At 37.8% G+C, this 72,089-nt stretch overlaps 3 protein-coding genes across 6 annotated transcripts; 2 read left to right on the top strand and 1 right to left on the bottom strand.

Moving 5' to 3' along the window:
- The first annotated feature begins 36,302 nt into the window (after positions 1-36,302).
- LOC104100725 (uncharacterized protein At1g21580) lies at positions 36,303-46,435 on the top strand. 2 transcript variants are annotated; one of them, XM_009608030.4, is made up of 10 exons: positions 36,303-41,391; positions 41,581-41,773; positions 41,847-41,997; positions 42,088-42,178; positions 42,411-42,485; positions 44,055-44,133; positions 44,533-44,803; positions 44,890-44,932; positions 45,025-45,128; positions 45,728-46,435. In XM_009608030.4, exons 1-10 carry the CDS (start codon positions 36,525-36,527, stop codon positions 46,208-46,210), a joined length of 6,357 nt encoding a protein of 2,118 aa, XP_009606325.1. In that variant the 5' UTR covers positions 36,303-36,524; the 3' UTR covers positions 46,211-46,435. The 2 variants fall into 2 exon arrangements, with proteins under 2 accessions (XP_009606325.1, XP_018627793.1); XM_018772277.3 differs by having other exon boundaries at positions 36,303-41,373.
- Positions 46,436-47,286: 851 nt separating this feature from the next.
- On the top strand, positions 47,287-49,073 carry LOC104100722 (NAD(P)H-quinone oxidoreductase subunit M, chloroplastic). The gene is made up of 2 exons (XM_009608025.4): positions 47,287-47,815; positions 48,689-49,073. Exons 1-2 carry the CDS (start codon positions 47,366-47,368, stop codon positions 48,869-48,871), a joined length of 633 nt encoding a protein of 210 aa, XP_009606320.1. The 5' UTR covers positions 47,287-47,365; the 3' UTR covers positions 48,872-49,073.
- Positions 48,786-57,150, bottom strand: LOC104100723 (uncharacterized). Of its 3 annotated transcripts, none has more exons than XM_033657268.2 (6): positions 56,804-57,150; positions 55,626-56,405; positions 55,417-55,532; positions 55,083-55,272; positions 50,941-51,053; positions 48,786-49,204 (listed from the first exon to the last, which is right to left on the bottom strand). In XM_033657268.2, the coding sequence occupies exons 2-6, from the start codon at positions 56,269-56,271 to the stop codon at positions 49,130-49,132; spliced, it is 1,140 nt and encodes a 379-aa protein (XP_033513159.1). In that variant the 5' UTR covers positions 56,272-56,405; positions 56,804-57,150; the 3' UTR covers positions 48,786-49,129. The 3 variants fall into 3 exon arrangements, with proteins under 3 accessions (XP_033513159.1, XP_033513162.1, XP_033513160.1); XM_033657271.2 differs by having other exon boundaries at positions 50,971-51,053; positions 56,804-57,148; XM_033657269.2 differs by having other exon boundaries at positions 56,989-57,143.
- Positions 57,151-72,089: the final 14,939 nt, after the last annotated feature.

Below are 72,089 nucleotides of genomic sequence, written 5' to 3' on the forward strand. Positions count from 1 at the left end.
TAGTCGGTTTTAGTTTTCAAGTGATTCGGGATTGATTTGGAAGAATGACTCTCGACTTGGAAGCTTTAAGTTGGAAGAGTTGATCAAAGTTTGACTTTTGGGCAAACGGACACGCAATTGAGTTTTATGGTTCCGATAGGTTCATATGATGATTTTGGACTTGTAAGTATGTTCATATTCAGTTTTGGAGGTTCCTAGAAGGATTCGACACTATTTGTCAAAAGTTGGCAATTTGAAGAACTTAAGAGTTCATAAGTTTGACCAAGAGTTGACTTTGATGGTATTGGACTCGAATTGGTGTTTTGAGACTTTGGAAATGTATATATAGCTAAATTAAACTTGTGTGCAAAGTTTGGAAGTAATCCGAAGTGCTTAAGTGTGATTCGGGCACTCATTTGAAAGAATGAAGATTTAACAACTTAAGAGAAATTCTATTCGGTTTGAGCCTCCATTCTGTGTTGTGATGTTCCAGTGAGAGTTTTGAGGCTTTGGATAAGATTGGATAGTGTATTTGTACTTTTTAGTATGATTGGATGGGGCTCTGAGGGGCTCTGGTGTGTTTTGGATCATTGGTTGAGAAACTAGTTAAGTTAAGGATTTGGAGTTTGAACATAGTCAATATCGGGTCAAGATGACCTATTTTCAGTATTTTTTAAGTGCGCAAACAGGTTCGTAGAATATTTTATAACTGAAATGCATATATGATTTGTTTCCGGGAGGTTCCGAATGAGTTTTGGGTGCTAAAACGAAGATTTTCTTATTGCTGTTTTTTTTCAAGTGTAAATAATTACGAAAATGTCATTTATGTCCGTGAAATTTCAGACTTCCTTTAAAACTTCAAAAACTCATATCTTCATCATTTTATGGCGAAATTGGGTTATTCAAATTGCTATCTTGGGTGTAATTTCACAAGGATTATGTTAGGCTTCTCAAATATGAGTTTCGGGGTCATCTAGGATCTAATTCGAGCTGGAACAGCTATTGTATTTTTTCACTTGTTCCGAAATTTAGTCACTTTTTCTCACAAGGTTTTGGAGCTCGGATTAGGGCGATCTTGGAAGAGATTTTCACAATTTGGATTAGGGTAATTATTTTTAACTCGGATTTATTTATATTTCATGATTTCGACCTTGAATTTAGCGATTGCTTAATGAATCAAATTGAAGAAATTGGGTATTTTAGTAAAAACTTTTCCAAAACATAAATTGATGATTTGAAGGCCGATTTGATGTTGGAATTGGATGAAATTGGCATGGTTGGACTCGTATCAGAATGGGTGTTCGAAATTTATGAGTTTTGTCGGATTTTGGGGTATGAGGCAGAGGTTAACCTTTTGGTGACTTTTTGATTTTAGCTAAAGATCAAAGCTTTATTATTTAGAATCATTTTCTATGGCTTTTATTTATGATATTAAGTTATTTTGTCTAGATTCGAGCCGCCCGGAGGTTGTTTCACACAGGAAGGGCTTCTTAGAGTATTGATTCAGCTTCTTTGAGGTAAATGTCTTACCTAGCTTTGTTGTGGGAATTTGTCCTACTAATTTATATTGTTTGCTACATGCGGGGGTGATGCATATGCTAGGTGACGAACGTATATGCATGTGCCAGGTTTATCCATACTCGAGGTAGATTATACGATTCTTTGTGTCTTGTTGGACTATGTGAATGTCTCGCCTCATGTTTTACTTCACTTCTATAATAATATGAATATGAATTTCAATACTAGAAACCATAATTCAGTTTACTATAATTTGATTAAATTTGGCGGACTTTTTGTGAAACTGTTAATGTGCTAAATTCGATCATCACTATGCCTAATCACGAATACATTTCTACAACAGTTATTCTTGAGATACTTGGGTTTTATACTTGAGTTGAAGATTTCTTTTTAGATATGTTGAGATACTTGAGCAATGGGGTTCTTGAAGTCTATTGAATTGTTTAATTGTGCAAGAGTTGTGATTCTCGTTTACGTGGTGTATTTTTCTTAACCACTCTTCTCGATGTTATCCGTGCTTCCTACCTTGCTTGTTGCTGATATATATATATATATATATATATATATATATATATATGCTTGGTAAGGAAGAGTGTAAAGAACGAAGGGTGATGTTGTGCCATTGTTATACATTATCATGTGAGAAAGAGTGTAAAGCATGAAGGGTGATGCCATGACATTTCGTATACATTATTATGCACAAAGGATAATGTCGTGCCATTTCATTTACATTATCATGTGAGGACGAGAATAAAAGCACGAAGGGTGATGTCGTATCATTTTATTTACATTATCATGTGAGGATGAGAATAAAAGCACGAAGGGTGATGTCGTGTCATTTCATTTACATTATCGGGCGAGGATGAGAGACATGCATTATATTGTGATATATTTTTCTTGCGTATACATTTATGTCTTTATCCTGAGTTGTTACTATTGCACCTATGTTTTCTGTGATACTTGTGGTTGTCTCATCTTTGCCTTTTCCTAGTTTGCTATTGTTCTATCTATTCCTTCTATTTCTTACTTATTATTATGTTTATGCCTACCTTCTTGTTTGTTATATGTACATCTATGCCTTTTTCTCATTTGTAGTGATTTCACCTAAACCTTCTACCTCACTAACTGTTGAAATCTATGTTCTTCTACCTTATTTGTTGTCACTACTTGTGTGCCTCCTATCCCGTTTGTTACCGTTTTCCATATGCTTCCGACTTGTTTATTGCTGCTTTCTATGTACTCTCTATTTCGTAGTTACTGATTTAGGTATTTCTTTTATCTGGTTGGTACTGTTATACATATATTTGGTGAGGATGAAATAAATGCACGAAGGGTGTTGCCATGCCAATTGATTTTACATTCATTCATATATTTGGTAAGTATGAGATAAATGCATGAAGGGTGTTGTCGTGCAATTTGACTTGATATCTTGAACACATTCCTCATACTATGAACATTAGTGAATTTACTATGTTATTTGGTGGTTATCTCTTTAAGAAAGGGTATGGTTGTGATATAAAAAAACAGACCGTGATTTATTAGTAGTCATTTACTGCTTCGCATATTTGTTCTTGTACTCCTTTTTGTTATCCCTAGTATTGTTTCTATTGCAAATATATCTGCACATGTTATATTAGTGAGTATCTTTTGACTTAATAACTTCGTCACTACTTCACAAGGTTAGTCAAGATACTTATTGAGTATATGGGGTCGGTTGTACTCATACTATACTTTTGCACCTTGCGTGCAGATCTTGGAGTTGCGTAGCCGTGGAGGACGGAGCCTAGCATTGAAGACGTATCAGCACCCCATATACAAACTACCATTTGTTCATGGTAGTTTAGGATTTATTTTTCTGTTTATGTAAATTTCAAACATATGATGTATCTTTTCTCAAACCGAATTTGTATTCTTTTTCGTAGTCGCTCGTGACTTGTACTACCAGTCCTTGGGAGGTTGTATAAAATTCAATCATTTTATTTATTGTTAAGAATAATCTATCATTTTGGTTATCTTGTTCTATGTTTGGCTTGCCTAGCATTAGGATTAGGTGCCATCATGACCTAGTGGGATTTTGGGTCGTGACATGTATAAGGGTCAAGACAATGTCAATTAAGAACAAAAAGGTGTATAGACTTGTAATGTGGGTGCCAAATAAAAGTCTACAGGCTCAAAAAGGTTAACTAAGAATAAATTTTATTTGTGACAAGCAATAAGCTCAAAAAGATCAAAGAAAGCCTAAAATAATTTTTCAAACCGAGTATCACCTCAAATTTCGTTTCTACTCACACGTCGGGCAAGTTCTAAACTCAATTACAAATACATGGACTACACAAAAATCTCACCACACACGACACATGACTCACTAAGGACGGTCACATTCCGCTTAACTATGCACTATTCATAGACCCACAAGATATTAAGCATTAAGCATAAAGTGAATTATTGTCAAGTAAATAAGACATAGGCATCATTAACATGCTATCTCTTTCATAAAGGTATCATGATCAATTTCAAAACAGAGGAAAGATACTATACATGCCAAAGTCTAAATATGTTACTATCAAACAAGTCAAAAGGCGCCTAGGAATCTCATTGTTCTTCCTCCATTTATTCCCTAAATATTAATCTACTCTAAGAAATAAATATCTATACCTAGTTCAAACTACATCCTATGGAAAAGAACCGAGACACAATGAAAAATCACGGGAGATTATTACTATCTAAAGAGAATTAAAAGACATGTTTTTGTGTGTTCTAATTTTAATTTTTTTTTTATGTTTTTAGTTAGACTTTAATCCCTCAAAAAAACTGCCTAGGAGATCCATCTTTGGGAAAAGTCCAAAATTTTCTATTTTTTTTATTTTCTGTAAATTGTTTTCATTTCATTAAGCTATGCTAAAATAGAAAACAAGAAGCTAAATAAAAATAAGAATCTAAAAGATACTAATACACTAATGTACAATCAACAAAGAATTTACCACCCCACACTTAAGATCTAATCACACGGTCCTTCAATTAAATCAAGGTTACTCAGACTTCACCTTGCACAATTTAAACATGTTAGCATCATACAATCAACTCATTCACATGTAAGCACACATATAAACCACTCTTTTAATAATATACCCCAGCTCTGGTGAGCTACCCCACACTTAAAACTTCATGTTAGTTAAGATCACAAGCTACTAGTGTATTAATCCCGGAGACTCAGGCTCCAATTGGGAAAAAATTTGTATTCACGGCATTTTGACAAATACTTGGCATGCACTAGTTGTGTAAGCTCTTGTGTGGGTGAGGGATTGCCTCACCCTCCCAAATCGGCCGAGTGTAAATAATCATGTAATCAACAATCAATAACATTCCTAGGGGTTAAGGGGGGTGTTTATTCTTGTGTGAGAGTGGGTGAAATGAGAACAAAAGAAGAGAGAAGAAAAAACTTACCTGGGCGCCGCGAGCTTGGACGCGAGGCCCATCGCACCGCAGAGTAAGCGATGCATGGGCTGGGGCCGAGGTGGGCGGCGCTGATAAGTAGGGATTTTAACTGCTTATTTGCTCTCTTTTACTTACGTTTTAGCTAAAAAATGCTTAATGGTATTCCCGAGAACTAATGAAATGTGCTTTCTTGCAGGAATATTGGGAAACAAGCCAAAAAAATAAAAATCAACTAAGAAGGAGTTAAAATTGGACAAGAACCAAAACAAGGCAAAATGGACCAAAGTGCGGACCGCACAATACTGTGTGCGGCTGCAGACTCTGAAGAGCCACTGTCAGAATTCCTTCACAAAGTGTGGACCTCACAATTATTGTGCGGCCGCAGAAGACAAGGTTCAGAGAGATGTGTTTTGGGGAACTGAAGATGTGCGGACGCACTTATAAATGTGCGGTCCGCAGAAATTTCCCATGTCCAACCTAAGATCAAGAGCGCGGCCGCACTCAGAAATGTGCGGTCCGCACAATCAGAGGAAGTGCGGACGCACCCCAGATTTATGCGGCCGCAGAAGACCACCCTGTCAAGTTAGCTTCAAAGTGCGGACCGCACACAGAATTGTGAGGCCGTACAACCTCCGCAGGAAAAATTTTGTCCGATAATTTTAGCTGGGTATAAATAGATCTTTTTATCATTTTAAGGTTAAGTTTGAACACCTGAGAATAGATAAACGTTTTTCTTTACTGTTTTAGGTAACTTTGTAATAGTTTATCATTTTAACATTAGATTCTCTTCCCTTAATCATCTATTATGAGTTTTATCTTAGTTTCTTCTTTAATTTCTTCATTTTGTATGAGTAGCTAAACCATTAGCTAGGGTTGTGACCCAACCCTAGTATGGATATCTAATGGGTGATTGATTTAGGGCTTATTTATGATTGGGTATATGATATTTAGCCTAGTTCTTGCTTGAATTTAAGAATTGATGGTTGCAAACATTGATTCATGCCTAATTGACTAATTCTCCACTTGAGAAAGAGAGACTAAGTCTAGGAAAACTTGGCTAACAAGAAATTGGGGTGAACTCGAGAAATTGATAGCCCCAATTAAAGGTCGAATCTAGAGATAGTAAGACCCAACTTGAGCATCTATCACTTGTTTCGTGAGATACCCATTTGGACTCGAGAAAGTCAAATTGGGCAAAATCACTCAAACTACCGAGAGGTATAGAGTGAGTAATCGCGTGTGATTGCTATATTGTATCCCGACCAACCAAACATGCCCTAAAGCTGTCAATCCGGTAGGTAACCAACTAGGCGAAAGTTACAACCCTAGATCTTTTATAACCTGAAAAACAACAATACCAAAAACATTGTCCCTTAGCTTTACAATTACAAGCATTAGCATAAAAATTAGAAGTAGAAAAGAAACAACCGAATATGTGGAAGTGCAATCTTCGGCACGTCATACACTTAGACTAGGTATATACCTAATCCAACATAAAGCTCTCTGTAGAATCGACCCCGACTCGCGTTGGGTATTTATAATTGCATCGACCGCCTTACAATCCCAATCAGTGGTGTGAGTTTGGGCGACAACAGGCGACTAGTGTGGCGCAAGGGACAGGGCCCGATGGAGCGCGCCTCGCCAGCTATGGTGCAAGGTACCTCGTGCTTTGGACTTATTCATGAATTTATTTGACCTCTCATCATGCTCTTATACCTATTCAAACACCAAAATTCAACTAAAAACTTGTTAGTACCTAAAAACAAAAAAGAAAATCCTAATTAAGATAACTAAACTATGAATCGGGTTGCCTCCCAACAAGTGCCTTAGTTAACGTCATGGCATAAAGAATACAACATCGCAATAGGTTGCCTCACATAAAGCGCCTGATTTAATGTCACGGCACGACATGAACGACTTGTTCAAGTTGGACCCTTTCGTTTCCTCCTCTTTCCTCTCTGACCCTTTTCTCTTTTACCATTACACATTCAGCTCACAACACCACTTCTTCTAACTCGATTATCTTTTCCATGCTACTAGGATCCACATAAATACCTTGATCTATCAACTTCGATTCTATTACAGAGATCATGCACAAATCCTCATAATGCTAGGGAAGTTTAAGCGCCTTGTACACATTACAAGTGACTTCCTCATCATGTACTCTCATCTTCAGCTTTCCTTCCCTCACATCTATATTTGCTCCACCAGTAGCCAAGACTGGTCGCCCCAAAATAATTAGAAATTCCTCATCGGCCATGTAGTCAAGAATAATGAAATCAACGGGAAAGATGAACTTCCCCACTCGCACCAGCACATCATCAAAAATTTCTTCAGGAACTTGTGATGATCGGATAGGTCATTTTTAGTTTTAGCCTTCATTTCTGTCTTTCGAAACCTCGATTAGCTCTGTCTAGCCTTTCTCGATTTGCTTGCATAATTCATATCTTTTTCTGGAAGGTTTTTATGTGAAACAATAATAAAAATTTGTTGACTTCTTTAAAACTCATTTGAGTTGACTTCGGTCAACTTTTTGAGCAAACAGACCCGAATCAGTATTTTGATGGTCCCGCTGGATCCGTATCGTGATTTGGGACTTGGGCGTATGCCCGAAATCGAATTCAGAAGTCCCTAACTTGATTTATCATAATTTGTTGAAAACTAGAAGTTTAAAGGTTTAAAGAAATTTCAAGTTTGACCATAGTTTGACTTTGTTTCTACCGGGTTTGGAACTTTGTATAAGTTCATTATAGTTTATGACTTGTCTGCAAAATTTGGTACAAAACGGAGTTGATTTGACGTGATTCGGACGTTCGATTGAGAAATTGCATGTTCCTAAGTCTCATTAAAGATTTCATTTATTTTGGTGACTGATTCATAGTTCTAGGTATTATTTTGGTATTTTGATCATGCGAGCAAGTTCGTATGATGTTATTACACTTGTGTGCATGTTTGCTTTAGATCAAGAGGGGCTTGGGTGAGTTTCGGATAGGCTACGGAGTGGTTTTGAACTTAGAAGAATAGCTGATGCATTTTTGTTTCTGTTGTTGTCTGCAGATCTCGCAAATGCTAGCTTCGCTTTTGCGAACAATGTGTAGCATTTTTGAGCCTGGTTGGGTTGGGGAGAGTTTGCATTTGCGAGAAATACTTCGCATTTGCAGACTCAGCATATTCGCAATTGCGAATGTTTTGATCACAATTGTGACCACTATATACTTGGTGCTTCTTCGCAATTGCGAAGTATAGTTCGTATTTGCGGACTACTTTGGTTCATATTTGCGACAAAATTTTCGCATTTATGATGACAACAGGCTCAGGGACTTCTTCACATTTGCTAGGGGTTGATCGCTTTTGCGATCATGGCAATTGTGAACTATGTATCGCAATTGCGATAACTATAGCTGGATAAAAGAGGAGAAAACGGGAATTATCTCATTTCTTTCAAACTCTCAACCCTAAACATCCTAGAGGCAATTTTTCCAAGAAATTTTCTTCCTAAATTCATTGGTAAGTGACTTTAATATACTTCTTTTCAATTACCCATTACATTTCATAAAATTTCAACATCAAATCTAGAATTTTAAGGGTAGAAATTAAGGATTTGAGTAGAATTAGGGATTTTTGTAAATTTGGGATTTAGACCTCGAATTGAGGTTGATTTTCGAAACTAATTACATAATTGGGCTCGGGGGTGAATGGGTGATTGGGTTTTGATCCGAATCTCGAATTTTGACCAAGCGAGCACGGGGTTGACTTTTGTTGATTTTTCAATAATGATCTAAATTGAACCTCTTTCATTCGTGGGTAGTTTCTAAGGCTTATTTTGAATCGTTTGGTTAATAATTTGCTAGATTTGGCTAGTTTGGAGGTTTGTTCGAAAGGCAAGGTAGTGGTTGAACTTTGAGTTGATTGCGGAGTGAGGTAAGTATTGGGTCTAACCTTGATTTGTGAAAATAAGGAATCCTTGAGCTATGTGCTATGTGAATTTCATGAGTAGCGGCGTATATGCGAGGTGACGAGTGTCTATAAGCCTTCAATTACTTGTTTCCATGTCTACACGTATTTTATTAATTATAGCATTCCTTGTCTTGATTGTTACATGCCTTAATTGCTTCCTATGACTTAACGTGATACTTGTCATTTATTATTCTCGCATTATAAATGTTAACCCCTTTCATGCTCCCATGCTTAATTGATACTTGCCTTAATTGTCTTACTTGTACCCTTTAACTATCATATATTTGACTTACCTTATTGCTCAGTATTAATTGTAGCTCTTCAGGATTTGGTACGAGATTCCTTCTTGATTTGTAGCTTTCATATTTGTTAATCGTAGATATTCTTGTGATTCGCCTTTTTAAATTGATTGCATTTATTGATTTATTTATGGATCGGGTTGCACGCCGCAACACGAGAATTAAGAGAGGATTTATATTGGTACGATGGAATCGGGTTGCGCACCGCAATAAGTGAAATAAGGGTGGATTGATATGGTGAAATAAGGGTGAACTATGATATTGACTGTGATTATATGATGGGATCGGGTTGCGTGCCGCAACATATATTTACTTATTATTATTGATATTTATATGGTGGAATAAGGGAGGATAGTGTTGTACGGTGGGATCGGGTTGCGCGCTGCAACAATTTATGTGTTTTCTATTCCTTATTGTATTGTGTTGGCTTCAAAACTTTCGTGCGAGACTCTAAGGATTTGTATTTCTAGTATTACTGGTTTTCTTTGAGGATTGAGTTATTTTCATGAGTTAACTGCCTTATTTCGTTCCCGTATTTTCCTTTCATGTCATTATTTTATACTATGTACAAGTTATTATAAGTGGATCGCCTTAGCCTCGTCACTACTTCGTCGAGGTTAGGCTCGTCACTTACAGAGTACATGAGGTCGGTTGTACTCATACTACACTCTGCACTTCTGGCGCATATTTTGGAGTCGGTCCCTACGGCGGTCAGGGGTTGACTATCGGTACGGAGACTTAAGGTATAGCTGCTTGGTGTTCGCAGCCCTGAAGTCCCTTCTGCCTTATTTTAGCTGTGTATTTTCATTCAGACAGCTTTACTTTCATTCAGACCCTTATCTGTACTATTCTAGTAGCTCATGCACTTGTGACACTAGTTCTAGGTTGTATTTAGATATTTTGGGTATTATGGCTTTTCGCACTTTTTTTTAGTTCTAATACAGTTGTTTAAGTTTAATTGGAGTCAGTTGATTGTTTTATTAAAAATGGCTTAAAACTATTCTAACGTTAGCTTGCCTAGCAAGTGAAATATTAGGTGCTATCACGGTCCCGAGGGTGGGAATTACGGGTCGTGACAATACTGCTAATGACCGATCTTCTAGTTATAGAGTTATAGTAGTAGGCATAGGTTCCCCCAATTCGAGTTGTTTGAACACTAACAGTGACATCAAACTAATGCTCGCTCCCACATCGCACATGGCTCTACCAACCTCGTGTTTTCCAATCGCCAAAAGAATGGTGAAACAACCTGGATCCTTCAACTTAGGTGGGAGATTACTCTGTACTCTAGCACTGCACTCCTCAGTAAGTGCAACCATTTCAAATTCTGTCAACCTTCTTTTGTTGGCCACAATATCTCTCAGGTACTTGGCATATTTAGGAATTTCTTGCATCACTTCTACCAAAGGTAGATTCACACGCACCTGGATCAAGATATCTAAGAACTCTTTGTACTTGGAATCATCTTTCGATTTTTGCAACCTTTGAGGAAAAGGCGGTGGTGGCCTTACCTATGTCTATGTAATGACCCGACCGGTTGTTTTGTGTTATTGCACCCCATTTCCCCTTTTGATGCTTCACATATATGTAATTTTTGTTTTATGACTTGCAGGGTTGATTGGTTTCATTCCGGAAAGGTTTCGGGTTGATTTAGACCCTTTGGTTCTTGGATTGGAAGCCTATGTTAGAAATGTTTACCAAACTTTGACTTTTGGGGAAATGACCTCGGAATAGTGTTTTATGGATCCGATAGCTTCATATAGTGATTTTGGACTTTGGCATATGCCCGGAATCGAATTCGGAGGTTCGGAGGTTGAATTGTGTTATTTTGGTCGAAAATTGGCAATTTGAGGTTTAGAAGTTTGACTATAATTTGACTTTGGGTATCGGGTTCGGAATTCGGTTTTGGGACATGGAATATGTCCATTATGCTATTTAGAACTTGTCTGCAAAATTTGGTATCATTTGGAGTTGATTTGATAGAATTCAGACGCTTAGTTGCAATTCTAGAAGTTCTTGAACTTTACTTTGCAATTCATGCGTTTTAGTGTCCGATTCGTAGTTCCAGATTTTATTTTTGTATTGTGATCACGCGAGAAGGTTCGTATGATATTTTTAGACTTGTGTGGATGTTTGGTTTGGAGCTCTGAGGGCTCGAATGAGTTTCAGACGCGTTTCAGAGTAGTTTGGACTGAAAATGGAACTCCTAGTGTGCTGATGCCTCTGGTATCGCATTTGCGAACACCAGCGTCGCAATTGCGAACTTAGCAGGGGGATCACAAGTATCGCAATTGCGATTCCTGAGTCACAATTGCGAAGTTGACATGGGTTGGGGTAGTCTCGCATTTGCGAATATTTGTTGCTTTTGCGAGGGAAGCAAGCTTCGCAATTGCGAAGCCCATGTCGCAATTGCGACTTCCCACATAGGTTGTCAGTGCCGTATTTGCGATATTTCCTTCGCAATTGTGAGGGTTCGCAATTGTCGCAATTGCGACACCTGCAACTGAACAAAAGGTTAGAAAGTCGGGAATTCATATCATTTTATCATGTTTTAGAACCCTAGGCTCGGTAGGAGGCGATTTGGAGAGGAGATTTTCATCTACAAACTTTGGGTAAGTGATTCTAATCAATTTCCAACTATATTTCATGATTATATCTTAGATTTAACATCATATTTATGAGAATCGGTGAGGAAAATTAGGAAATTTTGTCAAGTTTTTGAAAAATAAAGAATTGGGTTTTGAGAGTCGATTTGGACTCGGATTTGAAAACGAAATACATATATGGACTCGTAGGGTTATGGGTAGTCGGAATATACCCTTGGACCCGGGTTTTGATCGAGCGAGCCCGGGGTTGACTTTTTGGGAAAAGTGTAAAGATCATAGCTTTATCTATTGTAATTGTTTCCCCTTGCATTATTTGATGTTATTAAGTCATTTTGTTAGATTTGAGCCATGTAGAGGCGAATTTTAGGGGAAATGCTATATTCGAGGGTTGATTTGGCCTAGTGAGGTAAGTATCTTGCCTAACTTTATGGGGGGGGGGGGGACTACCCCTTAGGATTTGAGTTGATTGTGCTATTTGTGTTATGTGAAAGTCGTGTACGTAAGGTGACGAGTGGGTACACGAGATATATGTGATAATTGACCAGTTTAGGTTATTTAGACTCTTTTCATGCCTTTAATTGAATTGTCATAACATGTTATATCCTTCATTGTTAAGATACTCTTACATATGTTAATCTACTGTTACATGCTTTATTTGACATTGTTAACACTTGTTCTACCGCTTACTAGTTATTTTGCTCTGATATGCCTAAGTTGAAGTTATTGCATTCCTCATTGTCTTGTTACCTCTTAAATTATTGAATTATTTTTACTTGAAGTTGTTATTTTGTGGAATATCTTCTTGTTGAGTTATTAGTGTTGAAGTTGTAAAAGTCGTTATCACATTGAGGTGAAGTTGTTAATTGTTGAGATATATTTCTTGTTGAGCGATTCACATTTATTTTGTTATTGTTTAGATTCTTGTACACATTGTGGTTGAGCCATGGGCAATTTGTTGTGGAAACATTGGTATTGTTGATTCTTTTGGCAAGTTGTGGTATATGCGCACTTGTGGTGTGACTTATGATTATGTTGTGATATTGATACGCATGAGGTGGTATAAGTCTAGGCGTTGATACGCATGCGGTGAGATAAGGTGGGCTTGATACACGTGTTGCGAGTAGGGGAACTACTTGAAGCCACGCAGTGAGATAAGGTGGGCTAAAATGCATGTAGTTACTTCGAAAAAAATGATTTCATAACTAAATGTAAGGCTCACACGATGATATAAGGAAAGATTGTGATTGAAATTGTGAAATGTGAATACGAGGGCGATACCTCGGTTGTGATTCTTGTTGTGCATTTCATATTGAAAAGAGTTATTGGTTGAACAGTTCTTGTTGCTTATACTCTTCCTTGTCTTACCAGTTTTGTCCGTGTTTGATTATTTGTGGTTCTCATTATTTGCTTCCTCCTTGTTGTCTTGTTGCTTACAATTCTGTCATTAGTTTACGTTACTAAGTTGCTTTGTTATCATTCGTTTCTCCACTTTCCATTATTTCCCGTTATATATTTTGTTTCGTTTATCTTATTCTAGTAGGTGTCTTGACCTAGTATCGTCACTACTCTATCGAGGTTTGGCTTGATACTTACTGGGTACCATTGTGGTGTACCCATACTACACGTCTGCACATCTTTTGTGCAGATCCAGGTGCGTATGCCCGTGCTGGACGCTAGAGATTGATTGGTCAGCTACTTTCAGGAGATTTCAAGGTAAACCCGCCCGACGTCCGCAGGCCTCGGAGTTACCTTCCGTTATCTTCCTATTTATTTTATTTCCTTTATTAGACAGTCTTGTAGTAGATGTCTTAGAATACTCTATAGAGCTTATGACTCAGTTCCACTAGATTTTGGGAGTTATTTGTCAGCTTTGCTATTGAGATTTATTATGATAGTTTAATGGTTTAAATTTGAGGTTTTATTATTATTTCCTCTATCTCTCCATACATGGTAGGCTTACCTAGTCTTAGAGACTAGGTGCCATTACGACATCCTAAGGTGGGAAATTAGGGTCGTTACAGTCTCCTTCATGTGTTCATCATCTTTCTTTTTATCTTCTACCTCCGGTTGAGGTACCAATCTTTCAAAAACTTCTTTAGGCACCTAATTTTTAGGTGGCACCTCCTCCAATGATTTCCCACTTCTTATTTTAATTTCTTGTACTTGTTCAACGGGATTTTTCTCAGTATCACTTGGAAGTGCTCCTGCAGGCTTAGTAGTTTGATTTGCCACTAATTGCCCAACTTGTATCTCAAGATTTCTAAAATCAGTCTTGAATTACTGATTGTCAAGAAACAACTTCTTTAACAGGTCATTCGTACTCTCATCTACTTGTTGGGGTGGCTTCTGAGGTTGATTGTAATTTCCTTGGGGTCTATACTGATTCTGAGTCATCTGATTCCCACCCCAGGAGAAGTTAGGGTGATTCGTCCAATTTGGGTTGTATGTGTTCCCATATTGTGCATGCTGATTTATCGGACCTCTACTTAGTTGCCTCACATAATAGATGGATGCAGGATTCGCCGGGCATATGTCACTCGTGTCACCTTCACCACATAACTCGCATCAAGTAAACATATGTTGCACATGTTGCATCTGTTGTGCTTGGTGCATTGTCATTTTATTCATCCGATTTGCTAATCTCTCTATATCTACCCTCATGGCTGAGAAATCTTCAAGCTCAATTACATTTGCTGCCTTCTATTTAAGTGCTCTTCGTGGTTTCCCGTCTCCTTGCCAATTATTATCATTAGCAGTGAAATTGTTTAGCATGATCTGGATTTCACTATACAGCCTTGTAATGCAACTATCCCCACAAGTTGAGTCAAGATTCATCTTCGATGTCTCGTCCAATCCATCAACAAAAGTGTGACCCAACACCTCATCAGTCTCACAATGATGTGGACAGTCTCTAAGTAGCTTCTTGTATCTTTCCCAAGCTTGACGAAGAGTCTCACCATCTCGTTGGTGAAACCCAAGAATCCGGCTCCTCTGCGACTTTGTGTTTTTAGTGGGAAAAAAATTGATTAAGAATTTTCATGGTAGATCATCCCGAGTGTGGATCGAGTTTGCGGGCTCCTTCTGCAACCATTCTTTGGCTTCCCCCAGCAGGGAAAAGGGAAACAATGTCAATCTAACGTAGTCCTTGGAACAGTTCGGATAATTATAAGTATCTGTAATTTCCAAAAAGTTCTGAATATATGACTGCGGATCTTCATGAGATAGACCCACATACTGCCATGTGGGCTGAATCAAATGTACCATGTACTGTTTGAGCTCAAAGTGACCCGTGATATCAGGTTTCACAATAGCCTGAGTCATATTATCAAGATTAGGCCTTGCGGCCTCTATCACCGGTCGTTCTTCATTACATGCCAACTCTAGTGGTTGTGGTTGAAATACGATGTCCAACTCTCCTTCTGTTCTAGTTCTAGCTTCGACTTCCCTCCTTAGCCTGCAAAGTGTTCGTTTTATTTCAGAATCAAGAGGAATGAGGTTGTTCGCACTTCTACACCTCAGCATTCAAGAGAAGAGCCTTCGTTAACACAAATAAAGTAAACTAAAAATTAAAACTCGAACGAATAACGTATAAAATCTTAACTCAAACAAGTAGCTAATTTCTAAGTCACCGGCAACGGCGCCAAAAACTTGCTGCGACCAAACACACACACAAGTATACGTGATCATCGAGTAATAAAGTAGTGAGTAGAGTATCATTCCCATCGAGACTTATGATTAATTCTTGACTAAATCAAACTCAAACAAATTATCAATTCAAGAGATTTTTCTCAAAATGTGTGGGTGATTTATTAAAAACTAAAGAAACTATCATGGAATTAAATAAACTAGACATTGAATGAAACATATAGACAATTAAGGATGAAAATCAATAGGAGAAGATATTCCAGGGTTATAGGCTAGCTAACAATCCTGTTGTGTTCTCTGCTTAAACTAAACAATTGATTTATCTAGTTTGTTGATTGGCAGGTGTAACACCCCGGAAAATTTCAAAGTACTTAAGTGTAAAGCCCGGTAAAATTTACAAAGAAAATAATGTTTCATGGTGCCGGACTAGGCTTACGTGTTTGAGGATTGTAATTCTGCGGTCCATTATGCGACCGTAGAATCACTCTGCGTGCCGCATAATGGCCGCAGAAGTGAGCAAGAGAGGGCCAAATCTGGCAGCATCTATGCGGTCGACTATGCGACCGCATAACTGTTATGCGGTGCATTATGCGACCGTATAATAGTTATGCGGACCGCATAGTGACCGCATACACAGACAGATTTTTGATCAGTTTTGCCAGCAAGTATGCGACCATTATGTGGTCGCATATGCGACCGCAGAACCGTTCCAGAGCTCTATTTTTGGGTTTTTAAAACCCGACACTATTTCGTTAAATACACTCTTTGGGCCATTTTTGAGCTATAATATGACATTTTAGAGTGAGAGAGAGTGCCCTAGAGTGAGAAGGTGTTCTTCAATAATTGTTCTTCAATTCTTGCCCAAGTTTTGGAAGATTAAAAAAGGAAACTCACTAGGTCTTCATCCTAGAGGTAAGATTCTACACCTTAACCCCTAATTTCGAAATTATCTAAAAATGGGTAATTAGCAAGATAGTTGCTGGGCATGAGAGTTATTTATTTTACATGCATGAGATATCAAGGGGTGTAGGAAGATTGTTGAATTAAGCATGGTAAAGATTGGGTTTTGGGATGATGGAATTCTCCATAAAAGGACCTAGAAACCTTATGCACACCTAGTGTTTGATAAAATGCTCAAATGAGCTAGAACTATGATCAATTTCCTAATTTTGATTCAATTTGTTATATTTCTACAATAGATTGAAGTTGCTAAAAATTCCGAAATATTTAGAGTGTAAAGAAGCTCAAGTGAGGTATGTTGGCTAAACTCTTCTCTTAGAATTGAATCCTATGATATTCATATGAACTATGTAAGTCCCGAGTGATTCATTATGAAATTGGCTATTCCGAGTAAGATTGGGTTGAAAGATATATTGTAACAACCCGACCAGTCATTTTAAGTATTACAACCTTGCTTCCCCCTTTACTGCTCAAATTGTACTTTACAGTTGTTGTGTGAATTGCCGGGGTAATTGGTTCAGGTCCGGTGAGGTTTTGGAATAAATTGAAACACTTAGTTCCAAGGGTTAAATCTTAAGTTAAAAATAATGATCGGATATCGACTTATGCGTAAACGACCTTGAAATTTAATTCTGATGATTCCAATAGCTCCGTATGGTGATTTTGGACTTAGGAAAGTGTCCGGAAAAGTTTTTGGAGGTCCGTAGTGGAATTTGGCGTAAATTGCCGAAAGTTGAATTTTTGGGAAATTTGACCGGGGAGTTGACTTTTTGATATCGGGATCGGAATCTGATTCTGGAAATTTGAATAGGTCCGTAATGTGAAATGTGACTTGTGTGTAAAATTTGAGGTCAATCGGACGTGATTTGATGTGTTTTGACGTAAGTTATAGAATTTGAAGTTTCAAGGTTCAATAATTTTGGATTGAGGAGTAATTCATCGTTTCGATGTTGTTAGGTGTTATTTGAGGCCTCGAGTAGGTCCGTGTTATGTTATGGGACTTGTTGATAGAATTGGTTGAGGTCCCGGAGGCCTCGGGTGAGTTTCGGACAGTAAACAAATCAAATTTGGACTTAAGGAAATGCTGGAACTGCTGCCTACTGGTGTGATCGCACCTACGAAGATTTTGATCGCAGGTGCGAAGCCGCATGTGCGTGAAATATGCACACATGACATACATGCATAGAGATGTATTTTTCCTCATGTTATACAACATCACATAATTCATGATTTCTCACATATTTTTGACAGATGGGCATAGTGATGCATTTGTTTTTACACGGGTTCTCCGGAAGGAAAATGAAACATCTTATTTATTATTGACAAGATTTTGGGAGAAATTTATTGTTTTCAAACTATTTATATTATTGAAAACTTCGGCAAACGATTTGAGTTTTCACTGAGATATTTGAAAGGAAGAACTATAATTTTTGAAATCATTATTTGGCTGAGTATTTTATCCCTGAGTTATTTCTGATATTATTTGCTTTATGTTGTTATGGATTGTTGTAGACTATTGGTTTTGGACCCGACTTGGTGTAAGCTCGTCACTACTTTCAACCTATGACTAGGTTTGTTACTTACTCAGTACATGGGGTCGGTTGTATTGATACTACACTTCTGCACATTACGTGCAGATGCTGGCTATTGTTGTTGTTGTGCTCGATGGTTGCGGGACTTGAAGATGTACCTGCATTCCTGTTGTAGCTGCCTTTTGTTCAGGGTAGCCTTAGATTTATAAAAGCTCTGTTTATGTATTATTCAAACAGACTATGTATTTATTTTATTTCCGCTTTGTATACTCTATTCTTAGAAGCTCATGATTTGTACTACCAATTCTTGGGGAATGTATACGGTTAAGATAATTATTTACTTAAATTTCTTTATTAATTGTTATTGGAGTTGGATAGTTGAAAGTTGGCTTACCTAGCGGGTTAGGTTAGGTGCCATCACGACTAGTTGGATTTTGGGTCGTGACAAGGTGGTATCAGAGCACTAGGTTCATAGGTTCTACAAATCATGAGCAAGTGTCTAGTAGAGTCTTGCGGATCGGTATGATAACGTCCATACTTATCTTCGAGAGGCTACAGGGCATTTAGGATATATACTTCCCATCTTTCTTTCCTTTTCGTGCGAGATTGATTCAGCTTGAGACATAACTCTTTGAATTCCTTCCATGTATTTGTATGCGCATCTGAGCGCTTGGTATCAGCTGTGCATCGCCGGCTTGTGATTTTTTCAAACGAGGTTCAAGAGGTGTATTATGTGTTTAGGTAATGGGCCAGTCTGGAGGACTTGAGGCTAAGTTTAGACCGCAGCTTAGGCTCGGTAGCTTCAGTTGTAACCTGTACATTTGGACTCATATGTCCGATAATATCCCTACGAGTGGAAGTTGTGGATCGATGAACGGCAGAATGGCTTTGTGATGAGTATGATGTAAATGCAAGATGTATTAAGACGATTTGAATATCACGAGAAGTGTTCCCTTGAAATGTAAAGAAATGGCCATTGGGTGCTTGATTTTTGTTTTAATGTAATGTACAGTCTCGAGTATGAATGTTTGGAGGATCTTTCATATTGTTAAACTTTTGGGGTAAATTAAATTCTTATGTCTGGGTAATGAGTTTGGATGCAGATTGATTAAGTGATTGCATAGTAATTGTGACTGCGAAAAGATATAAAAAGATACCATATTGAGGCTAAGCAGGTGGATTATCCACTGCGGAATAATCTATGTAGGAGTATTTCTTATGATGTGAGTGGAGAGTTTCTTTTCTGCCGATGGGGTGTATGGGTGGAGATTTGAATCTGAATCTGGTTGAAAAAGTTGACTTGTGTGTTAAGAGGATGAATACGAGCTCAGCGGATGTGATTATATTCCATGAATTCATCTTCAGTTTTGGTGTAAGATTTTTGAATCTTCAAGAGAAATAGAAGGAAATTTCTATAATGTCACAAAACGAACTTTTCAAGTTTGAATACCGATTTGGAGTCGGATTTGAGTGAAATTAGTATGGTTGAACTTGTAATTGGATGGGTTATCGTATTTTGTGAGTTTCATCGGATTTCGAGACGTGGGCTCCACGGGTGATTTTTGGGGCATAATTTCGGATTTTGTGAAAATATTAGTATTTTGATATGGAATTAATTCCTATAAATTTTGTGGACTGAATCAAATTAATTGTGACTAGATTCGAGCCGTTTGGAAGTTGATACACACATAATGGGATTTCTGGAGTATTGTTTAGCTTGCTCGATATTGGATTCAGCTTGATCGAGGTAAGTAACTCTTCTAATCTTGGAGTTGAGGGTATGAACCCTGAATATATGTATTTTGTGAATTGTTGGGAGGTGACTCACATGCTAGGTGACGGGCGTGTGGGCGTGCACTATAGAAATTGTAACATAATTATTTCTGTGGAATTTTATAGTTAAATAATCTTGGCATTATCCATGCTATTTTATGTGTCAAAGAAATTGAGCTGAAAAGCATATTAAAAATCATGTTGAGGCTATGTGCCAATATTATTGGGACCCACAGAGGTCATATTGCTGTGAATTATTGTGTTAAATTAAAAATTCATACTCAGTCATATTCATTTCATTGCATATCATAACTCAGTTTTATGACTCTATTTTGATACATATAAATGTTTTGGGCCGAATGCCCTGTTTTACTGAAATGCCCGAGTGGCTTGATTTGTGAGGATGAGTGTGGATCGGGGTTGTCCGCCTGCAGCATACTTTATGACTGAGTGAGGCCGAGGGCCTGATTTGTGAGGATGAGTGTGGATCGAGGCTGCCCGCCTGCAGCATACTTTATTATTATCGCACGTGAGTTGTCCGTGCAGATTATAGCGCTTGGGCTGAAGGAGCCCCTCCGGAGGTTGTACACACCCCCAGTGAGCACAGGTACCTACTGAATGCGAGTGCCGAGTGCTGAGTGACTGGGAGGCATGAGTGATTGTGAGGTATGCTCGAGTGGCAAGAGTGATTGTGAGGTATGCCCGAGTGGCACGAGTGACTGTGAGGTTGCTCGAGGGGATGTATATGAGTATTGTTCTGCCCGAGGGGCTATTTATGATTTCATCACTGAATTGCATCGCATTGTCATGCACACATGACATACATGCATAGAGATGTATTTTTCCTCATGCTGTACAACATCACATCATTCATGATTTCTCACATATTTTTGACAGATGGGCATAGTGATGCATTTGTTTTTACACGGGTTATCCGGAAGGAAAATGAAACATCTTATTTATTATTGACAAGATTTTGGGAGAATTTTATTGTTTTCAAACTATTTATATTATTGGAAACTTCGGCAAACGATTTGGGTTTTCACTGAGATATTTGAAAGGAAGAACCATAATTTTTGAAATCATTATTTGGCTGAGTATTTTATCCCTGAGTTATTTCTGGTATTATTTGCTTTATGTTGTTATGGATTGTTGTGGACTATTGGTTTTGGACCCGACTTGTTGTAAGCTCGTCACTATTTTCAACCTACGGCTAGGTTTGTTACTTACTCAGTACATGGGGTCGGTTGTACTGATACTACACTTCTGCACATTGCGTGCAGATGTTGGCTGATGTTGTTGTTGTGCTCGATGGTTGCGGGACTTGAAGATGTACTTGCATTCCTGCTGTAGCTGCCTTTTGTTTAGGGTAGCCTTAGATTTATAAAAGCGCTATTTATGTATTATATAAACAGACTATATATTTATTTCATTTTCGCTTTGTATACTCTATTCTTAGAAGCTCATGATTTGTACTACCAGTTCTTGGGGAATGTATAAGGTTAAGATAATTATTTTCTTTAATTTCTTTATTAATTGTTATTGGAATTGGATAGTTGAAAGTTGGCTTACCTAGCGGGTTGGGTTAGGTGCCATTACGACTAGTTGGATTTTGGGTCGTGACATATATGTTCAACAAGCATCCCAAATGCTTTATTCATGTTATGTTACCAATTGAGGATGTGTTAAAATATGGGATCTGCATTAATAATGTTTCGACTTTAAGTCAAGTTCAAATGAAGGCTATTATGCCAAATTTTGTGAAATATCTCTATGTGCCTTAGACTCTAAATTGCTCACATGTGTACTACACACCTTGATTTGAATTGTATTTATTGTTGAAGATGATAATGATATTTGAAATTGATAAGGTGAGCATGAAATACTGAATATGACCAACGTGCTAAGAATGATCTTATAATTACGGCCATTAGTGCCAATTATATCTTTTGTTCTTTATGTATTATGGTTGAGGTATAGATGGGGCCTTGTTGCCGGCATTATCATTGTACTCTTCTTTATTTATAGAGGCTCCATAGACATAGTGTGGGTTGTGTATTAGTGCGGGGAAAGTCAAAATATGTTATGTTGTGGCTATATTATTTGTCCATTTGAGACTTTAAAAGTGATGAAACTATTGGTAATGAATTGGTATAGTAGACATGCACACCCTTTTTGTCTAATTAATAAAAATATGTATTATCTACATTAGTGGATGAGTTTGGGTAGAATAAAATCTAACATGCTTGCTCAGTCGGGTTCACTCTGTTGAGCGTCGGTCGCGCTCCTCGGTTTTGGGGCGTGACAGCAGGGTTGATGTTATTCGTAAGAATTTGTCGAGTTCTCACTCACCTATCCAGGTTAACTTAGCACCTATATGTCTATGGAATTAAGATTAAAAAGAATGCATTTATACTTTATGTATTTCAACCAAGTAAGGCAATTAGGTATATGTCTATCCTAACCGCGAATCCGTTCCCCGAGGCCCAGGTTCAAGAACTTGCTCTATGTAATCCTATATGCAATCTAGAGTTCCCACTTTCGAGTTCAACTCTAGATTCATAAATAATATTTCAATGTTAGCTATGCAGCAAAATAATTAAGCACATGAGTAAATAAACAATACAATATGATAAAATCAAAATCGTCAATTTAAACTTTAAAGGTCAACATTCATGTTGCACCCATAACCCCAGAACGAGAAGAACTAGCCACTCATAGTCATGCTAATAATCACAATATTGTTCTTAAACATCAAAACTGTGAATACTAGATGAAAGAAGGAATAATTGATAAATTTCATGCTCCGTGTGTGTTTCATTGCCTTTTTCGCCGTCAAAATTGACCAACCCCTCAATAATTACGTTTAGGGGGGTATTTATAGGTTAGGGTCGGAGTCCCCAAGCCCAAATCCAAGTAAAAAATGCTTAATGCGCAAACTGGAAAAGGACCAGGCCTCAGAGCTCACGAGGCTTGGTGTGCAGCACGTCCTAGAGCTCGACTTGCCCAATGTGTCCCCTGATGGACCGCGCCCAGGACCAGGCGTCGCCTGGCCTGGCGCCTAGTTTTGGAACTTGTCCAATTTTTGCCTTTTTGTGTATCTTTGACCCCCTTGTGTGCAACCTTTACGGATTTCCATCCTCCAACGACCCTACACATAAAAATGACACAATTAAGCTCAAACGTCACACAGTTAATCATTAAAACACTAAAATGTAAGGTAAGAAATGCACTAAAATTACACATTTATAGCCAAACGTCACAGAACAAAGCCAATAAACTTTTTCTATTTAAGTAAGGTCATATAAGTACCCGACTCTGGTGGCTTCACATGTAAACCTCCATCGTGTAATTAAACAAAACCAATTTTTGTTGGGTGGGAAGACGATCAAGGAGGAGACAGAATAGGGGCAATTTTGGAGAAGTCATACGAGTCAAGTTTTCGAGCTGAAGTCGTTAGTTTTCTCAGAGGCAGAGCCATGATTTGAAGCATATGGATTCGGGGTTCTAGTCCTTTTAAGTTACTGGGTTCTAAATAAATAATTTATATATATTCAATGAGTTTTTTAAGACAACTTCATGGATTGGACCAAAGCGATTGGGTTCGGCCGAACCCATACTCGATGGGCTAGCTCCGCCCTTGAGTTTTCTAACAGAAACTAATGGAAGTATGGATCTCACAAGTATTTGAGATAGTTTAGAGACATTTTTTGTTCACTATCACGACCTAAAATTCTACTGGAGCCGTGATAGCGCCTAACACCACTTTGCTAGGCAAGCCAACAACTAATATTCAAAAATAAACTTCTACAACAATAAGGAATAATCTCAAACAACAGAATAACATATATATATATATGACTGAAGTGAAATAACGATACAACCGAAAATCACCCAAAATCTGGTGTCACCGAGTGCATGAGTCTATAGAGTGCTAAATACAAAGTCTGAACAAAATACAATATTGTCTAGAAGACTGAAGAGTAAGAATATGAGATAAAGGATGGGACTTTAAGGCCTGCAAGTGGAACAACAGTACTATCTCGAAATCTCCAAGCAAATCCTGATACAGCTAACTGGGAACCACTACTATCAGCAATACCTCGATCTACACACAAAGTGCAAAGTGTAGAATGAGTACAACCGACCCCATGTACTCAGTAAGTAATAAGCCTAACCTCGGAGTGAAAGCAATAACGAGCTTGACAAAGTCCGATGCTCACTTACAACAGCCAACAACAATAACAATAGAATAATGGCATATAAAGAAAAGCAGTTTAGATAATCGCAGGCTCAACCTTAGCACAACAAGAGGAGAAATAGGCAGGCCTTTCAGGAATATCAGTCAAGGCATCACTGTTCCACAGAAATCACTTAGACAGAGATTTATCAAGGTAAACTAAGATTTCAAGCTCTAAATATCAAATAGAGATATCAAATATCAATTAGCATGAGGAAAATACATCTTTATGCATGCACATCAAATATACATGCCAAAATCAACGACATCACAGTTAAATCATCAAGCAAATACAATCTTAGTACATACATAGTGTCTAGCACCAATATCGCTCAATCATACTCTCAGAACGCTCGCGGTACTAGGCTCAAAGCCCTTGAATCATCACATTAACACATACGCTCAGGATTGTATGGGTGGCTGGCATAAAGTCTGTTACTAAGCATATATCAAGTTCATGCACTCATAGAGCCCAAAGTAACATGGATTATCACCTGACTCCGAAGGGGCGAATCCTAGCCCAAGTGCTGATCGGATCAAAGTCAACAATTAAAATCACTCAGCCCAATATGGGGCCTTGGTGCAAGCATCACCCCACAATCAATACCGACACTCAACCATCAATGTCACTCAACCCAATATGGGGCCTTGACGCAAACACCACCTCACAATCAATATAAACATGGTTTTGTGGCTCAAGATCAGTCATCAATCAGCTCAATATGGCTCCATGGCCCAAAATCAGTCATCAATCTCCTCAGTCTCAATATGCCAACATCTCACATTATCACAATCAATATACCGTACGAAACATACCAATGTGCTACAACTCAGCTCAAACCCGTATCACACAAACAAGGACACCAATAATATGTGAGATAACATATCAAGAGTACACAGAAATAAAGATATAACACGCAAATAGAATATCATGACTGAAAAATATGACTACGGCTAAGGCAAATAGCTCAACATAGCAAAAATAGCCCTATCATATCTCAAACAGATAAGTAGATAAATTATACATGAATTTTAGAATGGATAATAGCTCACACCATCATACAAGTGGAGTAAACACGGTATCAAAGAAGCATGATAGCAAAATAAGGCATATAATAACCTAACGTCAACTCGGATTGTGAATTACCACAATGCATGCATATACACTCGTCACCTCGCATATACGCCACACCCAACATATAATAAATATCATAGACAACGGGAAAATACCTTCAATCCAAGCCTAGGCAAGATACTTACCTCATTCAGGCTAGTCTTCAACCTCGAATCGCGTACAAACCTCACTTTATCCCTATAATCGTGCAAATCCAAGCCAAACATCTTCCAAGAAAGTCAACAATATCGTAGGAAGCGATTCCAATCCATAAAGCCTCGATATTTAAAGAAATCCCAAAAGTCAACAAAATTCCACCCGAGCCCGCGTTCCCGAAACCCGAAACCAATATCAAAATTTGACCTATAACCTGCAGAGTTCAAATATATAATTAGTTTTCAAAACTGAATCCAAATCGATACTTAAATTCCCAAAATATTCTCTCTTAAAGTGTAGATAAAAATCCTAAATTTTCTTCCTTAGATTCATCAATCAAAAGCCAAAAATAGAAGATAGAATGATGAATAATAATGAAATTCGCTTAGGAACAATGTCGGTAAAAATCGCCTCAAGAATCGCTCCAATCAGAGATCTCAATCACAAAATATGACAAAATGAACTAACCCTTCGAAAATATATCTGCCAGTGAATCCGCATTTGCGGACAAAATAGTCGCACCCGTTTCTGTGGTCAAAGTCTCGCATCTGCGATCATCCCCCAATAGGCCACATGTCGCATCTGCGACAAAACAGCCACATCAGCGGCTCCGCAGGTGCCTACTCCTCGCACGTGCACTCTCGCATCAACGCAACAAGCTTCGCACATGCGGACATCCAACTCCAGTCGCTCCTCACATATGCGTCCATAAACACTGCAGGTGCGAACTCACATTTGCGCTCCCTCTTATGCATAAGCGACAATCCTTAGAACATCCAGTCATCGCTGAAGCGACACCAACCTCGCATAAGCAAATGTGCACATGCGATCAAACTTTGCCCAGGTGCGTGATACCAGCACCAAGACATCAAAATGCGTCGGAATCCTTCTGAAACACACTCGAGCCTCTCGGTACCTCATCCAATCATACCATCAATTCCGACTATATTATCCAAACTTATCCAAAGGCTAAAAACAAAACAAATATCATCAAAACTAAGAATTGAAGATAAAAAATCATTCTTTTAACTTTCAAACCTTCAAACGTCGTCGAACACGTTTGTATCACACTTAGACATTCTGGATCACAACCAAACTTAGCATACAAGTTTCAATCAACTAAATTAACCCAAAAAAGCTCTCGACACCACAATAGGATTCCTAGAACACCAAAGTCAACTTCCAATCAAACCTATGAACTCTCTAATTCTTCAAATTGCCAACTTTCGACAAATATGGCCGAAACCTCCTAGGAACATCTAAATTCTAATCCGAACATACATCCAAGAACAAAAATGCCATACGAACCTATTGAAACTATCAAATTTCGATTCCGAGGTTGTTCACTTAAAAGTCAAACCTTTGTCAACTCTTCCAAATGAGGCTATGCAAAGTCTCAAACCACTGAACAAAGTACTAAAGCTCAAAACGACCGGTCGGGTTGTTATATTCTTCCACACTTAAATATATGTTCATCCTCGAACGTTCCAAGAGTCATTCTGCCAAATCACTGAATAACTCATCATACACATACCCATGGGGTGATCTCACTTCACCTTAATCCATATGGTCCCATTAAACAATCCTGACTAAAAATATTCTTCATCCAACCTTAACTTACAATCCTTAGAACCAAATTCTAACTTTCGAAACTTCTTCTAAGATCCGATTATTATATATATATATATATATATATACACTCTATATCAATTTCAAAAAGATGTATCAAATCATAAGTATACTCCCAATATGTAACCACATGATGTACCCCACACTCATATGCCTATAGTAAAATCTTCTGATCACAATAGTTGCTCAATACCAAAGTCGGTATCGATAATATACCTCATGACAAATAAAATTTTGTTTCAAACCTTCGGAATGCCACAACGAGGAAAGAAATACGTAGGAACTCATAATCACCAATCAATACCACAAGTCATAGAATTCTCTCGCTCGACAAGAATCATTGCCAAATTCTGAGCTAATTAGTGATATTCTTCTTCAAAACATGCATTATACAAAATCCGATTGTACTGATTCCAGGTCCAATAACTTCCTCTCACCCAGTAGAAGTTGCTTGATCGACATGCCACATTAAATACCATCAAGAACCTCATACGACGCGATCCGTGCCAACAACAACCACTCGAATATGATCAATAATGGAAAGAGAACCAAAAGGGAACTATCCATCAAGTTTAACAGATACAATAATAAGAGCATAATGTTATGAATCCATCCCACATGGGAGAAACAAAACATACAAAACGATCACAAGGAATCGTATCTAGCATAACCTCATTGCAACGTTCAAACTAATCCACACATAATATTTGCCGCGCTGTGTAACCTGATCTACACATATCTCCACATAGGTGTACTCACCGAGCCATAATTCCCATACTCATTAAACACATGTGTAACAACAGGAAGCATATAAAGTGCATAAACATAACCATGGGGAGACGGATAGCATAATGCGTTACGATAAAGGCCAAGCACGACTAAGGTGCAGTAAATAAATCAACATCTCAAGAGCCATGTCTCTCAAATACCACCACAAGGCCAAAATAAAACCACAACATGCGTGTGAATAATCAAGTAGTCTCATAAACCATCATAGCATAAGAAGGTAACACATGATATAGATCACGACATAAATAATATACATTTCGCCCTATGACACACCCATAGAAAATGTTACGCTGAATAAGTGAATCCAATCCAATGTAGAGTACACATCTTCATTAGGCCTGCCAATGAGCCTCCAAACTAATTCGGATCATTCCAAAATAGGTCAATAGCCTTCCAAAAGTCCACAGTGATCCTATCTATGACACATATAATCAGCTGTCAAATCCTGAACACACGTTCATAGTCTACAACTAGAGGGATAGTTCGCCTCTCAGAAATAAAATCTCCAAATTCGAGAGTACCAAAACCTCCATACCTAATCCCTAACTCTCTTACTTAAATGACAAACACATCACGCACACACACAATCATCCCATAGGGGCTACTCATATAACTTTCCGCACCAAGAAGCAAAACATGAACATTAATGGCTATCAACCATGTGATTTCTTAATACTAGTCAAGTATCAGTAAACACACAATGCATCTTTGACAAAACACACCCCTCTAAATCACCCAAGTCACACAGACTGTCAAACCCAAAAGTATTACCACAAAAACACTAGTAAAGACTTTTTATACCAAAGGAACCAATCGTCCCTATTATCATGTTGATCCCAGCCGCTACCAGATAGACTCACTTCTTTAAATTACTCATGACCCGCCTTCACGTCAATACTACACCTTCCAGTACACTATGGAATTCAATCAAATCTCATTCCGAGTGATCCCAACATGAAATCTTGAATATTTAGTCACACCCCATCTGAAAATCCTTAGATGCATCATATTGAATCTTTAACCCACTAGCATAATTCTCGAGAGTCATCCACCCAGTCCTAGTCTCGAATACATAGTCAATCAAGCCATGCGATTAATGCTCTGTTAGCATATGAATACTCCAAAAAGAAAATAATCGCTCGAATCCTTTCCCTTGCACACTACCTCTACAAAAGAATATTGAATCTGAGTCCTCCACAACCTCCATATACCACCAAGGTGAAATACAACACACACCCAGCAATTCCTTGCTCGAATCATCCTTGATGTTATCCTCCTAAATTATATCTAATCCACAAGCATTCCTTAGTCCAAAATCCATAACAACATATGACTAGGACACCTAATCGTCGATGGTAAACTCCCTCCCTTGGCTCTAAGCCACAATTACCTAACCCAAGAACCCGTAATGGCTGCTCTTTTTAACTGTCATGAACCAACACTATTACTTAGCTTAATTTCTTGTAAGCTCATGATGCACCAACCATAACGAATCCCAAATTATCAGCCCAAATGCACATTAAATCTCGTGACAAATATGCCATCTTCCTCAAGTACATCCCACCGGGTAGAAGGTAATAAGAACCTCATAAGAAATCCTGCAACCTTCAACCTTCTCACAGGAGATAGCCCACCATAGTGACCTCATATCGTTATCTTTCTATGACCTGCCATGGGTGCAACTGCTATGTAATTAATTAATCTTCCCGAGTCCACACACGTCCACCAGCTACAAAAATCTATTTCATCCCACCAATGAACAACTAGAAGGCCCATCAACATATCCCAACTCAAGACGGTATGATACACCAAGAAGATAATCAATCATTCATAACACCCTTAGTAGACTAAGGAAATCCTTCTCGTCAAATTTGAATTGTCAAAATGTAAGAAGTCACCACCAATATGAAATGACCTCAATTGTCCATAATGACCCAAATAGCATCAAACTTCCTCGAAATCTGTGGCAACCCTACCACAAAATCTATAATGATATGTTCTCACTTCCACATCGGTATAGCCATCTCCGAAGTAATCCACTTGGTCTCTGATGCTCATCTTCCACTTGTTGACAATCAAATACCATGAAAATTTCCCAATAATGTCCTTTTTCGTCCTCTTCCCTAATGATGCCGCCTTGAATCACGATACATCTATGTATCACCTAGACGAGCGGAATACCATAACCACGAGTCTCCTCAAGGATCATCTACCTCAAACCATCAAAACTAGAAATGCAAATCCAATCCTGAAGTCGCAACACACCATCCACACTAAGGACCACCTCTTTAGCACTACCTCGCGATAAGTGTCCCTGAGGACAAGCGATTGGAAACCATTATACTGACGATCCTTAATGCGCTCAAACAAAGATGACTGTGCAACAACACAAGCGAGAACTCTACTAAACTCAGAAATACCCAATCCCATAAATCTATCGACCAAAGCCTAAGCATCCATAGCCCGGATGCCTCTCCTCCGCTAGAACAAAAGCCAAACTCCAAACCGTGAACCGTATAATCCTTCTCATAGGGATTGTTATTGCCACAAGCTTAAGAAATCATCATACCATTCTGTACTAACGCCGCATCAAGACCAGCACATGAATTATCACAATACATTGTATGAGGCCTCGAACCCGTGGGCAACACCAACACTGGGGTTGTAATAGGCGACAACCCTCTGCAAAACGACAGTAGTAGTCTGCCCTCATAACACGGGAAAAAATATCCTACACCATATTTGTATCATCGTCGCAACTCGCTGGTACCCAACTGATATCAAGACTAAAAAGAACTGAAGATATATGCTTTAAGATGAGATAAAGTCGCACGATAAGGAATCAAGATAGTGAAAGTTCCTAAAGCCCTATAACCTCTTAAAGATAAGGACAAATATCTTTATACCGATCCGCAAGACTTTATTAAATATGAGCATGACTCGTGAGACCTATATGAACCTAGTACTTTAATACCAACTTGTCACGACCCAAAATTCCACCAGAGTCGTGATGGTGCCTAACACCGCTTACTAGAAAAGCTAAAAATTAATATGCGAAAATAAACTTCAACAACAATAAGGAATGATCTCAAACAACGGAATAGCATATATATATATATATATATATATATATATATATATATACACACGACTGAATTCAAATAACAATACAACCAAAAAACACCCAAAATCTGGTGTCACCGAGTGCATGAGCTCTATATAGTGCTAAACACAAAACCTGAACAAAATACAATACTGTCTGGAAGACTGAACAATAAGAACATAAGATAAAGGAGGGGACGCCAAGGCCTGCGAACGGAAAAAAATACTACCTCAAAACAAATCTAGATACAACTCACTAGTAACCACTGGTATTAGAAATACCTGATCTGCACACGAACTGTAGCGTGTAGAATGAGTACAACCGACCCCATGTACTTAATAAGTAGCAAGTCTAATCTCGGGCTGAAAGCAGTGACGAGTTTGAAAAAGTCCGATGTTCTTTTACAACAGCCAACAACAACAATAAAAGCAGAATAATGGCATATAAATAAAAGTAGCTCATATAATCACATGCTCAACTTTAACACAACAAAAGGAGATATAGGCATGCTTTCAGCAATATCAGTCAAGGTATCAACTTTATCACAGAAATCTAGGTAAACTATGGTTTCAAAACATCAAATATCAATTAACATGAGGAAAATACATCTTTATGCTTGCACGTCATATATACATGCGAAAAACAAAAGACATCACAGTTAAATCATCAAGGAAACACAATCTCAGCACATACATAGTGCCTATCACAAATACCCCTCAATCATAATCTCAACACGCTCGCAGTGTCTGGCTCAAAGCCCCTGAATAATCACATGCACATATACACTCTTCACCATATGGGTGCTTGGCATAAAGCCTCTCACTAAGCACATATGAAGTGCATGCACTCATGGGCCTAAAGTAACATGGGTTATCACCCGACTCCAGAGAGGCGAATCCTAAGCCCAAGCACTGGTCGAATCAAAGTCAAATCAAAATCACTCAGCCCAATATGGGGCCTAACGCAAATGTCACCTCACAATCAATACTAACACTCAACTAACAATGTCACTCAGCCCAATATGGGGCGTTGATGTAAGCACCACTTCACAATCAATATCAACATGGTTCTATGCACAAGATTAGTCATCAATCAGCTCAATATGGCTCCATGGCCTAAAATCAGTCATAAATCACCTCAAGTCTCAATATGCCAACATCTCATAGTATCACAATTAATATATCGCACGGACTATACCAACGTGCCACAATTCAGCTCAAACCGGTGTCACACAAACAAGCACACAACAACATATGAGATAACATATAAATAGTACATAGAGGCATAGATATAACACACGTGATAGAATATCATGACTGAAAAATATGACTACGGATAATGAAAATAGCTCAATATAGCAGAAATAATCCTATCATTTCTCAAACAGATAAGTAGATAACGTAGACATAATTTCTAGCATGTATAAGTGGAGGAAACACAATATCAAAGATGCATGATAACAATACAAGCATATAATAATCTAAGGTCTACCCTGATCATGAATTACCACGGTGCACATATGTACGATCGTCACCTCGCATATACGACACCCCCAACTTATGACAAATATCATAGCCAATAGAAAAATACCCTCAATCCAAACCCAGGCAAGATAGTTACCTAATTTGTACTAGTCTTCAATCTCGAATCGCGTCAAAACCTTGCTCTAGCCCTCCAATCATGCAAATCCAAGCCGAACATCATCCAAGTAAGTCAATAATGTCGAAGGAAGCGATTCCAATCCACAAAACCTCGATCTTTGAAGAAATTCCCAAAAATCAACAAAAGTCCATCCTGGCCCGCGTGCTCAAAACCCAAAACTAATACCAAAATCTGATGACCCATAACCTATCAAGTATAAATGTATAATTAGTTTCCAAAACTGAGTCTAAATAGGTACTCAAAGCTCCAAAATACACTATCTTAAAGTGCAGGCAAAACCCCCAAATTTCTTCCTTAGATTTATCAATCAAAAGCAAAAAATCGAAGATAGAATCATGAACAATAATCAAATCCGAGTTAGGAATACTTACCCAATTCGCGTGGGTAAAAATCGCCTCAAGAATCGCTCCAACCAGAGCTCTCAATCTCAAAATATGATAAAATAAACTAACCCTTTGTAAATATAGTATTTGCTAGTGAATCCACATTTGCAAACAAAATAGTCGCATCTGCGACACCCCTTCTACGGTCAAAGCCCCGTATCTGCGAGCATCTTCCAACTGGCCACACATTGTATCTATGACAAAATAGTCGCATCTGCGGTTCTGCAGGTGCACCTACTCCTTGCGAGTGAGCTCTCACATCTGCGTAACAAGCTCTGCACATGCGGACTTCCAACTCCATACGGATCCTCGCATATGCGACCATAAACTCTGCAGGTGAAAAATCGCATCTACGCTCCCTCTTACGTAGAGGCGACAATCCCTAGAACACATAATCATCGCAAAAGCGACACTAATCTCGCATAAGCGGATGCATGCCTGCGATCAAACATTGCGTAGGTGCGTGACACCAGAACCATAACTGCACCAAGACATCAAAATTCTCTGGAATCCTTTCAAAACACACCCGAGCCTCTAGGGACCTCATTCAATCATAACAACAAGTTCGAATACATTGTTCAAACTTATCCAAAGTCTTAAAAACTACAAATAGCATCAAAACTAAGAATCGAATATCAAAATCATTTTCTTAACTTTCAAACCTTCAATCTTTGTTGAACACATACAAATCATACTTAAACATTCCGTATCACAACCAAACTTTACACACAAGTTCCAATCAATTAAATGAACCCAACCAAGGTCTCTAAACTATAATAGGAGTCCAACAACATTAAATTAAACTTTCGATCAAACCTATGAATTCTCAAATTCTTCAAATTGTCAACTTTAGATAAATAGGGCCAAAACCTCCTAAGAACATCCAAATTCAAATCTGACCATACACCCAAGTCCAAAAATATTACCATATGAACCTATTGAAACTATCAAATCCTGATTCTAAGGTCGTTTGGACCTATTGAAACTATCAAAGGATAGAATTAGCAACCCTTGTAGCTATATCAATGTTGACGGTAGAGCAACACTCATATAACCATATTTGCATAGCTAGTGCAAAGCCTCGAATGACATAAAAATAATAAGATTCATTACCCCATGCGTAGTTCGCATACTGTCCTGAGTCCACCAAATAGAACCTAAAATGGTCTATCAACCCTGCATTGTCTTTGTCTGAAGGACAAAGGAAGAATTCTATGAGATATAGAATACACAACTTGACTGCATCCTCGTCGTTCACCCAATTACGACTGGTTACAATTTGTTTTAAGTATGACTTCTGAACTTTTTCCTTGTTTGGAAAATAACTTCTCATTATTTTACTGTCATACGTAGGTGTGTAACCAAAGTATGTCACTTCCGTAAAACATCTCAGACCACTAATCAGGGCAAACTCTCTCAAACCAAAATTCAGCCTCTGGCCCTTTATCTCTGCTGAAAAAAAGTCGAAACCAGATGCATTTAATTCATACTTCATGAGAAGATGAATTGCTTGATTTTGCATACATTTCTGGGCAAGGAAAGAAAATAACCAAAACATGTCTTCTTAAAAAGCTTTAAACCATTTTCAGACAGTAAATCCTTAATTTTTCCAGGAATAGTGGGGTCGGATAATGTCTGAAATCTAATGATCCCATAATCAACATTAGGAGGTGCAAAAAATAGTCCATTCTGCAGCAAAAAGAAAAGAAAGTTATTAAAACAAGGCTCAAAACTAGAAAACAAAATAACTACATTTATAATACAATTTATCTACAATCAGCTAAACAGAGTCAAAAATAGAAAATAAAATAATTACAATTATATTACAATTTATCTACAATCTTTAAAACAGAGTTAAAACTAGGCAAAACGTTTATATAACAATGTATCTACAATTAGAAACCATAAATCTACACAATGTAGACAAATTTTCTACAACTACAAAAACAAAAATTATGTTGATTCATAAGAATGAGAACAAAGTTTTTTAGCTTTAAAAAAAATATATTATTGAAACTACTAAATTTTTACCTTCACCAAAGACTGTTGGGAAACATTTTTAGAAGATTTTTGAACTTTTTTCTTTTTTGAAGGCTTTACATTAGGAGACACTCTAACTTTTTTTGCAACTTTAATGACAACTTCTTCTTCGACGAAATCATCATCGAAATCAATCTCTTTGCCTTTCCTTTTTGCAGATTTGACAGGTATCGACGATTCACCAGCATCAATATCGCGCTTTTGCTTTGTACGAGCTTCTGCCCTAGCTTCACGAGGGGAAAGCTTAGGCTTGTTCTCTTCTTTTGCATGAACTGATTTTGAAACCTTTTTGGGTGAATTTTTTGAGAAAAAATCCAAATCAAATGTAGGAATATCGGCTCCTTTATCTTTTTTAGGGCTGATCTTTGAAGCTATTTTCTTCTTCATTGAAAATCAAGCAAAGCACAGACGTTAATGGAGGTGATTTTTTGAAGAAGAAAGTAAAAATTTAGAATGCTTTTTGAAGAAGAGAGGAAATAGGCGTTAATGGAGGGATTCTGAAGTTTGTGGAGAGAGAATCGTGTTTGAGTGCAAGATAAGGGGGTGGGGGTGGGGATATGGAGAGAGAAACGTGGGGGGAGTGGAAGATATGTTAAAGTTATTTTAGGATACTAATTACTATCATTAATTGCCTTAAAAATATATATAAATGGTAATTGGGTATATAATATATAATTATATTAAAACGTGAGTAGGGAGAGTAATATAGTTTCATATAGTGTATAGGAATGTAAAAATTCCCACTTAAAAAGCTATCACGTGTATGTGAGGCCCAGGTAGAAATGCTAAAAAGAGTAATGGCAGGGATAGAAAATATCGAACAATATAACGAGGGATATAAATAAGAGTCCGTTTGGACATAAGATTTTTTTTCTTTTTTCAAAAAATATTTTCAAAACAATGTTTGGTTATGAAAATTTTACATTTTTTCAAATCCAACTTGAAAATGCATTTTCGAATTTGAAAAACTGCTCAAAACCAGTTTTTTAATTGAAAAATTGGTATTTTTAAGTTTTACAAATTTACCCTATATTTTTTAAATTTATAAAAGGACCCCAATCAATTATTAAACGTAGGTAATACCTACAACTACCCACCATCTGATTGAGTGGCCTTGGACTATATTTTGATATCCACTGTTGAGATTTATAATTTATACTTTTACCCGAAAGAGACACTACAACTTCTATTAAAGATTGTTTGTACAATTAAACGATCAACATGTTTGTTTGATTCAAATAGGATGATCAAGTCGGGGTGGTTTTGATATTTTTTTATAAATTATGGGGTATAAATCATGTTTTATGATTTAAAAAAAAGTATATTCATAAATATTGCAAAAATTATAATCAAACACAATTTTATCTTCAAATTAAATTTTAGTGAAATTCTTTTTTATTTTTTTGAATTTATGTTCAAACGCCTGCTAAAGGATATATATAGCCCTTTTTCGAAAAAAGAAAAACAAAGTCCACTTGGGCGGGAAGATAAAAGAATATCCACACATGGGGCCGCCGCGACTCTATTCTAAAGTCAAACTGATCTAGTTGTTGTGGTTCTCTTTGACTCTTTGAGAAGTAAGCTTTTCCCTTTTCATACAAAGCCAACTCCTCAATAATTCAAAATCACCTACGGCCGCCGCCGCGTCGCCACCGCCGTTGCCTTTGCCAGTTCGTTATTTTCCGGTAAGACTCCACGTTCTTCATGGATCTTCCTCCCTACCACCATCACCATCACCACAGGTACGTCGAACGCCCTCCAAACTTTTCGCATGACCCTAATTTCTTCCACCACCTCCCTCCTCCTCCGCCGCCACAACGACGACCACCACCACCACCACATATCACTAATCTCCCTCATCACCACCACCATATCCCTCCCCCCTCCCCTCCCTTCCACCGCCAATCCCAGTTCTCGTTCCCTCCTCATAGTCCCCCACAAGAAAATCCTAAATTCTTCGATTGCCGCTCTCCCCCTAGGGTTTCCTCTAATCTAATCCTAGATCAATCCCCCTACCATCCTGCTCATCCGCAACACCCAAATTTTCCTTATAACGACCGTTATCATAACCCCCATCCTCCTAATTCTCCTAGGTTTATTGTCGATGATTTTGTGAGGGAGAATCGTCTGAGAGGCGTGGAATTCGATTATGATGATGACGAAAGATACCGTCTTGAGAGGCGTAGAATGGAAGAGGATATTGTTGTGAGGGAATTTAGATCGAGTGCCGAGAATTATGAGTTGCATCATGATGATAGGTATGAAGGTGAGAGATGGGAATATGGTCGTAATGTTGATGATGAGGTTTTGGTTGGTTCTTCTTCGAGGCGAGTGTCATTAGATAATAGTGGTTATGATTATGGTGGTGGTGATGTTAGGTTTAGCAATAGGTTAAGAGTGGACAAGGAGGAAATTTATAGGTCTCCTCCGCAGAAGAAGAGTGCATTGCTCAGGATTCAATGTGGGAAAGCTAATAACAACAGGAGTAGTAGAAATCAGGACAGTGACTCGAGTAGTGTTGGTGGATGTGGGGTAAGGGGAAAGCAGAAAGATGTGTTTGAGAGATTGGAGAGAAGGGTTGAGGGAAGAGATGGAAGAGAAGGAAGTTCGATGGAGCTTGATGTTTCATTTAAATCTAATGCACTTGTGGCGAAGGCTATTATGGCCCCGGTGTCAAGCCCAGCCAATGACTCAGACAGAAGCGAAACACCTAGATGTAAGAAGATTAGAAAAGTGAATCTCTCTGATTCTCCAATGAAGAAAGTCGGGTACGATTTGGGTAAAGGTGATGGTTCAGCAATTGATTCTGGTCGTCGTTCGAGTTCTAATAAGGAGTCTAAATGTTTGGTAGATAAAGTTACGGTTTCTGCGGGTCGGACATCTAATAGCACTTTGGATTCTAACATGGAGTCGAAACATTTGGCAGATAAAATTAAAGATTCTACTGGTGAACATGCATCTGATGGTACTTTGAATTCCAACAAGGAATCTAAATGTTTGCCAGATAAAGTTACAGTTCCTGTTGTGAGAAGTGCATTGCTGAGTTCCAATGGGACAAATGATTTAATTGTAACCCAAGAAAGCAAGGGATCTCCAGAGATCATGATTTTGGATCAGGGTGGTAATCATGTTGGAAAGGGTGGAACACCTCAACGCAAGATTAGAAAGAAGAAGAAAGTCACGAAAAAGAAAGTCGCGTCCCCTAAAATAGTTGGTGTTAACCCTTGTAATGCCACTGATTCACTGAACAAAGCATCTTTTGTCCGTCAGCAGCTTAAAAGTGTTGTAGAATTGGTAGAGAGAGCTAGATCTGATGATATGTCTACACTCGAGGATGTCAATATGAAGAAGGCCAAGAAGAAGAAAGTCACGACCCCTAAAAACGTCGGTGTTGACCTTGGTAATTCCACCGATTCACTGAACAAAGCATCTTTTGTCCGTCAGCAGCTTAAAAGTGTTGTAGAATTGGTAGAGAAAACTAGATCTGATGATATGACTACACTCGAGGATGTCAATATGAGTAAAGCCACGAAGAAGTATGTCACGGCCCCTAAAAAAGTTGGTGTTGACCCTGATAATGCCACTGATTTACTGAACAGAGCATGTTCTGTCCGTCAGCAGCTTAAAAGTGTTGTAGAATTGGTAGAGAGAACTAGATCTGATGATATGACTACATTCGAGGATGTCAGTATGAAGCTGCCTGTGGATGAAGTAGTTAGCAAATTAGAAAAACCTTCAAAACTGGCTGCTGTCAGTGAAGATGAGTCTGTCCAGCAGTCTAATTCTGAGGGGAAGAAAGCTGGTGCAGCTAAAGTCTTGGTTTCTTCAAGCAATGTGGACTCTGAAATTAATGACTTTGCTGATTGTACCAGTAGATCAGTTCTGAATGGCCCTTCCATGTTGAATTCTGAGACATGTATGATCGAAATACAAAACAAACCTACTAGTTGCAGTGTGGATAACGCTGATAATGTTGGAGGGCATTCTCAGGATGAGCACCGAGTGTCGGAAGATGGTCTTATTAAAGAACCTTCTGAGGCCATGGTTTGTGTAGAAAGAAATGGTGATGTTGTCTTGTCAAGCCTAGACGGGAGCACAATTCATAAGGATGAAGTATCTTCGTCAACTAAAGATACATATATCTCTTCTGTCTCTGACTTGGGGTTTTCTGATGGGAAGGAAAATGCAGTTGCTGTTATAGGATTGTTTGAAGCAGGTTCCGTGGAGCCATCTAGTGACCCCAAGATTGTACCTTTGCTGACTAATATTGAGAGAGGACTTAAAGAGAGTTTCTTGGATGGAAATGACAATAGTTTTAATTCTTCTAAGGCTGGGAGAGTTGTGGTTGTCAGTGACTTGCTAACTGCAGAGTGCTCGAGTAATAGTGATCCAACAGCCGGTAGTTTTGTATGTAGTATAACAAAATCATGTGTTGATGGAGTTACATTGTCACCTGAGGTGAGCCATACTAAGGGATCCGTTAATGCTGTGGTTTCTGTTGCAGATGATATTAGGATTATTGCGGATGATGACTCTTTACCTAATGTCACAAGGAAGAGAAAGACTACGGAAGACGAGTCTGTTTTGCCCACTACGAAGGTGAGTGAGCCAGAGGAAAATGCAGGTAGTTCTTTGCTAGGCCAACGTAAAAGTTTCAGTTGTTTGAGAGGAGATCATGCCTCTATAGAAGAGGAAGTTACAGTTCCTGGTAATGGGAGTGACTCATTAAAGGGGGGCCCTTCACATGAGGGGCCTTCAGAAGTGGAGCTTTCACTTCAGGATTGTTTTAAAGATGGTTCCAGTTCATGTTCTATCAAGAGTCCCAAGAAAACGGAGGTTTCTTCGCCGGGACTGGTTAAATCTGTTTTGTGTGTTACCACCCACGAGGGAGCTTCTAGCATACCAATTACAGCGCCTTTGATCGATGATGTTTCTGCAATGAAATTAGAATCTCGAAATACATTGTCTGATTTGGATGATGGTCCACCATCTCGTCCATCAGTCATATTGCTTGAGAGCAGTACCGCTGAGGAGGATGTAAGTCAGGCTGAGCCATTTGAAGATGGCTTGATGGATCACTTTTCGAATGTTGAGCAGGTCATTGCTCACAATTCTCAGCTGGGAGCTGCTGGACAAGATACTACAACTTCAGTTATATCTGTTGGGACGCTAAGAATGGCTTATGGAATAAGTGAGGACAAAGGTTCCTCCCTTGGAGTAGATCAAAAGTTGGCCCCAGAAGGTTGTGAAAGCCATAATTATGTGCTTGACAAGGCATGTCTGCCTTTGTTGGCAAATAATCACTCTTTATTTTCTGATTCAAATTGTGTGTCCGCAATGAAAGTAAGTGCCAAAGGTATGGAGTCTGTGCCTGATATGTCGGCGCTCATGTCATTTCCTGAAGACTTACCTAACAACTCATTCTTGGAGGAACCTATTGCTAAGTCATCAATGTCCAATGAAATTGTTATTGAAAAAGCCCAAAATGTTGATGAAAATTCCATTACTGCTGATGACCATGTTTTTTCTTCGGTGAAAACATCTTCAGATACTTCTGAGTTTGATAATACATCATCAGATACTTCTAGGTTTGGTAGAAGTTCAGATCATAAAGTTGGTGCCGTTCCTTTGATTAATCTAAATACTGTGCCATTATCATCACAGAATACTGTAAAGTCTACCCAAAATGTGACTTCACTGAGTTGGAAACCAAATTTGCGTGCAAACCAGCAAAGTGCTGCTGGTCCTAGGGTTCTCTCTGTTCGCCCATCGAATTTTCTCACTTCAAGGAATGTGCCCACTTCGAAGAAGCCACTGACATGGCATAGAACTGGTAATAGCTCTTTCTCAGTTGTTGGACGAGGTTCCCAAATGAACTCTCTACCTCCACAAAGCCATTTACCTAAGGACATTGGGAAAGCCGGCTCTTACATTCGCAAGGGTAACAGTCTTGTCAGAAAGCCTCCTCCTGTTGGTTCCCTTTCCCAAGGATTCCATGCTCCAAGTTCTTCAGTTTTCCGGTTGAACTCTTCTGCTGTGAATGACCTGAAGAGAAAACATGAGAATAAGACATTGATAACTGATTCACCCAGCTGCAGGGGAAATCCAGAAGTAAATGCTCCTTCAGAGAGGACCAAAACCCCTCCACAAAGCGAATCATTTAGTTGCATTACATTGAAGTCTGCCTCTTTTCCAGTGGTAGATCATCCTGGAACTGGTAGTATTGCTACCTCAAATCCTTTGGCAGTTACAGACAATATGTTGGCGCTGAAGCCTTCTGAGCATCCTTCAACATCTTCTGCACTTCCTGAATGTCAAATTGGTTTGGGAGGCAATTCCGAAAGCCAGAATATATTAGATGAAGGCACTTCTGGAAAGGAGATAGTTTATGTGAAGCAAAGATCAAATCAGTTAGTTGCAGCTTCTGATAAGACCCAGACATCATCCGATGGCTACTATAAGAGGAGAAAGAATCAACTGATTCGTGCATCTAGCAGTAATCATATGAAGCAGAGAGTTTCCGCGGCAAAGAATGTAGTTCCGACCCGAAGAGGTATGAAAAGCTTGAGTGGTAAGGATGTGTTTTTAAAAAACAGCTCATCATATTTGGCTTTCAAAACAAAGCTACTTCAAGACTGGTTCACCCTTTTTTATTCAAGCAGATTATCTACTTGTTTTGGCCTAGAACACCACCATTTTTGTAAGTTAATGTCAAAATTTTTACTAATCAGACAAGGTTTAAATAAATTACCCTTTGCAGGTTTAGCCAAGACCTCTAAATGGTCAAAGTCCTCATTGGTCTGGAAATTAGGTGATACTCAGTCATCAAGGAAATGTGGCAGCGCTGTAGAATATGAGAAGCTTTGGCCTTACTTGTTTCCGTGGAAAAGAGCTAGCTATCGGAGGAGTTTCCAGAATTCCTCTCCAAGTGACAGTTCCATATCTATTAGCAGGTGGGGAATCATTTCATGCTCGTTCATTTCTTTTTGGCGTCAAACTTCATACCTAAAGTATATTTTCTTTTAGACGGAAAATGCTGCTCTCAAGAAAGCGGGAGACAATATACACAAGATCAATTCATGGACTATCTTTACGAAGATCTAAGGTGTTAAGTGTCTCTGGCTCTAGTCTCAAGTGGTCAAAATCTTTGGAGCAAAGGTCAAAGAAGGCTGCTGAGGTTCGTCCAGCTGCACCCAGGTTTATTTGGGGTTGTAAAATTTGCAAGTGGATGTGTAAGACATTTTGTAAAGTGAAAGCCTTTTCTCAGGAAGCTGCACTAGCAGTTGCTGCTGTTGACAAAAGGAAAAGGGGACAAGATGATTCTAATGCTGGCTCAATGAATGGAAATAATGTCTCTCGTAAGTTTTATAGTGTAAAGCTGCTCCCAGGTAGGCCAGTTCTCTACCCTGGTGTGGCGTATTCATTTTCTTTCAAGTTTCTCGAAATATTGTACAAAGTTATTGGACGCCTATGTATCAGTTATGCCCTTTTAATATTTACCAAAAAAAGTTATGTCCTCTTTATGTACCTTTTCAGAATGTTGTACTCTTTTTTAATTGAGCACTATGATGGTCTTCTAACTTTTTACAGGAGAAAGGATATTCCGTATTGGTTGCGAGCGGTATAAGATGGACCCTTCTGGGAAGACACTACAGAGAATTTCAGGTGGTCTTCTCCTGATTTTGCTGAATTCTTTTCTCCTTCCCACTTTTTTTTTTTAATTTAGTTTTTTTTCAATTATGATTCGAATTTGCCACTTTTGTCCTATATGTGTTGCTCTGAGAATTAAGTTCCTTTAAGTTATCATCTTCTAGTTCCGTACCTGCAATATGATTTTAGAGGATGCTTTGGTTTTGGTTGTGATAGTCAAAGCAATGAGCAGCAGGTCTTAGATGGTGTTTGGCTAAGCTAAAGCTTCCATCACCCATATAGAGGATTGGTGAAATGCCTTTGTTTATTTCGCTACAAAATATGCCCTTACAATGAAGTTTGAACAAAGAAGTACATGCAGAAAAGTAGATATTCATGTCACTGAACAAAGAAAGTATCAACCACCTGTTACTGCACTGTCCAGTTGCCACAGATCTTCGGAGTACGTTCTGTTTTTTTTTTTTTTTTTTTTTTTTTTTTTTGCCTTTCTTGGGTCATGCCTTTTACCGACAAGGATGCCCATGAAAGCTGGAGTTTATGGACAGTTGACAAACAACAACAACAACTCAGTAGATGATCTCCGGTTGTATTTTTTGGTGTTTATGGACCGAAAGAAACAGTAGATGCTTTGATGGAATTTCAACTTCCAACAATTCTAGACTAGACGTCTAGTTAGTCTATTTAGCCGGTCCAAGTTGACCTCTGTAAATAACTTAGAGCACTTCCTGGATTTTGTTAGCTCTTTAGTCTAGACACAGTAGCTATGAATCCCTTTTTGTGATTTAAAAGCTGTATCCGTGTAATCTTTTGCTTCTTGATGGCTCTTTAATGAAATCACTTACTTCATAAAAAAGGAAGAAGCAGATATTCATGTTCTAAGATAGTTGTTGAACTTAAAGTTACTACTAAAATGTTTCAACTTAGTCATGTCCTAACTGGATCTAAGCTATTAGAGAACCTGGTTGCTCATGGAAGAATCTGATAGAAGAGTTGGTACAATGCTGATGTGTAGTTCATAGAAGAGTTGAATTGCTCAGATGAATACAAAATGTTGATGGGCATGCGTTCTGCGTGCAGGATTAAGCCTTTTCAGTTGTGCTAATTAATGGGCAGAAATGATGAAAAACTATTTTTCCATTTGAGCTATCGCATGTCAGTGGACTTGTTTTAGTAAAATGATTGTGGATACATGATTCTGAAACGATCATGGCATGGATTAGCTAGAAGATTCTGGTTTCCGTTGAGGCAGCGAGAAAATCAGCAAGAGGTCAACTTAATAGGCATCTAACTTTTCCAGTTCCAACTGAAGAAAGATGATAGTGGACTATTAGTTTAGAGAAAGAATAAAATGATGAAATAATCCACATTCACATTTGTTTTAATGTAGACTTATCAGAGCCTATAATTTCTAGAAAAGAAGTTACTCTGCTATTTTTAAACATTAGTTATTAACTTTGAGAAGGGCGTTTCTTTTCTTTTAATTTTAAGAGTGGTTTCGGTGATTTTTTTTATTTGTTTCTTGTAACTGTCTCTTGACATTATTTGCAACTTGACCTCGTAAATTTCTTCATATTTTATGGACAGATGAGGAACCATCGGTGTCAGTTGTTCCTGAGGCGAAGAAATCTTACATCCCCAAAAGATTATTAATTGGGAATGATGAGTACGTATAAATACTATTGTTGTCAATTCATTATCAATGATGTACCTAGTGCTGGTTAATCTTCAGGCGTTGAGTTAGTATTTTTTTTTTTGGGTATAACTGTGATATTTATTTGCATAACTTTATTTTGAAATCACATATTGCTTTCAGAAATCATGAGCAGTTTGTAATTCTTGGTACTTAAGCGTGTTGCTTCATATCATAATCTTTTCTATTGGATTTTATATAATCCGGAAAAAATAGGAGTACTCCAAAAGTAAGGCCAATAGGAAAAGAATTATTTAAAAAACTATGGTCTTGGTTCCAAGAGATGAAATAAGATAATAAAAATGCTTACTGTGAATAAAACTTTGCCTTTACTTGTAAACAAATAATATAAATGCTCGAAACTGCTTGTAGGTATGTGCGGGTTGGCAATGGTAATAAGCTGGTTCGAAACCCAAAGAGACGAGTACGCATCTTAGCGAGTGAGAAAGTACGCTGGAGTTTGCACACTGCTAGAATTCGGCTGGCAAGAAAAAAACAGTATTGCCAGTTTTTTACAAGGTTTGGCAAATGTAACAAGGATAATGGAAAATGTCCTTACATTCATGATCCATCTAAAATCGCTGTCTGCACTAAATTTCTGAATGGTTCTTGCTCTGACACTAATTGTAAATTGACTCATGAGGTATGATACTTCTCAAACCCTATAATTGATGTGGTTGCAGCATGATTAGTTTTTGCCTTTTTACTTGTTTTCACCTCATATATTAGGTTATTCCTGAAAGAATGCAAGACTGCTCCTATTTTCTGCAAGGTTGGTGCTATTACATTTATGGGTGTTATTATATTTTAATTCAGTTTAATCTAAAGAAATGTGAGAACACTAACTTGTATTTTTTTGGGCAGGAATATGCTCAAATGAGAATTGTCCATATAGACACGTAAATGTGAATTCAAATGCCTCTATTTGTGAAGGTTTTCTCAGGGGCTATTGTGCTGATGGCAATGAGGTATTCTTTGTTTTCAGTTTGCTGCTTCCAAATGAATCATTACCAACTGTATGATACACATCTCAAAGAATTGAAATTCGACTTAGATAAGCTCTTTAATAGTAGCTCACAGCCAATTTATGCCAGGTGCCACGTAGAAATAATTTAAGTTACAAGCAGTGTCTGGATGCTCAAGCAAAGAAGATCTTCTGAAGTTTATATTCTTTACCCAGTTTTATGTTTGATTGGTTCCTAGACAAGGTCCTATCCTAGGGTTAGAACTTTGCTAGTCCCTATCCCTAACTTGTTTAAGATGTAACGAGGCTAGTCTCCGCACCTCCCCCCCGGAATGAAATAGTTGGGTGGACCCTTCCCGATCCTTTCTTGTCATTCTTTTTTGAAATGGCTCCTTGATTTGACTATTTTTTACTGCCTGACAAGATTTTTACCAAATGTTTTGACCTCTTTTTCTGCTTCCTCCCTCCCCCTCTGTTGGTCTGAATGCAACTAGCTCATTATTGTTAGTATATTTTCTGCACAATAGATATGTGGATCATCCCAAACACACGACCCTACTAATCTTGAAACTTGTGATACGGATCATGTTTCTAAACATGCAGTGTCGGAAGAAACACACCTATGTCTGCCCCGATTTTGAAGCAACTGGCAACTGTCGCCAAGGTTCGAAATGCAAGCTTCACCATCCGAAAAACAAAAGGAAGGGTGTGAAAAGGAAAGCTTCCAGCGAGATGAAGAATGGTCGAGGTCGTTATTTTGGCTCTCCGCACATAGACAGTAGTGAGCACATTACAGCTGGATCGGAGAAAGCTTCTGCTTGGGGGAACAACGACATATTCTTTAAGAAGGGGAAGTTTGTTGATTTTATTAGCCTAGATGGCAGTGATGAAGAGGAACTGACTAGTGACCAGAGAAGTGAGGAACCACCACTTTGCGAAAGTAGTTCTGCAGAGATGCAACTAGATGATCTCGATGAGCTTATTAAACCCATGAAACTGATAAATAGGAATAGATCTGTAGATTCATCCCCCTTCATGGATAGCCCTAGTGATATGGCTGCAAGCTATGTATCGGAGGAGTCTTAGTGTTTGTAAATGAAGTTTTGTAATTAGATTAATTGTACTGTTCTGCTAGTGCAGAGCAATTTTTTTTGTTTTCAAACTTTAGGTTTTTAGTTAATTACTTAGGTATAGGTCTTAGGATTAGGCAATATTTTGTATCGCTAAGTGTGTTGTGTGCGAGAGAATGTGAGAAACTGTTGTGATAAAAAATTAAAGGCAATGAAATTTTGATGCAAATCTCTCATTGGATGGTTTTGCTTTCAGTTCTTTTACTTTTCAATGTTAGCAATTTCCAAGTCAATTTAATTTTTGTTTTTTTAAATCAAGGCAACAATGAACCTTTTGAATCAATCAGCTGAGATTATATTTATGCTTACAAAGCTTGGCTTCTATCTCCTTTTTACTTGCTAAAAGATGACAGATTGATAATAAAGCATACATATATATTGTTTTTTTTTTAATGCGGTGATGAACTCAATAGAATACTCCCATTAAGAACGCTAGCTAATTTTGCCAAATGTGTTATTGTTTATTTTTCATCACATAGATATCAAGCTGGTTCTCGATATCTATGTTTTCCAGAAACGTATAAAATTCTTAGCAAACACCGAGTCTAGGTTTTAACTTCAATTTGTCCATAGATTTTGGTGTTGCCTATATAAGTGAAATTATTAACTATAAGTGTGAATTCCAAATCATATAACTACGAAATTTTGAGTAGATACGGGAGAAGTTATCTCAAAATAAAGAAGAAAAAAGCAACTAATAACAGCATATCGGCAGAGGAATATAATTGTCTGAGACAGACTACAATTCTCAAGAAACCCAAGTAAATTCCCATACTTAATTTTCATGGTTTTAATGTAAACGCTTTTATATTACTCACGAACCAAACCTTCGAAGTTCAAACAGCGTAAATAAAGAATCTGAAGCTGCAAGGAAAGTACAAAATAGTGGAACTTGTACTTCACCTTTTATCTCCATATTAAATACAGCCACAGAACCAAAAGAAAAAAAACCCAACGTGCAAATAAGCATTTCTTATCCACACAAAAATGAGAACATATCAATATCCTAATTCCTAATACCAACATTCAAGAAAACGCCATATATAAAAATCACAGAAAACAAAGCACAATAATAAAAGGTCCCAAAAGAAAGAAAAAAAAGCCCTTAGCCATGGCAGCAACTTCAACATACATGGCTTCAACTCATTTCAGCATGTTAGGTTATTGGACAACAAAGGGAAACAAACAACTCAAAAGAAGAAACTTTTTATCAGTTTCAGCACAGCAAACAGAAGTTGAAGAAGTAAAAGTAGAAAAAGATGAAGAAAAGAAAGAAGAAAAACAAGAAGAACAAGCAATGAAACAGCCAAGGCCAGTGGAACCACAGATAAATGTGAAGAGCAAGAACATGAGCAGAGAATATGGAGGACAGTGGCTAAGTTCTGCTACTAGACATGTTAGAATATATGCAGCTTATATTGATCCTGAAACTTTTGCTTTTGACCAAACACAAATGGATAAACTTACACTTATCCTTGACCCTACTGATGAATTTGTTTGGACTGATGATACTTGCACCAAGGTCTACTCTTACTTCCAAGAACTCGTTGATCATTATGAGGTACTTTCTCCTTTTTGAAAAGAGAATATCCTTTTTACAAATTTTAATGGACTTACTTATATATACTCATAGTGATAGTGTAAATTCTTCTACATTATTACTGTATTTTAACATGTTATAGCAGGTAAATTATTTTATTTTGTAGGTTACGTACTAATCACCCTTTTTATGAATAATTAACATATACGGTATTTATTTTTAAGTGATCTGAGTGTATACAAGTTAAACTCAATTTTAATACTTTTTCTGTTTCACGTCTTTGTTATTTTTGGGAATATTTAATGAAACTTCTCGTGTTAATAATGATAAATATTTCAGAGTTTTAATCAAAACAATTAAAACTCAATTTTCAAGAACATGTTTACTATGAGGTAAATTTTCTTCATTTATTGCCGTTTTTCTAATTTGAAACTTTTTCCTATAAACACCGTTACTTTTCCAAGAGTTGACTCTTTATTCTTAACAATGAAATATTGACTCCTATACTTTACGCTGTATTTGGAAAATTATTTCAAAAACATATCTTATCCACTCGATACTGTCTTAGGCTATCTTCTTGTTGAGCCACAGATTTGTATCGTCTTCTTCTTCCTCTCTATTTCTTGTGCCTTAACCTAAACTTTGCTGCATTATGTAACAATTACGGATTTAGCAAGACTCCAGAAGAGTTGCAGTTTAGACAAGATACTTCTTTGGGAAAAGCAATGTCGCATTATTTTAGTAAGAAATTCGCAATAAAAGAAAGTCGTTGATAGGAACTTCCTTATTGTATGTTATAAAAGAAGTGATAGAGTACTACTAAAGCGTAAATTCTAAAAATTCAATGTTTTTACCAAATTGAGATGCTAACTCCAATGTTTCACTCTGGACCAGGGAGCTCCATTGACGGAATACACGCTTCGCCTGATCGGTTCAGACATAGAGCACTACATAAGAAAGCTTCTATATACTGGAGAAATCCAATACAACATGAATGCAAAAGTTCTTAACTTCAGCATGGGGAAACCAAGAGTTGGGTTCAATTACAATGGCCAAATGGAAGATGTAAACCAGTAAATTCAGGTAACAATGTTGACTATATTGAAACATTGAGTAGCAGAACCAAGTTTTAAGAATGTAAATGAAGATTTCACCTTCTCTCCTATGTATGTATATGATCTTCTCTCTGTCTGTCTTCAACACTTATCCCAAAAAGATAATGCACAGCAAAATTGTCCTCCACTAGTAATTGAAATAGTAACCTTTGATTTTCTTCTTCTATCACTTGTTTTATGGCACACGGGGGTATTGATGAATGGGAAAAAGTAACGACTTCTAGGAAGATCCAGGCATTGTTCGAAGACATTCTGTATCCTCCCAAGGCATGAACGCATCTTCCCGAGTTAGATGCTGGAGATAATTGAAACAAAATGTACTTTTAGTGTAAGTCAGTAGCTTCTTGCAGAATGAGTAAAAATATAAAAGATAATAATGAGTGTGATAATTTCATGCTATTATTTGAGATGGGGCCACGATACTCCCTTGGTCCGTGTTCTCGTTCTATTGGTCCATATTTGTAACTATCAAAACTCCTATTGGCTCAAACCTCATATAGACATCAGAACTTTGGCAATGATACATGGACATAGAGATTAGATCAGTCATCCTTGAAAATTTGGAGTCCAAAAAGTAAATTTGAGCAAGTCGAGTAGTTTTTCATGGTTTTTTGAGGTCAAAATGCAGCACTTCATAATTTAGAGGCAAAATGGCTGATAGGACAACAACAACCATTGATTCGAGAGGCAAGTGGTTTGGTGGGAAAAAGGGTACTATATACCGTGTTTTCCATTAAGGACTGGGTGAGAGGAGATCCGCATGTATGGTAACTGCAAGGAACACCTTACACACTGAAAGAAAGGGAGCATTCATTGAAGTCAATCTTTGGTAGGGAAATCATGGATTTGTAAGGTCCCTCTCCTTTCTGGATGCTGGTCATTAACTACTATACTATCTTGGTCCTAGAAGCTAATCTTTCTTTTTCCATCATTACCTTACCTCCTTTTTCATGCAATAAGGTCTATGTACTAAACACATAAAAAAGATATTTACAAACTCAGGTCATTTAAAAGGTAACTCTATTTAAGAAGCATTGATTCGTGATAAAAAATAAATGGTATGTAACCTACTATAATAGGTTAATTACCACTGACGGTGCAAGACTTCTTTACACTCTCAGTGGATATAACTTAAATGTATTTGTTTTTATTCATGATGCAACATTGAGCAATGAATGATCCTTATCTGCAACTTATAGGGCACTTTGGTCCTGGGCATGGACTTCTGCTCAGGACTACGTAGACAGCTCTCGTTTCTTCTGTACATCTCATGAGAAAGTAAGGGTTCACCAATAACTCAAGAGCTATCATAATCTAGACGAGCTAATGTTTTACAAGTAATCTAAAAAAGGAAAACATGTGATTAGAGCCTATAAATCTCCTAATTACACAATTATTTGGATTTGGAAATTTTCCACATTTACAAGGTATAGATTCTTGTTAGGAAGCTGCAATAAGTTGCATTCTAGATAAGACAAAGTTCCCTCAACTCTTTGAGGATTACCAATTTCTTTTGTCAAAAGTAAAGAAAATTGTTGGTATATCTAAGATTTTAAGCACATGATCGCTTTTGGTAACACTCCCTCTGATGAGGAAGGTCCTTGTTTTCGCTTACACCACAAAATTTGCTTTGAAAAGGATATCTTTGCAGATTATTCTATCATCAAGACCGATTGCGAGTACATTCTTTTCCATCTTACAGTTCCTTAGCTTCATAATTCTTTTGGCTCATTAACATATTTTACCTACTTATTGGAAACATATATATATGAGTTTAATATCCCAATCAATTATTGTGAGAATTCATATAGCTAACACGTAGTACTAGGAGTGCCACATAGTAATAGTTGTTGTATATGAAATTTGCTGTATTTCCACGCTAATAGACACTTCCCATGCTAAGAGAAAATTAAACGTCTAGTTTCTTAAATAGATCAGTTTACCTGCAAGCTTGCAACAATAAAATGAAGCAAAATACAAAAGACAGATGAAAGGGGAGAGAGAAAAAGAAAAATTGTTACTGTTCTTTACCAAGGACATCCAAGAAGAGGTAGCCCTCACCTCTAACCAAAAGAAAAACCCACGCATAATGTTCAACTTTTTATCTTTGTCATGATTGGTCCTTTTGATTTCCCGATTGACACCTGCATTTTTACAATGAAAATATATTGGAAATTCATTGTTGATATGAAAATCACAGGACTGACTTGGGATACGAACTGGCGCAGCAAATATCAGAACTAGCAATATCAATAGCCAATATGGAAGTAGAAACTAGAAACTAGAGAGAAATTCAACTAAACAAGCAAACAAACTTTACTTTCTTCTCTTCTAAAACAAAACTGCCGAAATCTAATTGGGAACCCTAATCTCGTGTTTTAAAGACTAATATACTTCCCAAAATACCCCAATTTAAATTGAAAAGGCTTGTAACATAACACAAATGCTAAACAAAACAAAACAGCTTACAAAAGCTTAAACTAATCTAAAGTTATATAAAACCAACCTGAATTACGTACAAGCAATCCCTAATTACCCATCTCTGTTGTGCAATCCCACTGCATCCTTACTTGATTTATGATTGTTTTCCTTGATCATTAGGATTTCCAAACAAGTTTCTGTATCCCTTTTTCTTCCCTTTACAAGTAGACTTCCCACCTTCTTTTTAATGAGGATATAATTTGTTAACATAGTAAGATAAATTCCCACATAATACTTGTTTACTTTACAAAATAGTAGAAAATCTTACATAAAATCAAATAGCATCCTGTCATCAATACTTACTAAAATATCAAATGCTCTCCAAAGTGTTCAGAAGATAAGAAAGTGTTGCACTTTGTTGGAAAGAGTTTTCAACTCCCTTAAATGCCTTTTTGTTTTTCTACATGGTCCACATCAGCGTCAAATGAGCTATTTCCCATGTCTCTTTCTCCTCCTCTTCCTCGAGAAGTCCGAAATAATTCAAACAACATAAAAATTCTCTATAATATGAGAAATTTTGTGGAATACTTGTATAGCTTGTAAATTTTATTCTCAAGTTGAAGATAAGTAAAAGATTGATTTCCTGAAAAAAAATAATTTCCTAGATAAGGTATGCTATTTTCTTCAAATTTACCGTAGTTTTCGTTCTGATTTCGGGAATCAAATTGTATCTTGTCTCAAATTTTTCCGTCCGTCGTGGTCAAAGTAGCCAAATTGTTTGATCATATCCGGTACGGATCCCATACCCACACCCATACTAGTGTCGTGTCAACACAGGTGCGGCACCTAAACTGCCATGTCGGAGCAACTTAGCTAAATTGTTGTCCTTGTCATATTATTCCATAGTACATTTGATTCCTTCATAGGTTTCTGCACTTTGTACACTAAAGCTTCCACCTGCTGGACTAGATCCACTAAAGTTCAAGTCTCTCCTTTTCCTGTAAATGTATGCTAATTTTGGTATTTGAACCTGCACAGTGATAAGAAAAGAAAAAACTTCTCGGATCGGTGGAAAGAAATTAAAAACCTTGCAGAGTGAAAAACTTGTGCAACTATAGTGCCTTTGAATCCTCATCCTTATCCCATGCTACGTTTGCTTTCTTCGCAAGTTCTTCACTTCTTGCTCTAGGGCTGCCACTCGCAGGCTATATCCATTAAAGTTCAAAATATCTGTTTTTCTGTAAAGTGACTTTTCCGGTCATGGAGTAGCAACCAACTTTAGGATTCCAAAACATGCTTTCGTATCGATCACGGTGAAGGAATATATGTTTTTTTAATAGGAACAGCGAAAGCATATACGTAAGAAACAACCAGTTTCCGTACACAACTTCGGGAGACCTTTTCCTTTTTTGTACATGCTTTGGAGCACGTATGAGATTCCTGGTATGATAGATTGTTAGGATATTTCATTGTTTGCTCTTTGTAAAGAATGTCACTTTGTCTACTATTCTTCATATGGTATGTACAACTTTTGTATCTAGATTTCCTTTTTCAATTTTCATTTCAATTAAATCAAGAAGCCAAGAGAAATAAATAGAATCTGCAAATTGCAGTTTTTTCTCTTCTAAAACATACAATAACTCCAAAAAGCAAACCAGAAAACCTAATTGTGGCCATTAACAGCAAATATATCTAAAATACCCAAAATGCTCCTACTTTAAGCTGAACAGGCTATAAACTTAAACCCTAGCCTAAACAAGTAAAAGAAGCGGACAAAAGCTTAAAAATAATATAAGATCCTAACACTCAATCTAAGTTATGATTTCTTTTCTATCTCTACCATGAAATCCCCCTACAGCAAGAAGTACATAGCTAGGTTATATGATGTCAATTTAGTAATACCAAATGTACCCATTATGTGGACGTAACAGGTAATAAGTAAGGTGATAGAAACCATTGAGAGATTACTACAAAGTAGAACTTTAAGGAGTTTCAAAATTGTCTTGAAGGGATATCTCATCAACTCTGGAGGCTTGGCAAGAGTTGCTAAAAGGAAAGCACATGAAAATGTTAAATACCAAACCAAGCAAGGGGAAGCAGCTAAGGAGGGTGAAGTCGCCAAAACAGGATAGGCATTAACTTTCATGCATAAGCAGCCTTATATGTGTAAAATATTAGAACAGCTTCATAAGTCTAACGATTAAGTGGAGTATGCATATTACATTAAGCTCTAGTACTATAAGTTAGGTGACTCCTCAACCGAGGACTCCAGTCAAAGGCTCAAAGCAGATTTTGTTCCAGATCACTGACAAGCATAGTTAATGAATTTTTGTTGTTAAGTTAAAAATATTATTATGTACATTTTAATTAGCAGACAAGTCTCACTTATTGTAAATCAGATGCATACAGTTAACATCTGCACACCCCTCAACAAAAGGCAGGCAAACACCTGCTAATTAGTATACTTATCCATTTTATTTGTTCTCCTTCGCCTTGATTCATTCAGCTGAAGAAAACTAGAGAAAAGATGTTTCTTCATCAATTTACCCGTTAGAGTGATTCTCTAAAACAAGCTCATATAAGGCATGCATGTTGAGATGAGGGAACCATGTGAAATATTAGAGACTTAGAGTTAATTTGTTTTGACTTTTGACAGTGAACACTTTCATCTCAAAAACGAAAGGAGAACAAATAAGTTAGAATGAGATACTATTTTGATTATCGATGACCTCAAGAATATTTGGCAAGTTCTGTCTGCAGTGTGGGTTTTCAGACGCCGAAAACAGTTATTCCTTCCTAGAAATATTTTCCTAGTTCCTTTCCTAGGAATCGCAACTCGTCCACTGTTTTACATGACTTTTAAGGTCACTTGCCTTACATGACTATTGTTTCCATTGGCGTTTCTCTAGGTGTAAATATAATACTGTATTAAAAGTTACATTAGTCATGCCTCGTTTATATGAAATTTTGAATCAATTTAAAAGGGTAACATTGATCTTTCTTGTTCTTTTTCTTCTGGAACCACTATGAAAACAACTCTGCTCTTCCACACCTAGTGGAAGTCAAATGATAAACATGAGACGAAGTATCAAAGTGTAGAGAAAACAAAAGGAGAACATATTCTTCTACAAGCTACATGAAAACGGAAAGAGAACGAAGATAACATTAAAAGCGGCCTATGCCTATCTTTAAGCAAAAGGTTCAGAACTTGAGTTACTTTTGCATACAAAAAGCTCAAGATAATTTAAAAGAAAAGCAAGATGAGACGTTTCCACTTGTTCTAAAAGTTCTAAAACAGTTGCATTGTTTGCAGTTGTTCCATCATTTTTTTCTCCCTTTAACTGCCTAGACTAGAGACGACATTGCTTCTATCATTTACCATATACTCCGCCCACTTTTATTTGATTGTTTGGGTTCTGAACTTTTTCTTCATTTCCCCCCCTTTTTGGGAGGTTCAGAGCACCCTGAGATGACTAATAACAAAGAAGAAGTAACTTTTTCTCAATCAGATGGGTAAACATTTGCTAGCAAGTTCAGTCCATTTTGAGGCGAAAGAAGACGACAAGGAACTATTCTTAAATTCTCTAAAGTGAGAAAGCAGGAATTCTATTGAATTGGATACTATCTTAAAGGTGACTACATAAAGTTTGAAACCAAGGCATGGCCTGAGAAAAATTCAAACACGCAGAGAAGCATTCAAAATGCAAAGGGATGCTGCAGTGCTGGAAACAAACTTAAGGTTGTTAACCTACCTTTATGGAGTGATAGAAGGGATGTTCCACGTCTATTTATTGAGCTACATGGCATCTTAATATCTTTCCAAAGCTTCTTATACTCCTCATCATCATAGGGTCTCATCAATAAATTCAGAACCTCCTTCCTGTAGCCAGAATTCATAATTGACGCATTTGGGTTGCTGATAGGCTGACTGGGATCCTCCAGCTTGATACACAAAATTAGACGCCAATGTAACAAGAGTTATCATGCAGAAACAAAACTAAGAGGTAACATAAAAGAAAGGAAGAAGAGGGAGGAGGAGAGGGACCAAAATAACTAGTGAAAGTAGCAGAAGCATTGAAATAGTACATTCTCGCAATGTTCCACTGGAAATACAAAGGGGTTAGAGCTACTGCCCATGCCTAACTCTGCATCAACGTTCTGAACAATTTCTACTTCACTTTGGGGGATCTCCTCCTTGAGAGCTTCATAAACCAAATAACAATTATTTCCAAATGAAGATTTGAGAAAGCAATCTTCGTTAATAGGTTTTCTTGCGAGAAGCAAATAAATCTTACAATCAGAATCTTCATTTGGTTCTGTCTTTATTCTCACGTCCATGAATTTGCTACCATTCTGTGTCTTCTGCTCCTTACCAGGTACAATCTTCACATCAGTACTGTGCTTTCTGTTAACTAAATCCCTATCTTCCCTCCTTTGCTTCTGACTCAAAATCTCATCTTTCATATTCTGCTTCTCAACTACGGAGGTATTTCTATTCTTTCTCGCAGAAGTGTTTAGAGCTTTTGAACTCCCTAATTTGTACTTTTCCCTAACGCTATTCTGATCCTTTTCAACTCCATCATATTCGTGCTCATCATCAGATCCGTCCCCTTTCTCATACTTCAGGAACACGGGCAACCCATTCTGATCACTAGCTTTAAGAACATATGACGTTCCATCTGGCTTAGCATTAGCCAAGAAAGTCATATATTGTGGGTCAGCTTCAACATCACTACAACTAGAATTCTCCCGATTATAGGCAGCTCCCACGTCAGCCTCCTTTGTTGATAACTTGGCATTATCTTGATCCACAAGAACACATCTTTCCAGTGCTTTATGATCACCAAGCCCAGTACCTTCCCTATCATGCTTCTTCTTCTTTTTATTTAGACAACATAAATCATACATTAGATCCCAATCCTGCATTCCAGCTTTCCCCATCCAATCAAATTCAATTTCCAAGAAACAAAAAACCCAAAATAAACAATGCAGTTAATCTTGTTTCAGCTGGATAACCACATACAACGACTAATCACTGTTTCATCCATTCACTTTCAAACAGCCAACATAAATATCTGTACAATAGAGGCAAAAAGACTAATGTTAGTTTTTAAAAATCAAGAATATGGGAGACATTAGTTTAAAAGAAAAAGTACTCCCAGATCACAAGCATTTCTTCTTATATTTCTCTTTTTAGTTACCCTCTTCATTCCAGTTTACGTGACCCTATTTCCTTTTCAACTTGTTTAAAAAAGAATGACCCCTTTCGAAATTTGGAAACAATTTAACCTGAACTTTTTCTTCACCCTTAATGACAAGCTTTGATAGCCATATACACATGTTATGAATGTATATAACAAAAAGTTTCAAACGTTCTATAGCCATACTACAAGTTTCAAAAGTGTTTTTTTTTCCAGTTACATGAAATGAGACGGAGGGAGTAAAATCAAGGGGTTCCTACGCCCTTAAATACTTTAACGGGATGCCGATGGCAACTACTGCACCAAAGGTCATTTCAAACAAGCTTCTAAACACACACACACGCGCACACACACAAAACCAATGTATAGAAAAGCACCGGAAAAATCACATGCAGAAGCAAAGGTAAAACCATTAAGCGAACTGTGAGCAAAAAAGCGTGATAAATCAGTACATCACCTAGCCGGAGAGGTGACGGAGAAAAAGTAAAAGAGCGTCGGAATTGGGATAATCTGAGAAGTAGACAAACTCAGAAAACGCAGCGGGAGCAAATTTGAAGAAGTGTGTAAAATGCAGCCTATTTGTAATTTCTTTTTTCTTAAATTTCATTTAAATGCCTTCAAAAAATTTACAATGTGGAAAGTTTCCCCATAAATATTAAATCAAGAATATTTAAATATTCTATCTATGATGTAAGTAATAGATAGAATACTCACTCAGTATCAATTTATACGAGATAATTTGACTCGACATTGAGTTTAAGAAAAAAGAATAATTTTTTGGTTGTGAAAACCAAATGGAATGACTGACCTTGGGTTGTACCCGGTCCGAAACCAAGTGGATTTATTTTTTGTCCCATAATCCCCACTATTATACATATCACGATACGGCATAGCTTTAGAATTTTTTTCCATCTCCTTTTTTTTAACGAATACATCTCTACATATTCATCATCTAAAGATATATCTTTCATTACAATAGTTATATGACAAGTCGATCTTTTTATTGGAAAACTACGTCCTCGAGCTCGAGGTTTCAATTTCTTCACAGTAGTACCTCCGTTGACTTCGGCTTTACTAATGACTAAATTGGCTTCGCTGGAACCTATATTGTAACTAGCATTTGCTGCTGCTGAATAAACCAATTTCAAAATGGGATATCAAAGACTTTTAATACTTGTGGTCTTAAAAACTTATGAGTTTGTGGGGCCATGATATTTATGTAATTATAAAACCTTCTCATTAAGGATAAAATAGGTAAAATAAAGAGTTTTATTTTAAAACAAACTAAAAAGTAAAATATTTCATCTAATTAGAAGCAGATGGAGTACTAATTTTATCTTGCCTTAAATAGAAACGTTTGGCTCACGTAAGATATTTTGACTATTGGAACAGGACAAAAAAAAAAGAGAACAGTTTGACTAAACCAATGACTGAATTAACGTTAGTCCTTAGACACGTGCTGTATGGGAGTATGTTGATAGTATCCATTGTTTTTTTAATATATAATACGTTATTCTAATTGATAATTTGAAACACAATATATGAATACTTTTGAGTCTCCGTAGCCAATTTTTCCTTTTTGATAGAAGTGATGTCTTTGGTACTACTATTATTTTATATGATTCAGGAACTTCAATAACGTTGGCATGATTCGGTTTAAGCAACAGATCCTGACGTGAGATACTTTCGTAATGAAAATAGAGTGGAAACATGAGTTGATCCATAATGAGTATTAGATTAAAGTTCTTTTATAAAAGACCGCCAACTCCTATCCCGAAGATATAAAGCGTCCGATCATCTTCTCTTGTATCGAATTGTAGTGTAGTGTGGTGAGGTTTTGCCTCACAGAAAGAGTGAAAAAATGGGAGAAAAAAATGAAGAATTTCGAATCTAAAAATAATTTATTGATAAAAAAGAAAAGGCCAAAAACACAGACAGCTCATTCAACTTGGCACTTTTTTTCATTTTGACACTATATGAGGGTGTTTGGATTGGCTTAAAAGTTGGTCAAACCAGCTTAAAAACACATTTTGCCTTGTTTGAGTGTTTGAGAAACCTAAAAATAACTTTTAAGCCAAGTACTTTTAAACTGAATTAAGCCAAAAGACACAAGCTGTGATATCTAATTTATTTCTTTTTGGCTTAAAAACTTTTTATATTTGACCAAATAATTGACCTTATTATCCCTGCTACTTTTTATAAATTTCAAAATACCATTACTTTACTAATTAAGCCATAACATCATTTTTTTCTCGTCTTCCATTTTGACGTTGAGTTATCTTTCTTCACATTATTATAATAAATTAGGTAGCTTTATTTTATCTGTGATAAGTAATTAATAAGACCCTTAATTACCTGACATTAGACAAATGCAAGAACTAGCAGAGGAAAAAGAAAGAAACGACACAAAGGGTGAGGCATTAGTTTTATTGACATTAATCTATACTTCTATTATGTTTTTTTCATTTCACTCTAGAAACAAATAATTTTATTTAGTAGTTGAATATTCAGAACAAAAGCATGTTGCAATTCTATTGGCATTCGGTTTATATTTATTAAAAATAATTTTATCTAATTAGTTTAATTTAGAGTTAATTAAGACATAAATTAGTCTGTATTTGAGTTAATTTTACATTAAGGATGTTATAGTAATAATCTCATTTTTAGTGTTAACAATTTTAAGGATATTTCAGTCATTTTAACAGTGAAAGTGCTTGCTGATAAATGTGAATTTTAACCATTTATTAGTACCTTATTGCTTTAGTTTTAGTCCGAAAGCATTGATTTTTGTTCCCAAAGCTAACGAAATCATATGAATTGTAGGCAAGTTGGAGGATTGGAGCTAAACTAAGAAATCTAACTCAAAAAGGAGTATTCCAGCTCAAAAAGGCAAGAAGGAGAAATGTAGGCCAAAGTGCGGTCCGCAGAAGTAATTCAGCGGCCGCAGAAGAAAGTGCAGACCACAGAAATCAATATGCGGTTATAGAAAGAAACCTGAAGCCTTAGAGGAGATTTTATAAGTGCGGTCCGCACGCCAAATTTTGCGGCCGCAAAAACTGGTCGCACTGACAAGATTTGAAAATTTAGAGAGGGTGCAAAAAGATAAAGTCTGAAGCCTCGTCAAAGTGCAGTCCACAGTTAAAAACTGCGACCGCAAAAGCTGAAGTGCAGTCGCATATGAAATTGTGCGGCTGCAGAATTCCTCCAACCTCATGAGAAGAAGCAAAGTGCAGACCGCACATGGAATTGTGTGGTCGCAGAACCTTCCGAAGGTATTTTTGTCAGCAAATTTTTGGACACTATAAATAGACGGAAAACACTTTCTTAGGGTAAGTTTTGTATTCAAAAGAGCCATAGCGGTTATATTTTATCCTTTTTGGAAAGTAGTGACAAATATTGGTAAAGAATCATTAGTTTTATCATTTAATTAAAGTCTATGGCTTTAATTACTTCTTCTACTTTGCTTTCTAGCATGAGTAGCTAGATTTATCTAGGGTTGTGACCCAACCCTAGTGTATAAATCTTATCGGTTATTAATTTTAATATTTGTTTATGATTGAGTTTTTATTATTTAGCCTTGTTTATGCATTATTTCTAGAATTAATGGTTGCAAACATTGATTCATGCCTATTTGATTTAGTTCTTACTTGAGAAAGAGGAACCTAGTCTAGAAAAGCTTGGCTATCAAGGAATTGAGCTAGTTTAAGGTTTTGACTAGTTTAATTAAAGGGTTTGAATTAGAAATGGGAAAAACCCGACTTGGACTCATATCAATTGTTTGGTTTGCTACCTAATTGGACTTGAGAAATCCAATTTAGGTATAACCACTCTATGACCGAGAGGTATTGAGTGAGTACTTACGAATTGAGAGTTATAATACACCCTGATCCACAAAATAAGTATTAACTTAGTTTACCCATTAGGTTTGTACCTAGGTAAAGGTTACATCCCTAGGCTTTTTTCCAATTGATTAAAAATACCAAAAATAATTATTCTCTTTCTAGTTACTTTTAATTAGCTTAAATCTCTTAGTGTTAATTTGGAAAACAATCACCCTTTGTCTGGAAGCGTAATTGAGTTGTTTCACGTGTTCTTTTCAAGTATTTACCTTAACAACCTTCATAAACTCCCTGAGGAATTCGACCCCGACTCTAATTGGGTATTATAATTGCATCGACCGTTTTCACTCATTATTGAGTGTGGATTGGATATGGATCAATTTTTTGCGTCGTTGCTAGAAAAGTTTTAGGGGTATTAGCTATATATTTGAGTGTGTTATTGAAATATATTCTTTTCCTTCCGTGTTACTAATTTGTTGCAGCAATCGTAGGTACAAAATGGCGAACAATGAGCTCAAAAATATGCCATTGGGTGAGTTGGACGGGGAGGAGGAACAACTAGATGATGTGCCTTAAGTGCCACAACCGAATCGCCGAGGCCGTGGTCAACAAGACAACGTGCCCCCACCTCCACCACCACAATCACAAGCGGCATAACACCAAATTTTTCCCAACGAATATTACGCAAGTGCAATAGTCCCCCGTCGCATTAGGGCGGGAAAATTTTAAATTACTAATGTGATGCTCACTTTGCTAGAGCAACAGGGCTTTTTTACCGGTGCACCAAATCAAAATGCTTATAAATATTTGAAGGGCTTTGTGGATACATGTTGGGGGAGCGAGCAAACAAATATTTTGGAAGATATTTTGAGGCTAAAGCTTTTTCCCTTTTCGCTACGTGGTAAAGCTTTAGATTGGTTGGAATGCTTGCCTAATCATATCTATACTTGGGATGAATTGGCGGAAAAGTTTAGTTTATTGCTAAGTCTTTCTCTCTCGGGTATATGGCTACTCTTAGGGATGAAATATTAGATTTCAAGCAAGCGCCCAATGAAACTTTACATGAAATTTGGGAGTAGTATCAGACAATGGTGAAGGAGTGGCAGAACAATGATATGACTGGCAACATGATCTAACAAACTTTATATTGTAATATTAATACTACAAACAAATATGTGGTCGGAGACAATTTTATGACAACACTTTATGCGGAGGCATGTGAGATTCTTGATGAGATGGCAGAAACGTCTTCAGCTTGGCAATCCCGAGCTAATGTTCCACAAGGTGATCCTAACATGATTCACCTCCATAAAGAGTTTCAAGACCATGGGCAAGTCATTGCCGAATTGACAACAACTATGACTCAACTTGCCAAGGCCCAACTTAATCAAGTTCAAGATCCTAAGCAAGTTCATGCTATGGAAGGGGTAAATGTGTTGGTCAACAAGAAGAGGACCAAGGGTCCAATATTTCAAACCCGAGTGGAGATTTATGCACAAGATGATGGTAGTTTTGATCAAGATGATTCTTATCATGAGCAAGAGGAAGATGTACAATTTGTGAACAATTACTAAGGGCAAAGGAACAATTTCCAAGGCTCCAATCAACAACAATGGCGACCACAAAATAACCAAGGCGGTTGAGAAAATTCTAACAATCAAGGGAATTAGCACAACAACAACAACCAAAGAAATTAGAGTAGAGAAAACCAAGGAAATTGGGGAGGCAACAATCAAGGCGGTTGGAAAAATAATAACAATCAAGAAAATCGGTGGTCGGGTTTTCAAAGGCCCCCAATGTATAAACAACTTAGTAACCAACCTACTTATCCTTCCCATGGTTCAAGTTTTTCAAACAATGAGATGGTCCGTACTGAGAATATGTCCAAGCAAATGATGGAGAAGAATGTTGATTCGGATACCCAACTTGCCTCATATACCATATTAATCTGTAATCTTGAAGTTCAAATGGGGCAAATATCTCAAGATCTTAGTACTCGTACTAAGGGTGCACTACCAAGTGATACAGTGGTAAACCCAAAAGGTGGTAACAATACAAGGCATGCTATGGCGGTTATCATAAGAAGTGGAAGAGGCGGGAATACACTTACCTCAAGTGAAAGGCGACTTGTGGATGATGACCATGTGATGCAAGAGGATGAAATCCCAAACAATGATGCTCAAGCAAGTGATAAGGTTAGGATTGACATTGATGATAGTGTGGAAGAGACTCAAGAGGAGGTGAACCCGTCTAGGGAGCACATCATTGGCATATCATAGCCGGTAGTACAAAAGGCTAAGGCACCATTACCTAATCCTCCACCTCCCTATCCTCAAAGGCTTCCAAGCAAAATGGTTAGAATATATTCAAGAAGTTCATTCAAATATGTAAAGTCTATCTATTAATATGTCATCGGTAGAAGCTTTGGAACAAATGCCCAGTTATACCAAGTTTATTAAAGATCTTGTGACCAAGAAGCGGTCGATGAATTTTGAAACTATCAAAGTCACTCATCAAATGAATGCAATTGTTCATTCCATGGATCCTAGGTTGGAGGATCCCGGTGCTTTTCACAATTTATTGTACAATTGGGAGTGATGATTTTGCTAAAGCTCTTTGTGATCCTGGGGCGTGTATCAATTTGATTCTCTATTCGATGTTTAAAACTTTAGGAATTGAAAAATCAAGACCCACATCTATGAGATTGAAAATGACCGACCGTACCATGAAGAGGCCGTTAGGAGTGATTGAGGATGTTTTGGTTCGGGTTGATAAGTTCATTATTCCAGCGGACTTTGTTATTCTAGATTGTGAGGCTGATTATGAAGTGCCTATTATTCTTGGGAGACTTTTCCTTGCCACGGGTAAGGCTCTTTGTGCAGTGAAAGCCGTAGAACTCACTTTCCGGGTTGGTGATGAAAATGTGGTATTCCATGTGTGTAAGTCTATACGACAACCAAATAACAATAAGTTGTGTTCTTTTGTGGATTTGGTGACCAATGTTATTGTTGATGATACAAGTGCAACAATCAATGTTGGTGATATGTTGAAAATTATTTTGCTCAACTTTGATGATGATGAGATGGATGGTTTCATGGAGTGTGTGAACTCTTTGCAAGAAATGGGGTCGTACATCTATGCACCCCTGAAATTATCTTTGGATCTTGAGAATAGGATTACTCCTCCTACAAAGTTTTATATTAAAGAGCCACCTACTTTGGAGTTGAAGCCATTGCCTCCACATCTTTGGTATGAATTCCTTGGCCCTTGTTCTACTTTACTAGTTATTCTTTCCTCTTGTTTGACTAACGTGCACATTGATTCCATATTGGCGGTGTTGCAAAAGAGGAAGAAGGCTATTGGGTGGACTTTGGCGGATATTTGGGGTATAAGCCCCACATTTTGCATGCATAAGATAAAGTTGGAGTATGGTTCTAAACCGTCCATTGAACATCAAATAAGACTCAATGAGGCTATACAAGAAATAGTCAAGAAGAAGATTATCAAGTGGTTGGATGGCAGGGTTGTCTACCCCATTTACGATAGTTCATGAACCTCTCTGGTTCAATGTGTCCCAAAGAAGGGGTCATGACAGTTGTTACCAATGATAAGAATGAGTTGATTCCCATAAGAACGATGACCAGTTGGAGAGTTTGTATGGATTATCGTAAGCTCAACAAGGTCACAAGGAAGGATCACGTTCCACTTCCTTTTATGGATCAAATTCTAGATAGATTAGTCGGCCGTGCTTTCTATTATTTTCTTGATGTGTACTCGCACTACAACCAAATTCTTATTGCTCCAGAACATCAAGATAAAAGAACCTTTACATGTCCTTATGGTACTTTTGCTTTCAAGAGGATGTCTTTTGGTTTGTGCAATGTACCTACGACTTTTCAATGATGTATGATGGCTATTATTATAGACATGGTAGAGGACTACCGTGAAGTCTTCATGGATGACTTCTCGGTGGTTGGGGCTTCTTTTGATAATTGCCTTGCAAATTTGGACAAAGTGTTAGCTAGATGTGAAGAGACCAATTTGGTGCTCAATTGGGAGAAATGTCATTTCATGGTTGAGGAAGGCATTGTCCTTGGCCATAAGATCTCAAATAATGGAATTGAAGTTGACAAGGTGAATATTGAGGTGATTTTTAAGCTCCCACCCCAACATCGGTGAAGGGTGTGCGAAGTTTCTTAGGCCATGCGGGTTTCTACCAGTGCTTTATCAAAGATTTCTCTAAAGTGGTGAACCCTTTGTGTAAGCTCCTTGAAAAGGATGCCAAGTTCCATTTCAATGATGATTTTATGAGGGCTTTTGAACAATTGAAGCTCAAGTTGACAACTACTCCTATCATTACCGCTCTAAATTGGAGTTTTCCATTTGAGCTCACTTGTGATGCAAGTGATGTAGCAGTTGGGGATGTTTTGGGGCAACGTATCAATAAAGTTTTTCATTCGGTTTACTATGCTAGTAAGACTATGAATAGTGCCTGTGTCAATTATATTGTTACGGAGAAAGAGATCATTGTTATTATGTTTGCAATTAAGAAGTTTCGCTCGTACTTGATGGGTACCAAAATTATTATCCACACGAATCATGGGGCGCTTCACTATCTTATGAGCAAAAAGGAATCTAAAGCTCAATTGATGATATGGGTGCTTTTGTTGCAAGAATTTGATATTGACATTCAAGACAAGAAAGGTAGTGAAAACCATGTGGCGGACCACTTGTCTCGTTTGGAGGATGAGGGGAGGCCACATGATGGCCTTGAAATCAATAACTCTTTTCCCGATGAGCATCTTTTGGCACTATCAATGAAAGAGGTACCATGATTTATGGACTTGGCAAACTTTCTTGTGATTGGTATCATTCCAGATGAGTTCTCTTCAAACCAAAGAAAGAAGCTCAAAAGAGATTGTCAAGATTACAATTGGGATGAGCCATACCTTTTCTGGATTTGTACGGATGGGGTAATTAGAAAGTGTGTACCAGAAGAAGAGCAAGGTAATATTCTTGGAGTTTGTCATTCTTCGCCATATGGTGGTTATCATGGTGGAGCAATAACAATAGCCAAAGTTCTAAGGTGTGGTTCCTATTAACCTACTTTTTACAAAGATGTAAATGAATTAGTGAAAATATGTGATAAATGTCAAAGGGCCGGTGGAATTTCTAAGAAAAATGAGATGCCTCTCACAACCATCTTGGAGATTGATATTTTTTACATTTGGGCTTTGACTTTATGGGCCCTTTTATGAGTTCTTGTGGAAACCCTTACATTTTAGCCATGGTAGATTATGTGTCCAAATGGGTTGAGGCTGTCGTCATACCCAACAATGATACCAGAAGTGTAGTGGCTTTCTTGAAGAAGAATATTTTTACAAGATTTGGTACTCCACGTGCAATCATAAGCAATGGAGGGTCACATTTTGGTAACAAGGCTTTTGACACTTTACTTAGAAAGTATGGTATTACTCACAAGGTCACGACCCCTATCATCCACAAGCTAGTGGTCAAGTGGAAGACTCCAACCGGGAGATAAAGAATATCTTGTCTAAAACGGTGAATGTAAATAGGACTGATTGGTCCAAGAAGCTTTATGATGCGTTATGGGCTTATAGGATGGCTTACAAAACACCTATCTAAATGTCTCCCTACCGGTTAATGTTCGGGAAAGCTTGTCATCTTCTGGTGGAACTAGATCACAAAGTGATGTGGGCCTTAAAGAAATTGAATATTGATTGGGATGTAGCCGCTAACTTGTGGATTGCATACTTGAATGAATTGGATGAGTTCTGGTACCATGTGTATTAGAGTTCGTCCTTGTACAAAGAAAAGATGAAATACCTTCATGACAAGTACATTTGGAACAAAGTGTTCAAGGTCGGTGATCTTGTATTGTTGTTTAACTCAAGGTTGAGGATATTTCTCGGGAAGCTTAAGTCCAAGTGGAGTGGTCTATTTGAGATTATTGATGTGACTTCATTCGGTGCATTGGATTTGAAAAATAAGAACAATGAAATATTCTGAGTCAATGGTCATCGGGTGAAGTACTACTTGGGAAATGTTGGAGAGAGCCATGTGGTGGCGGTTATTTACTTCACTTGAGGATGCTATGACATTGCATCGTGCCACGACGTTAAATAAGTTCCTTCTTGGGAGGAAACCCAAGTTTTTTTCCTTTTTCTTTTTTTGTAGTTAGATGTTCTTTGTTGTTTTTAACTTGATTTGAAGTGTGTTGCAGGATGAGTGTTAGATGAAAGAAGGGTGGACAAAGTTGTATAAGTAAAGCAGAAAATGCAGACTGTACTTTTCCTTTGTGTGGCCACGGAAAAAATGTTGCCCCCGCAGAAGACCTTGTGTGGCCGCAGATTTCATCTTTGAACTGCACTTCCTGGAGCTAATTTGGATGTCAAATGACGGGGTCTCTGATCTTTTTCCCTGTCAGTGCAGGGCAAATGTGCGATCAAAAGGACAATTGTGCGTCTGCACTTGAAATTGTGCAGACCGCGCAAGAGTAGCAGACTACTGAAGGCTAGGTAGTAGAGTGCGGCCTGCACTTGAAATTGTGCGGCAGCACCCGACCCTTTTCCCTCTAAAATTTGCTATGTATAAATAGAACTTTAGGCCTCAGTTTATACTCTTCACAGTTTTGAGAAAGTACTGTTACTATGAGAGTCTACCTAAGGATCTAGCATTTTCAAACACATACACCAATTTGCACTCACAGGATCTTTGCACATTTACATCATCTAGTATGCTTCATTTCATGTTGATTTTGTTTCATTTTAATTTTTTGATTTTATTTTTCCTTTTTAGCTTTTTTTAGGGCATCTGTTATTATATTCCATTCATCCGTGTATCCATGTGGGGTAGTTTTGTAATGGGTAATTGTTAAAACATGCTAGAATGGGTTGGTTTAACTCCTTTCTACATGTATACCAGATTGCCAAGTAGATTTGATCAAGTTTTTGCAAAACCTAAGAAAATTTTAGGACTTGCTCGACTGATTTTGAAAAGTGCAGCCGCACTTGAATTTGTGCGGTATGAATTTTGCTAAGTAGGGCAACTGTTGGTTGGATAGTGTTTCTATGGTCACACTTTAATTGTGCGAACCGCATAATTTCTAGAGAGGTCGCACTTAGGTCCGCACTGTCTATCTGAGGCTTGCCCTCTGAATCTCTAAAGTGCGGGCCGCAGATGAATTCTGCAGCCGTACTTGACCTCCGCACTATCCATCAGAGAGTATGCATTTGAGGCCCTTGCACATCTGTGCAGAAAGTGCGATCGCACTTGGAATTATACAGTACGCACTTCCACTCTACGGGCCACACTTCAAAATATGCGGACCGCACTTTCCTATTTCTGTAGTATGTTTGTTCAATTGTAACCCCACTGTTTCTATGTTGTTCTTACTCACTTACAAGAGTGTTAACTGTGTTTAATCATGATTTGCAACTGACAATTCTCTTTGTATTAATACAGATAATGGTACGATCACGAGGTCGAGGTGAATCTGCCAAGGGAAGATGAGAAGCTTCAACGGGTCAAGGCAGAGGTGCCTTGCCCCCAAGTGTGCAAAATATAATATCAAAGAAAGCAACGATATGTAAAGGGAGAGGTAGAGACCTCTCCGAGTCTAGCTCTTATGCCTCGTCTTGGGAAGACTCCAAGGGAAACCATGAGTCTATTCCGGAGGAGCATACTGAGGAACAATCCAGGACACATGGGCGATCTGAGCCTCTGGATGTGCATTCTACATCTCACAACACTTCCTAGGGGTAGGAAAGTGCTAGCTAGGAGTTCGAGGCAGCAACTGCAAGGTTTGGTTTTGATGACGCCCCTGATGATGGGATAGGGTGAACATGTACACAAGTAGGTGCAGTAAGAACAAATAAGAAGGAGGCTTGGCAGAATAGATTTGTGAGTTGTAATGCTTTCTCTGACTTCCGGATGTAGTAGAAGTTGAGATCTTTAACTCATAAGCGACATTTTTTATTGAAAGATCTTGACAAATAAAATCCCGCAGTTTTGGATCAATTTACAAAGAAGAAATGATGGATGCTATTTATAGAGAAGTTAGTGGATGTCAAGGAGCACCTTGTCCGAGATTTTTATGCAAACACTTCACATATTCTCAAAGGGATAAAGGTCACCAAAGTGCGCAACCAAAAGGTGAAATTTGATCGGCACACTCTGAACGCGTACTTGGGATTTGAAGATGTGGAGCCAAGAGAGTACTTATAGAAGTTGGCTCTGAAAGAAGAGGCCAGACCATAGCTTGCAGAGATTTTAAGCACCGGGACCCATTCCTCCCTGGATTCCTGTTGGGGTTCCTATTCTCCGTAGCACATTGAGTTTCAAGGCCAAGGGGTGGCAAACCTTTGTTTGTAGTAGTCTTGACCCATGCCAAAATGAGAACAACCTAATTGTTCCTTGAGCTATTTTGGTGGCATCTATTATGGTCGGGTACCCAATCAATGTAGGTGCCATGATATCGGCCAACATATTCATGGTGGCATAGTAGAGTAACACTGCTTACCCTACCCCAACACCATTACTGAGTATATGACAGATGCAAAGGTAGAGCCCAGACCATTTGACATAAAGGTAAAGCCGACATGGCCATTTGAGTGGTACAAGCTACAGGATCCGAGGAACTCGATGAGGAGTGCTCAAATGTTTACTACTACTAGCCAGTGTGATGAGCCGGTAGTGGTAGTTTCTGGTCCATATGATATTCCATCCACATCAACTGAGTCTTCTACCAGTGCAGCAGTTGCTATGCCTGAGCCACCTTCCACAACTCCTACGGTAGTTCCTAGTCCGATTTCGAGGACAGTGCCCATGCTTACATGCCCACTTTCTGCTCTGCGAGTATCCTAGACATTGGTGAGTCTCAACAACTGGTTGCAGGAAGTACTTCAAAGGTGTCTGAGATCTCCATTGTTGTTGTAGGGCAGTCATCTACACAGGCACCCCGGGAGCCCTCTGACATTGATGAGAAGCTGGGCAAGATCTTGGACCACTAGAAGGTGATTATGGACACATTAGTACAACATGGTGCTATGATTGAGGGGTTGACCAAGCAGGTGAAGAAGATGAAGAAGTCCCGGGCCAACAAGAAGTAAGTGGATTAGCTTCGGGCTGAGGTGACCCGGCTAGCTACAGCCGAAGATTTGCCTTTTGATATGCCGGTTGACCCATCCCAGCCCGATCCAGATCCATCTACACAAGATGCTCCCGTTGGCCAGTATAAGGAGCCATGGCTTACCACTGACGTAGTGCGTGTGATGTTCACTTCTCCAGCCACCCCCAGACTTGATGATAATATTCAATTGGCTGAACTAACAGGAACTGATGCTACCGGGGACACAATGATGATAGAGGATACCCGGGGAGTTTCTTCGCCCTCTCTACTTTTGCTCTTATTTTGTTAATCATTGGGGATAATACTTATTTTTATTCGAGGGGTGGAGCTTATTTGATATAGTTGGATACCTTGGAATGTAATAATTGGACGATTCTGTTTTATTTTATTTGATCTATCTTTAGTAGTATTACTTTCATTAGCTTCTTTATTTGTTCACTTTAATTTTGTTTATGTTAGTAGTTTCTTTTTATGTTAGTCGCTTTTATGTCTTTCTTAGTAGTGTAGATAATAAGCCTTTAGTTTTCTTAATGCTACGGTTCTTCCAAAGGTGGTCTTTTGTGTGAATCGGGAAGACCCTTCCCGAGGATGGATGGTGTGACAACTTTCTTAAGGGAATGAGTCTGTTTTGTGTTTAGGTAATAATAATAGTAGTAGTAATGAATAAAATTCCTAATCAAATAATTCTCTAAAAAGAGTTATTCATGCTTCATTTAGCACCAACACACTTAACTGCATGCTTGTGGTTTGAAACAAGATGTTTTGGAAGAAAATAACTCTAGTTAGTGACTTTGAGATTCTTGAGCTGACTTTGATAATCATTGAGTGGTTGAATGGACCATAGTAATCTTTAACTTGATTGTAATCATTGTAGGATTCAGACTCTTTCCTCTTTTATGGTCTAGTTGCATGAGAGGTGAGGTGATTTTTGTTGCTAGTCCAAGTACTTGAGTGGATAGTCTAGAACTTGCCTCGAATGTGTTTCAAGGCAAAATTTTAGCTTTTCTTGGCTTGGAAGATGATTGTAGGCTTTCCTTGGTCAGTTTGAGCTTTCTATTGCCGCCCGATGTTTGTTATCCCTAGTCAACCCCATTGAGCCTTTAGCCTTTCTCTGTTGGTATCCATGTTATGGGCCTTTACCCGTTTTGCCTATAATCCTTCCTTGGCACCCGAACCTTCCTCAACACTCTTATGAGATAAGTGGCTTAAGTAATACGTTTGGGGGGGGGGGGAAATTTGAGGACTAAAAGAGGTATCAAGGCAATAAAAGGAGAAAATAAATGATCTCTACGAAAAGAGAAGGCAAGAAAAGAAAAGAACAAAAAGAAAATAAAAAGAAAGGTTGATGAAATAAAAAAGAGGCAACTATCTCTAGTATGAGAATCAAGAGAGAAAAGTAATGAAATGAACAATAAATTATGATGGCAAGTCTCTCTAGCCCCCTAAAAAAGAGAAATTCCTCTAAGGGTTAGTAAATGTGAGCCAAGAAATAAAAAGAGTCGAATGCTTAAGGAAGGGCGTAATCACTTATCCCATGCGGTATCCTACCCTAATCCAAAATCCTTCATTACAACCCGAATGAAGTTCTACTTGATTTTGAACCGATTGAGCTTACATTAGTAGAGATCTACATGAGGGGCAAGCCTATGGTACTTGAAGCCGTACTTGTGACATTCCTTTGTGAGAGAAGAGTGAATTATTCATTGCTCTAGAAATTGAGTGTTAATTCTTGAAGTGAGCATGGCAAATAAAAAGTAGAAGAGGAAAAGTTTGGAGTTCACCATGATTTACATGATATAACAAGAGTCCTTGATGAGTGAAGTCAATTCTTGAAGCTCAAATGTCACACTAGAGTTATATGCACGTAACATATATTTTGTCACCTTGTTGAAAATATATGAGAATTGTGGGTAATTGTTGGTCCCAACTGAGTATGAATGACTTATAATTGACTCTTTAAAATGACCTTTGACTTAGAGGAGGTGGGAACTAATCTATTTGCTTAAGGACAGGCAAAGACTTAAGTTTGGGAAAGTAGATAAGTGTGGATTTTAACTACTTATTAGTACCTTCTTGCTTTAGTTTTAGTCTGAAAGTATTGATTTTTGTTCCCAAAACTAATAAAATCATGTTAATTGTAGGCAAGTTGGAGGATTGGAGATAAACGAAGAAATCTAACTCAAAAAGGAGTATTACGGCTCAAAAAGGCAAGAAGGAGAACTACAGGCCAAAGTGATGTCCGCACAAGTAATTCTGCAACCGTAGAAGAAAGTGTGGACCACAGAAATCAATATGCGGCCACGGAAAGAAACCTGAAGCCTCATAGGAGCTTTTAAAAGCGCGATCTGCACACCAAATTGTGCAGACGCAAAAGCTGGTCGCATTGATAAGATTTGAAAAGTTCAAAGAAGGTGCAAAAAGATCAAGTGCGAAGCCTCGTCAAGGTGCGATCCGCAGTCAAAAAGTACGGCTGCAAAAGCTGAAGTGTAGACATAGATAGAATTGTGCGGCTACAGAATTCCTCCAACCTCATGAGAAGAAGCAAAATGCAGACCGCACATGGCATTG

Source organism: Nicotiana tomentosiformis, chromosome 4, assembly GCF_000390325.3.
Source record: "Nicotiana tomentosiformis chromosome 4, ASM39032v3, whole genome shotgun sequence".
NCBI lineage: Eukaryota > Viridiplantae > Streptophyta > Magnoliopsida > Solanales > Solanaceae > Nicotiana > Nicotiana tomentosiformis.

Coding starts and splice junctions, on each gene's coding strand:
- LOC104100725 (XM_009608030.4), top strand. CDS start 36,525: ATGGATCTTCCTCCCTACCACCATCACCATCACCACAGGTACGTCGAA. Junction 44,134..44,532: donor TTATTAATTGGGAATGATGA/GTACGTATAAAT, acceptor AACTGCTTGTAG/GTATGTGCGGGTTGGCAATG. Junction 45,129..45,727: donor ATTGTGCTGATGGCAATGAG/GTATTCTTTGTT, acceptor CTAAACATGCAG/TGTCGGAAGAAACACACCTA.
- LOC104100722 (XM_009608025.4), top strand. CDS start 47,366: ATGGCAGCAACTTCAACATACATGGCTTCAACTCATTTCAGCATGTTA. Junction 47,816..48,688: donor AACTCGTTGATCATTATGAG/GTACTTTCTCCT, acceptor ACTCTGGACCAG/GGAGCTCCATTGACGGAATA.
- LOC104100723 (XM_033657268.2), bottom strand. CDS start 56,271: ATGGGGAAAGCTGGAATGCAGGATTGGGATCTAATGTATGATTTATGT. Junction 51,054..55,082: donor CCTTCTATCACTCCATAAAG/GTAGGTTAACAA, acceptor GTAAAAATGCAG/GTGTCAATCGGGAAATCAAA. Junction 49,205..50,940: donor CCTCTTCTTGGATGTCCTTG/GTAAAGAACAGT, acceptor AATTATCTCCAG/CATCTAACTCGGGAAGATGC.